The sequence below is a fragment of the Botryllus schlosseri genome, chromosome 11 (assembly GCF_051294905.1).
Source record: "Botryllus schlosseri isolate E-star chromosome 11, Bs_hap1, whole genome shotgun sequence".
In the NCBI taxonomy this organism is placed as follows: domain Eukaryota; kingdom Metazoa; phylum Chordata; class Ascidiacea; order Stolidobranchia; family Styelidae; genus Botryllus; species Botryllus schlosseri.
The window spans coordinates 6,148,089-6,220,177 of NC_137246.1; the positions used below are offsets into that span (position 1 = coordinate 6,148,089).

At 39.8% G+C, this 72,089-nt stretch overlaps 1 protein-coding gene and 1 long non-coding RNA gene across 2 annotated transcripts; both read right to left on the bottom strand.

Annotated features, from left to right (window-relative positions):
* Positions 1 to 20,300: 20,300 nt before the first annotated feature.
* LOC145451109 (uncharacterized) lies at positions 20,301 to 26,351 on the bottom strand. The gene is made up of 2 exons (XM_080329595.1): positions 26,018 to 26,351; positions 20,301 to 20,870 (listed from the first exon to the last, which is right to left on the bottom strand). The coding sequence occupies exons 1-2, from the start codon at positions 26,307 to 26,309 to the stop codon at positions 20,500 to 20,502; spliced, it is 663 nt and encodes a 220-aa protein (XP_080185721.1). The 5' UTR covers positions 26,310 to 26,351; the 3' UTR covers positions 20,301 to 20,499.
* Positions 26,352 to 40,554: 14,203 nt separating this feature from the next.
* LOC145450505 (uncharacterized) lies at positions 40,555 to 42,681 on the bottom strand. The gene is made up of 2 exons (XR_013918503.1): positions 41,723 to 42,681; positions 40,555 to 40,611 (listed from the first exon to the last, which is right to left on the bottom strand). It is a non-coding gene; the product is annotated as an uncharacterized LOC145450505 (long non-coding RNA).
* Between the last annotated feature and the right edge of the window lie 29,408 nt (positions 42,682 to 72,089).

The window sequence follows — 72,089 nt, forward strand, 5'->3', positions numbered from 1 at the left end:
TATACGTGGAGGCTGCACATTTTGTGGTGTCTATTGACAAACTGGCCCAAATAAAGCGTTTTTGTGATTAATTCGAGTCTGAAACTATCTATTTAGAGGACGATGCCAAAACTGCCAAAAATAAAAATCGAAAAATGCCAAAAATAAGTTATTTTTGGCAGTTATGGCATATGCCAAAAATAACACGGCCTATGTTTGAGCGCAAAATGGAGAGATCTCCCGCTGTGCTGTAATATGATCTGCGCGCATTTCGTGATAACATCCTCGCTTCGGTAATCAAGGTCAAGATACCTCGCTGTCTCTCTTTCTGTTGTTATCTTCGCTTATGGGTTACAATGTTATGTTTAGTTGTAGCCTACTTATTTGTATATGCGAATGGAGAAGTAACAAACACGAGTAAGATTATCGGACCTTGGCAATACAGTATCTGCATTTGTGCATACATTCAAGCCGATCAATCGGTTAGAACTAGGAACACCCTTTCCTTTTAAAAACACCCCCCCTATTCTAAAGATACCCCCGTTTTTTTCGGCTAGATACGCCCCAATCTCACTGATAGTTTTTTAATCGTCGCGCCAAATTGAATAGTGTGTTATCGTTTTGTTTATGAATTGAAATTCATTCAACCGCATGATCGTTTACTCCAGTAACGATTTGAGAACGTAAATAGGGAAATGCATCGAATCAGCCCAGATTGCTATTATAGTCCGCGTAGCCTACAATTGCCGCGATGCGAGCTAGTCAATGCGGTGTCCGAATCCTGCCCTGGTGTTGAATATACGAGGGCAATTAGTGATTGGATGTGCGCTTTCAAATTTCTAATCATCAATTTTGTGTATTCATTCTTTTCTGCTTAATACACTCACAATCTTGAATTGTCGCGCAATGTCACTTGCGAGCTTGCAGAATAATTGGTTACTGTTGTACAGTGCACGACGTTGAATTAAGTTCTCAAATATTGATTCACCACCAGATTGTCAGTGGCAGTAATCTCGAGTTTATTCGACTCGTTTGAATGGGAACTTTCTATACTCCACTAAACTTGATCGACGGCGGACGGACTGGTAACAAGCGCACCAATATCAAATTTGAAGCCATTGGGTATATTTGGTAAAATGTGGTTTTCTGCTGATCAGGTTGCAACATGCGATCATTTCTGCAGTTACATCGGAACAAATCGCTCCATTTCAAGATTAAATTGGACTGTATGGCTCGATATTAACGAGCGCAGTACCGGTATTAAAAGATCACGCCACTGTTTTAATGCTGTATCATGAGTACAATACGCGTCTTCAAAAATTACTTTTTCTCAAATCGTATTAGCTACTTGGATAAAATTGTTAGGTTACCTAATTTAAGCCTCCACACCAAACTTGGTTCAATTCCAACCATTAGCCGCATTGCTACAGGAGAAGAGAGTTTCTACTTAATATATAAAAATAAATAACAAAAAATTGCAAAATTTTCTGTTTGAATAAAGTAGTATTCACGTTGACCAATTCTTCAATTATTTAATGAATACTATTTTATTCATATCCAAATTTTTCTGGTTGGAATTGAACCAAATTTGGTGAAAATCGTTTCTATTGACAACCTTACACTTTCATGGGGTGAACAGAAATTTTCAAATTTTTTGTTATTTATTTTTAAATAATTAATAGAAACTTTCTTCTCTTGTAGCAATGCAGCTACCGGTTGGAATTGAACCATATTTGGTGTGTAGGCTTAAATTAGGTAACCTAACAATTTTATCATGTAGCCAGTACGATTTGAGAAAAAAATTCATTTTTGAAGACCCCTAGTGTAAAATGTACAAGTACATGCAATGGCATGGAGTAAATTGCGTTCTCGTGCGAATGTGACGTCACGGACAGACGACACGAAGTAATTATTACGTCACAGGACTTAACTCACCCCCACAAAATGATGGTTCCTTGCGACGGCTATAACCGAACCATAGTTGCCGGAGACGGAGCTGGAGCCGGATCAGTGGTATCAATGAGCTCCGGAGCTTGGAGCCGGAGCTAATTCATCATAGAAGAAAGCTGCGGAGCCGGAGTTGTAGAAGTTTAAAATTTACGACTGCTCCAAAGCCCTGATCCAAAACGATTGATCGCGCAAACTGCACGGTTTAGCGAGTCAGCTCATACTTATCACTCCCATGTCGTCAAATGACACGGCTGGAAGTTCAAGTCAAATCTAACATGCTTCCAGACCTAATGTTACGTCACTATGTTCTGAAAGTGTTCAACGTTTGATGCTTGATTTATTTTATCAATGGACAAGCCTTCAACATATTGCATCTTGAAATGAAGGTGTAAAATTGTAATATACCTTGCTGACTGGCTGGAAAGTCGTCGCGAACTGGCGGTTGAGAACCACTGATTTAGGCCACGATTGGGTCACGCGAATTACTGCTCATCCGTTCCAAGCTGGTATATTGCGGCCGGCCACGAAATATTTGTGGCCAGTTGGTGCCACGGGTGTGTTGAAAGTTAGTCTCCTTGAACTGGCATCCACGTCCACCTATAGGGCCCGATGTCGTAGTTCTTTTTCGATGTTACTCTCTATTAGTTGGCCCTTTCTTGCCCTTTCCATTTCTTGTGAGGTAGCTCTTTGCTCTTTCATCGTGTCTTTTGTCGCGAGGGAAGAGGAGCCCGGGTAAACCTCCGACGCAGGACTCGGCAAGAGCAATTTGTTCGACAGGCTGTCGTGCGCCGCCTAAAATCATCTTGCGACTCACACGTGAGCTCTGTTGTATGTTTGTTGTTAAATCGGTACCGACTTCAGTTTTCCTGTGATTACCTCTCTGTGCTAATGATCATTCGTCGTAATGTACTGGCTTGGACCATAATGATTGCGGACTGTCTACCTGTTTCGCGTACTAAGAATCGTACTTCATTTATGTTGCTGTTGTCTTAACTGTGGATATTGTAAGTGTCGTAGTCAAGGTACTTGTTCATTTAGGCCCGAGGTCTCAAACACGCGGCCCGCGACGGCATTTGGGAACTTCGAGTATTCAACAATATATTCAATTGTCATATATCTTTTCTAGATATAAGAACTCTAAGTTCACGCTAAAACTACTATAAAAATTACTGAAATCTCAACTAACTTCACTATCACATCACTTTTAAAACAAACATGCGGTAGAAGACCAGCTATTACGTCACATTTCTATAGTTCATGATGATAAAACATGACCCGTTGATGATTCGTGACTGAAAATTGTGATTTGGTTTGGTGCGACCATTTGTAAAATTACTCGATTTCTGAGTGACTGGGTGATTAAATAAAAATGGCTCGAGTTGAGTCGGGTCAAACGTCAAAATCAGAGAAGGACTTGCGACTCGGAACGGTGACTTGGTAATCCTACGGACGCAACAATCTATGAAACTGTCTTGGGGAATAGTAGTATATCAAAATGTCGTGGCTTGCGTTTCGTAGGATATATATCTATATAATCACGTCAGTATGGCAATCATTGGTATTCTGTGCTGACCCCCGTGACGTATGTAGCTGATTACATGCTAGGTGTTGCTTGTTCCTATGTCCATGTTATCATCGGTGGCGAACAAGGTAGTAGTATGCACTATAGCTGTAACACCAATGAATTCTTCGCCGATTGGACATTTCTATCCCAGGAGTTCTTAACCAGGGTCCGTACACCCCATCGGGGTATGAAGTACTACATCAGGGTGTAAGAGATGCATTGTGGAATTAGGCCTATATGATGTGGAATATTTTCTTGGCAAATTCATTCAACTGGAAAATAGTGTTCGCTCTACGTGGGATTTTATGTGAATGGGCTTTCTGATTTCAACGTATACCATCAGAAATTATGTTGAAAATTGACAAGGGCTACGAGAAAACTTATTAGAAGCACAAAGGGATACGATGGCTATAAAGGTTAGGAAGCAATGCTCCTACTATGGCTAAATAATATTTAAGTTGTTGATATGTTCCAATAATAATCGAAGGCAAAATCTAACGCACATTTGTTGACTTTGGTAATAACAATAACAATAGCCTATACTTATCACGACTATATCACAATCAGGATTAGGCTACACCGCTCAAATGCTCTGATATCAGATCAATCTTCAGTAAATTTTAAAATATTCTACATAAAATTGTGGCACGCCAAAGGTCCACTAGCTGCAATGCTATAACCCGAGAGTTCTACGATGCATCCTCTCGTATGATGCCTATAACTCATTAATTAAAAATATTATTCCCTGCACAAAAACAATTTTATACGAATATTTAAAACTGTGATTTTTTCCATGTCAAGCGTGAATAGGATAGGGTTACCATATTTCAGAAACCCAAATTCCGGACACTCTTTAGCGCCCACTAGTGGATTTCAAAATGAGGTATGACGTCACACTAGCAACGCTTGGCTTAGAGACCAGAGGTGCTGGTCACGATCCGCTTCAGGAGTATGTGACTGTGTGATGTGTAACCGGGACCGAAAGCACGTGTTTACAGCCTCCTCACACCCAAATATACAATGATTTTGAGGCCACATAGGGTAATCGATGTAACTTCTGGGGGGGGGGGGTGCTTGCTATATGAATCTGGTTTATATATGCGTCTGGTCGGTAAATTATTTGAATGAATTCTGTCAATAATATTGGTCGTTCCATTTATTACTATATAGATACTACTCTCCGCCCACATGATCAGAGTTAGCGTCAGAGCTGGTGGACGATGATGAGTTCAAAAATACAGGGAGCGTAATTGCACTTCGTTAAGTCATGTTCATGTCCTACCGATAAGGTTGTTCATCATCCTTATGCCGGCGCGCACCACGGAGCTTTACAAACACCCAACATCCAGTGGTTTCAAACCTTTTATGGTCGCGAATTCATCTCCAATTTGAAAATGTTCCGTGGCCGAGATCAACATTTGACGAGCTGAATACTAAAAGACGTCAACACCTTTGACCAGACTTACTCACGGGCTATTTTGGAAGCTGATTACATCCAACATATTCACAAACCCCAGAATAAAGGCAGACGACCCCCCCCCCCCGTTTGGAACCACTATCTTTGGATAAGGCATTTAAACGGTTTCAACGATCTCTAGGAATATACCGTTCACCTATAATGGCGATTACAATTAGGCTTATTCCAGTAAATGAAGGTTGTTTTTATTTATATTTTATTGCAGTTTTTGCGAGAGTGGTAGTCTCTATATTAAAATCAATAAATGTGATAGTAAATCGCGCGCAGCGCGAAGAAAAATATCATGCATCAGCATAAATATTCCCAAAAAATATTGTTGTTATGCTGATACACGAAAAAATTATGAGCCTACGTCAAGTCTTCAAAATTCCGGACATTTGGCATATTTTAGAAATTCCTCCCGGACGCTGGTTTGAACACTGAAATTCCGGACATTTCCGGGAAATTCCGGACGTATGGCAACCCTAGAATAGGACAATGGTAAATTACATTTCCACGATGTTTGTGGAAAGCCTGTCTGCAAGATCCCGTCAAATAAGTCCTACAGGCAAATTATACATTGAATATACCTATCATAAATGCTGCATGCGGCCCGCGGCGTCATCAAAAACTAGGAAATTGACCCGCGAGCACATTTGAGTTTGAGACCTCTGATTTAGGCTGAAGTGATGACCTGCTTCCGAATAGTGTTTCGTGCTCACAAGCTCGTTTCAAACATCATAACGGGATTTGAATAATAGGAAAGACTTCAAATATGATTTAAACATATTTCCGAAGAGAAATGAGGCAAAAGGGATGCACATTTGGAATGAACTATTGTTTCCTACGTTACACTTGCGCCATGAAAATACAAAATATAATGAATCAAGGTGTGGCTTCATATCAAACTCGCAAGCTAGATCCCTCTTAAAATTGCCAAATTCTCCACTTGGGGAATTCCACCTGGTTGGTAACGAGTGGTATAAAGCAGAGGCGGGCAACACACGGCCCGTGGACAGTTTGGCGTCTTACATGATAATGTGGCGCAGCGTACAAGAGTGGAGCTTACGCGTAAGTTCGTCGGAGCGAGAAGACTTGCATCATCGCCATTTACGATGTACTCAACCCTAAATAATTGATATCTTAATTTGGGGTATCGGGTTTACCAAACGCTTTGAAATCATGATAGAGGATTGCAGCGTGTGTTGATTGATCAGAGAGAATCAGACATGGCGAGTAGTTAGTATGATCGCTCGTGACCTGCAATGGTGGCTTATGGGCGGGGTGGTGACCTGCCTCAAAACCCGGGGTGATGACCCCACCCTTTTAGACCCCCCTTGTGGTGGTGACCTGCCATTGTTTCTTATGGGTGCGGTGATGACACCACCCTTTCAGGTATAGGCTGCGGCGATGATATACCTTGAAAACTCGTGTTGGTGACCCCACCCTTTCGGTATAGGCTGCGGCGATGACCTGCCATGGAATGTTTGGTAGTGAACTAACGTTGTGGGTATAGGCTGCGGCGATGACCTGCCATGGCTTGTTTGGTAGTGAACTAACGTTGTGGATATAGACCGCGGCGATGACCTGTCTGTCATGTATTCTTACGCGGTCTCTGGTGACTCGCCATGTGTTCTTATGGGTGCGGCCGTGATTCGCCCTTTCGGGTATAGTCAACTCTCGCGCTGTGTTGAAGAAGTATCAGGAATAGTAAATAGTCACGGGATTGATTCTTAGTTAATGTGTATGTTACAAATTATTAAATATGACCGATTCGAGTTAATCCCAACGTTTGCGGTGAATGCGACTTCGATATATCGTTATTCTTATGGGCGCGGCGATGATTCGTACTTTCGTTGATAGAATGCTAGCGGTATGTCGTACTTTCACCAAAAAGGGTGTGAAATAGTTTGCTAAATCTAGGAATCAGTCGCTTGGTAATTAGTTTACCACGGAGCCGGCGTAGACGGCGATTCCAATACCAACAATAGCCGCGTTCACATATTAACACTCCAAATAGGTGTGAAATAGTTTGCAAACCCTGCGATCGCTGACAAGATAATGTCTCAGACATACGCGACTTGATGTTACAGGCATATCGATCACTCACGCGGTGAAATTTTCGTAAGCAGTTTGGGACAGAGCTTGATTTCACTCGTAAGATTTAATAAGTAACGAATAACAGAGCCGTCACAGACGATGATTCGAATACCGACAAATTCTCACTTATTTCTGATCCCACCCTAATCCTTTGCGAAGTTGACGCTTATTCGAAAAGGTGTGAAATAATTGTAAACCCTACGTCGCTGACGGGATAATGCATCAGACATAGCGATCTAGTTATAGCATGGGTCGGAATCCATTCGCGGGATGTACTAGGTAAATTGAGATAATCCAAAACCGAATATTTTGACTTTGGCGTAGTGTGAATTGAAATAGGATTGACAAACATGGCTATCAACTTTCCCACAGTCCCATATTGATATTATACGCACATTGATTCGAAACAAGTAATGGAACATTGCAACTCTATTCGCGATCCGACTTTTCGTTTGTCAAAGCGACATTTTTAACATCTTACCATACTCAAAAGAATTATTTACAACATTAACAAGTGTTCAAAATCTAGTTTTCACTTACTTGATTATACCACTGCAACTCACAAATTTGAATTAATTCATTCTGGTTGTATTCATATGATCGGTCTTTTTTATTCAATTGTAAAGGTCGTTACTATTCTGAAGACAAAGTAAGCTATTTACTAATCGACACATAAATGACTTGACATAAACATATTATATTTTGAGTATACGAGATTTGAATGTCTGAACAATAACTGAGAAATAATTTATCACAATAAAATACGTATATTACAGCGTAAAAGATGTTTGAATGTCAGCAACTCTGTACGGTCATAGTTACTACCACTAATTTACCCGACCAACTCGTCATGATCATTCCTGAAATCAACACAAATATGACCACTGACTTGAGTTAACCACAAAACAGCATCAAGTTTTAAATCCACTTGTAGCTTACGGATTATTTGAATGCTGGTTATGTTTTGTTGTAATTGAGTTCACGGAAATAGTATTACGTCTCGACATCTGACCATCTTACCATATTCAAAGAATCAACCACGAAAACATTGTCAAGTAAATCCGTTAACCGACCAACTCAACAGTATCAATATGAAAAACAGCCAAACATACACGAATCCATACAAGCACTAAAACCTAAAATCCATAACAAGCCTGGTTGTATTCATATCCCTACACGTCTTTTTTATTCAACTTGAAAAGTCGTTACTATTCTGTAAGACAAAGAAATTACTATGCGGCGGTATATTTTGTAAGATAAAAGTAATTACTTCTCGGTGCCCGCGACTTGAGATTAACATAATATGTTTGAGTATGCGAGATTTGAAAGTCTGCCCAACATGTTGAGAATTCATTTCTTACAATCGAACCCAGGTGTTATATTGAAAATTATCATGATGTAAACATAAGGATTGACACATTGATTTGACATATGTAATAGTTGATCATGACTTGACTATTAAATTATTTGCGTAAATTAGACCCGGCGTTGTGGTAAAGATTATTGCGACAGCAACAAACTTTTCAGTACCATTGTTATTAACATATTGAGCTGTAAACTATGTGTGTCTAAAATGTTCTCGATTGGAAAATTATTCAGCCTTGGTACAAACCACGCAGAGTATTGTGGATATCAGGAAATATTTTACAAATGTCTGCATTAAACAAGACTAAAGATGAAACAACAATTTCCTTTGTTGAACAATAACCGGGGCAATACTTTATTGTCGGTGAGAATTGAAACACTTTCGCGCATTACCTGGTGTCAAGATATCACACTAGGTGAATTGACATACCACCATTTGATTAATGCTTAATCCGTTCGCATCATTTCACACTCACTTTGATCATTACAAAAGTAAATTGGAATATGTTTGCTAGGCACCACCTATTCAACTATACTTGAGTAAAACAGAAACCTCTCAGCATTAATAAAATCGAAATGTGCGCTACACTGAAATCTACAAAAATGTGTTTGTATTGCTGTTCGTAGTAGCGATATCGATTTGAACCTCCATCATCTAACCAAACTACTGAGAGTCGTTGTCAATTTACATGACGTTCACTGATTACATACTAGAACTATTTGTGCAGCGCACACGATCAGAGAAATTGGACATTTTTCCATTGCCATTCGTCAAAGTAAATGTCGTCACAATAATCAGTCACTAAAAGACCATATACTTGTATGTGATTGAATCGCCGATAATTAACTCGGTAAATCAAACCCCTGAGAAATTTCACTCAGTCATTGGATAGGAAACAGCGTCGCTTAATTGGTGTGAGTCGTTTTTTCTAAATACTAATCATATCTGTCCAGCCAAGAACAATTTTCACTCACTTGGGTAACGAAACCAGTGTCCAATATCAATACAAGATATTTTCGTCACACAAAAATAATCAACTTCACTCGATATTCCCGTACTACGAAACTGTACAAAGGTTACATGCTTTTGTATGACATGGAATCAATACCGATCGAAGTAACCGTATTGGAGATAACTTTTAAACAAACACACTCTACGTGGTTAACATTCTCGTCGATTCTATTGTGATTAATGTATACTTCATGTGATCTGGATTCATTTCGATATGGCTAAACATTCAACCTCGACGGATACGAATTGTCACACACTCAAGTAATATCATACCAAATAGTTATTTACAAGACACAGAAATTTGTTTTGGTCGTTTCGACTTTATTACTGGAGATACTCATCACTTCGCTTAATACAATCTAGATTTAAACTCCATCGAACCTTTGGTGTCTATCGTTTTGCTGGATACGACTTATGTTAGTCTAAGAGTACACAATTTTCACTATCTTTGGTTATGAACTCAGTGTGTTAGCGATCATTCAATATTTTGTAGTATCAACTAGCTACTTCGTAGGATACGAATGATCATCCTCACAACTCTTACAAAAGTACGAAGGATATTTACATCACACAAAGTAATCGACTTTACTCGATATCCTCACACTACGAAACTGAATGGTTATGGTTTGACTCTACAAACTGTTCTGATGTCACAAGAACTTTTTCATACGAATGGTTACGTATCTAAATATTCAAATAATCCAACACACGACCGAGCACAACTTCGATAGTTCACCTAGATCAAACGCTGCAGCAGAAAACTTCGGTGTCGACAACACATTGACCGATGTATCCAATTGGTCTGGGTGATCTGTCCGGAGATAGGGCCATAACTATCTTGTAATGTTACAACACGATAACACCATCGAGTAAATCAGTGAACGGTGCCGAAATATCGATGTAATAGCGCGGACTCATTGCAATGTGGCTTATTGGTATGACATTGTTATCAGGTGACATTCGATCTACATCAAAACTACCGGCTATGATAATGTCTGTGGATCGATGTTTGTATACCAACACATTGCATGCAATGTCACACACCTCCATTTGCGCGTATACTGGTGTGGGCAAACAAGCGCGACGTATGTCTGGATGGTATTTTTTCGTGGAAACACAGGGTGTAACATGTTTACTTTGAATATTGTTCATTGGTTTATCGATTCACAGTTGATATCCGGATCCGGTTACGTACTTTATCAGGGTTTCCGATTTCAAACTGAATGTCGAGACATACATTGACCAATAAAGACACAATATAGTAAACATGTGGGAGGAAAACTCGACCTGGAGTTGTTATCGCGATGGGTGACATAAATCCAACCGTTTTCCGAACACCGTTATCCACATACCAACCGTCGTCAAGGAGGTGTTTTATTCAGACATTTTGACTCTGGAAAATCCAAAGCACGAACCCGGACATCACGGACATATCGGAAACCCCTTTATTCGCCAATTCCGAAAACATACATGTCGATGTACAACAGCACATTGTTATTGTATGTGAGTAACCAATGATTTTGATGGGATGCATCAGAGCAAGTGAATATTTGATTACACAAATGTATCGGAGTCGTTGTTGGTGTATATTTTGTCACTGTCTGTTGTAACAATATACAAAAAATATCAAATTGACCGGTGTAGTTGTCAGTTTTCAAAACGAAAATGGTATTGGTACTCAGGTAAATGATAGTTTTCCAAACGAAAAGGGTTTGTTGCCTGGGGAGAAAAGGGTTTGTTGCTTAGTGAAAATGGTTTGTTGCTCGGGGAAAAAATATATTTCCAAGTGAAAAAGGTTTGTTGATCGGGGAAAAAATATATTCCCAAGTGAAAAAGGTTTGTTACCCAGAGAAAAAATATATTTCCAAGTGAAAAAGGTTTGTTACCAAGAGAAAAAATATATTTCCAAGCGAAAAGGGGTTTGTTACCCAGGGAAAAAATATATTTCCAAGTGAAAAACGTTTGTTGTTGAGGGAAAACATATATTTCCAAGTGAAAATGGTTTTGTTACTCGGGTAACGCTAAACTCCCAAGGGAAAATGGTAATTGTACACAAGTAACGACTGACCTCCTGGTGAAAATGATATTTTTACTTGGGTAGGTATCGTATGTTCAGTGTCAGTGATGTTGTTAAACGTTGTTGCTTGACATCGGTATCCCGTTAGTGTATTATTATGAGTGTGAAAAGGATTTACACATCTTGTGCAGAGTATCAGAGTGTTGCGACAGTAAAGATATTTTTCGCGTGACGAACCAAGATCGTTGTTTAAATGTTAATGCATTTCGATTACCGAGTTGCTGTACAATAGAGATGAATCTACATTAGACCGTGCTGTGTACTTCGATTAAAACCACATGTAAATCTATTCGCACAACTCGATGATGTTGATGTAGTGTTACTAAAATAAATTATTACCTATTTACACAACATCAAAATAACAATTCATGTCGTAGCAGGTTTCTTGAACTCGTGCTTGATGAAAACGATTGGCGACAAGTATGCTTTTGTGTTTGAGTGAAAAATAATTTTTTGGAGTAGTGACAGTTTGTGATCAACGAATGCAAATCGATCATGGTATTACAATATACGCTTTCGTCAACATAACGACTTGGTGCAGGAGAAACACTTTAACGTTTTTCAATAACCAGAATCTTGAAACATGTTGCTTGTGTGATTTACAGCTGGTGCACAAAGGTTAGCGACGTTTTTTAATACAGTTCCACTTTCTAGTTGTTTTGATGTGAGGCTCGGTGCTTCTCGTTAGTAAAGTAAATTGTTTTGTGCGTTAGATTTGTGGTAAGTAAGTCGAATACATACTCTTTTGTGGAAGTAACTGTAATACTGCAATTTCATTGGTAGGTCTCTGAAGCAGTCACCGTGGTTTTAATTTTGAAAGATGTCGCGATGTCGGTATAATGTTTTCTAAAAGTCAAACTCGGACGGATATCATGGCTATGTAGGACTTACGATAAACATTATACTTATACAACTTTGTTACAAGAACTATGATATTTCTGTAAGTGCTATAGTCGTGTGTTGGATTATTTGAATATTTAGATACGTAACCATTCGTATGAAAAAGTTCTTGTGACATCAGAACAGTTTGTAGAGTCAAACCATAACCATTCAGTTTCGTAGTGTGAGGATATCGAGTAAAGTCGATTACTTTGTGTGATGTAAATATCCTTCGTACTTTTGTAAGAGTTGTGAGGATGATCATTCGTATCCTACGAAGTAGCTAGTTGATACTACAAAATATTGAATGATCGCTAACACACTGAGTTCATAACCAAAGATAGTGAAAATTGTGTACTCTTAGACTAACATAAGTCGTATCCAGCAAAACGATAGACACCAAAGGTTCGATGGAGTTTAAATCTAGATTGTATTAAGCGAAGTGATGAGTATCTCCAGTAATAAAGTCGAAACGACCAAAACAAATTTCTGTGTCTTGTAAATAACTATTTGGTATGATATTACTTGAGTGTGTGACAATTCGTATCCGTCGAGGTTGAATGTTTAGCCATATCGAAATGAATCCAGATCACATGAAGTATACATTAATCACAATAGAATCGACGAGAATGTTAACCACGTAGAGTGTGTTTGTTTAAAAGTTATCTCCAATACGGTTACTTCGATCGGTATTGATTCCATGTCATACAAAAGCATGTAACCTTTGTACAGTTTCGTAGTACGGGAATATCGAGTGAAGTTGATTATTTTTGTGTGACGAAAATATCTTGTATTGATATTGGACACTGGTTTCGTTACCCAAGTGAGTGAAAATTGTTCTTGGCTGGACAGATATGATTAGTATTTAGAAAAAACGACTCACACCAATTAAGCGACGCTGTTTCCTATCCAATGACTGAGTGAAATTTCTCAGGGGTTTGATTTACCGAGTTAATTATCGGCGATTCAATCACATACAAGTATATGGTCTTTTAGTGACTGATTATTGTGACGACATTTACTTTGACGAATGGCAATGGAAAAATGTCCAATTTCTCTGATCGTGTGCGCTGCACAAATAGTTCTAGTATGTAATCAGTGAACGTCATGTAAATTGACAACGACTCTCAGTAGTTTGGTTAGATGATGGAGGTTCAAATCGATATCGCTACTACGAACAGCAATACAAACACATTTTTGTAGATTTCAGTGTAGCGCACATTTCGATTTTATTAATGCTGAGAGGTTTCTGTTTTACTCAAGTATAGTTGAATAGGTGGTGCCTAGCAAACATATTCCAATTTACTTTTGTAATGATCAAAGTGAGTGTGAAATGATGCGAACGGATTAAGCATTAATCAAATGGTGGTATGTCAATTCACCTAGTGTGATATCTTGACACCAGGTAATGCGCGAAAGTGTTTCAATTCTCACCGACAATAAAGTATTGCCCCGGTTATTGTTCAACAAAGGAAATTGTTGTTTCATCTTTAGTCTTGTTTAATGCAGACATTTGTAAAATATTTCCTGATATCCACAATACTCTGCGTGGTTTGTACCAAGGCTGAATAATTTTCCAATCGAGAACATTTTAGACACACATAGTTTACAGCTCAATATGTTAATAACAATGGTACTGAAAAGTTTGTTGCTGTCGCAATAATCTTTACCACAACGCCGGGTCTAATTTACGCAAATAATTTAATAGTCAAGTCATGATCAACTATTACATATGTCAAATCAATGTGTCAATCCTTATGTTTACATCATGATAATTTTCAATATAACACCTGGGTTCGATTGTAAGAAATGAATTCTCAACATGTTGGGCAGACTTTCAAATCTCGCATACTCAAACATATTATGTTAATCTCAAGTCGCGGGCACCGAGAAGTAATTACTTTTATCTTACAAAATATACCGCCGCATAGTAATTTCTTTGTCTTACAGAATAGTAACGACTTTTCAAGTTGAATAAAAAAGACGTGTAGGGATATGAATACAACCAGGCTTGTTATGGATTTTAGGTTTTAGTGCTTGTATGGATTCGTGTATGTTTGGCTGTTTTTCATATTGATACTGTTGAGTTGGTCGGTTAACGGATTTACTTGACAATGTTTTCGTGGTTGATTCTTTGAATATGGTAAGATGGTCAGATGTCGAGACGTAATACTATTTCCGTGAACTCAATTACAACAAAACATAACCAGCATTCAAATAATCCGTAAGCTACAAGTGGATTTAAAACTTGATGCTGTTTTGTGGTTAACTCAAGTCAGTGGTCATATTTGTGTTGATTTCAGGAATGATCATGACGAGTTGGTCGGGTAAATTAGTGGTAGTAACTATGACCGTACAGAGTTGCTGACATTCAAACATCTTTTACGCTGTAATATACGTATTTTATTGTGATAAATTATTTCTCAGTTATTGTTCAGACATTCAAATCTCGTATACTCAAAATATAATATGTTTATGTCAAGTCATTTATGTGTCGATTAGTAAATAGCTTACTTTGTCTTCAGAATAGTAACGACCTTTACAATTGAATAAAAAAGACCGATCATATGAATACAACCAGAATGAATTAATTCAAATTTGTGAGTTGCAGTGGTATAATCAAGTAAGTGAAAACTAGATTTTGAACACTTGTTAATGTTGTAAATAATTCTTTTGAGTATGGTAAGATGTTAAAAATGTCGCTTTGACAAACGAAAAGTCGGATCGCGAATAGAGTTGCAATGTTCCATTACTTGTTTCGAATCAATGTGCGTATAATATCAATATGGGACTGTGGGAAAGTTGATAGCCATGTTTGTCAATCCTATTTCAATTCACACTACGCCAAAGTCAAAATATTCGGTTTTGGATTATCTCAATTTACCTAGTACATCCCGCGAATGGATTCCGACCCATGCTATAACTAGATCGCTATGTCTGATGCATTATCCCGTCAGCGACGTAGGGTTTACAATTATTTCACACCTTTTCGAATAAGCGTCAACTTCGCAAAGGATTAGGGTGGGATCAGAAATAAGTGAGAATTTGTCGGTATTCGAATCATCGTCTGTGACGGCTCTGTTATTCGTTACTTATTAAATCTTACGAGTGAAATCAAGCTCTGTCCCAAACTGCTTACGAAAATTTCACCGCGTGAGTGATCGATATGCCTGTAACATCAAGTCGCGTATGTCTGAGACATTATCTTGTCAGCGATCGCAGGGTTTGCAAACTATTTCACACCTATTTGGAGTGTTAATATGTGAACGCGGCTATTGTTGGTATTGGAATCGCCGTCTACGCCGGCTCCGTGGTAAACTAATTACCAAGCGACTGATTCCTAGATTTAGCAAACTATTTCACACCCTTTTTGGTGAAAGTACGACATACCGCTAGCATTCTATCAACGAAAGTACGAATCATCGCCGCGCCCATAAGAATAACGATATATCGAAGTCGCATTCACCGCAAACGTTGGGATTAACTCGAATCGGTCATATTTAATAATTTGTAACATACACATTAACTAAGAATCAATCCCGTGACTATTTACTATTCCTGATACTTCTTCAACACAGCGCGAGAGTTGACTATACCCGAAAGGGCGAATCACGGCCGCACCCATAAGAACACATGGCGAGTCACCAGAGACCGCGTAAGAATACATGACAGACAGGTCATCGCCGCGGTCTATATCCACAACGTTAGTTCACTACCAAACAAGCCATGGCAGGTCATCGCCGCAGCCTATACCCACAACGTTAGTTCACTACCAAACATTCCATGGCAGGTCATCGCCGCAGCCTATACCGAAAGGGTGGGGTCACCAACACGAGTTTTCAAGGTATATCATCGCCGCAGCCTATACCTGAAAGGGTGGTGTCATCACCGCACCCATAAGAAACAATGGCAGGTCACCACCACAAGGGGGGTCTAAAAGGGTGGGGTCATCACCCCGGGTTTTGAGGCAGGTCACCACCCCGCCCATAAGCCACCATTGCAGGTAACGAGCGATCATACTAACTACTATGGCGGTGCCTGTATGACGATGCTGTTCTCAAATCTACATTGTCTTCGTCATTATCGGCGAGAAAGGGCTTTGAAGAGACATTGCTGCCGTTAAAATACATTCATTAAATACGATTTATAACTTCTATGTGTGGACAAATGAACAAATGATGTTTCGATGCAGGAATCCGGCCCGCCAGGCACTTAATTTTCCTGTATCCGGCTCGCTGACTGCAGAAGTTACCCGCCCCGGATATATAGGGTTGTCGATCTCCGGGCTAGAGTGCAGCTGTAACATTATAGGAGGACGGTGATGATGTGGCATACACAAACATGTTTGACATTTGCTGTCTTGGAGACGATCTTCATTGAATTCTCAACTTCTGGTAGAAATCAGCCGATTTATACTAGCATTTTCATGCATACGCAACATTCCATCGCGGGCCGGATCCGAACCGTGTGCCGAAAGTCTGAAGAATATTTGGCGCAATCGGAAAGCGGTTGACACAGGACGTACTTTCAACCATGCACTAGATTACTGACAGGACCACTGCCGCTTTCTTTCCCACTGTAGAACGAACGGTGAGTACTCGTGATGTATGTTTCTAGTTAGTATTAGTATTGGGGATCTACAGCAGTGGTTCCCAAACTTTTTCGGTGTGAGGGCCTAATTTAGAATTTCAGAGTACGGTCGGGGCCGCACGAATACTACGGCTATGAAACGGACCCAAACAGTCATCATGGCTATTTCGGAGTAGTTTTATTGCCCTGGCGAGATTTCAAAACTGTACACTGTTTACCGCTACTTATCTGCTGAATTGGGTGTCCGTTGAGTGAATCAGCTTTTCTCGCCTAAACGCGCGAAGCGCGAGAAATTTCTTTAGTTTCATGACTGAATCGGTCAATATGATCGGGAATTGCATGTATTGCTATCAATTTTCATCCTGTCTCTGTTCACGTATTCTGATTTAGCGGCAGAGCTGAGTGAGGTGTGTTTGAAAAGGTATGGGGCCCCTCAATAGTAATCAGGGCCGTAACAGCACTTCGCCAGGCCCCCAAAAAAACTTTGGTCGTGGGCCCCCCATAGGGTTATAGACCGGACTTATGGGGGGCTTCGCCCCCCAGACCCCCCTCCGGCGATACCCTGTTTACCGCTATTTATGATATGCGTTGGAAGTTTGTTTAGTGAGTCAACTTTTGTCGCCTAAGCGCGCGGGGCGCGGGAAATTTCTAGAATTCATGACTGAATCGGTCAGTATGATCGGGAATTGCATAAATATTGTTATCAATTTTTATCTTCTCTCCGCTCACGTAATCAGATTTGCCGGTAGAGCTGAGTGAGGTGTGTTTGAAAAGGTAGGTCCACTCAATAATAATTAAACATCTTCGGGCGTATACCCGTTGGTAGGAACGAAACAGCACCTCGTCAGGCCCCCAAAAACGTGGGTCTTGGGCTCTCATAGCGTGATGAAACGACCCCTCCATAACGTTGTTCGCGTTTGTCACGAAATCATCTGTACTGTAATGTGAGCCAGCGCGAAGCGCGAAAATGTTGGATAATTTATGATAAAATCGGTCAATCAGATCGGCGATTGCGTATATATTATGCTATCAATTTATTGTCCTCTCTACTCACGTAATTACATTTACCGGTAGAGCTGAGTGAAGTGTCTTGAAAACGGGAGAGCCCGTAAATAATAATTAAACATCTTCGGGCGGGCGGACCCGTTGATATGACTTCGTTACATGATGTTATTTCGTGACTTCCAGTCTGCTATATCAAAAATATAGAATCGAACATCTCCGGGGGTATACCCTTTGGCAGGAACGTAACAGCACTTCGTCAGGACCCCAGGCTCCCATAGGATGATAAACTGATCCCGCATCACGTTGTTCGCTTTTTCCACGAAATTAAAGTTGTACTGTTTAGTGATACAGCGCGACGCGCGAATATTTCGATAATTCATGATATAAACTCGGTGAATAAGATGAGGAATTGCATGGTTCTCCTCTTTGCCCACGTAATCAGATTTACCGGTAGAGCTGAGTGAGAGGTGTCTTTGGAACTGCAGACCATGTAAAATTAAACCTCTTCGGGCGGGCGGACTTCTAGGTATGACTTCTTTACATGATGTTATTTCGTGACCTCCTGTCTGCTATATCAAAAAATGTAGGTTTGCCTAAACCTACTAAACTGAAAGATCACACGATTTCAGATTGGTATTTCTTCACTGGCATACAAATTTCTTTCCTGCGGGATGGTATTTGACTTGTGAGGTTCAGATTGCCAAGACAAGAACATTCGGCGCCAGTCATTTAGGCACCTATATGGACAATTAAGCCTATATGTATTTTGTATATATAAAGTTTTTTTTGGGTATTTCGAAGTTTTTGGTCAGCATAAAAGCAGTCCTTATACGGCCAGGCCTTTCTCGCTGCCAATCGTTCTGACACACTTCTTAGAGTCACATGTTACATTGCCTAAAACTTTATATATGTCTCGGTGCGTTGTGGTGCGGTCATGGCTAACGCTGATATACCCATTTCTATAAATCCTGCTTGATTTTTTCTTGGGGAAGAGTACCCAATAATCAAGATATGTGGCGAATTTTTGAAAAAGTTGCATAAATTTTCGAAAAATACTCTATAATTTATGCTAATTCACGAAATAATTTTGGGCCCCCTTCGAGCTCGGCCCCCTCAATTGGTGGGGTTTGGGGTGCGGCAGTTACGGCCCTGACTATAGGACTACCAATTATGCTGCTTTCAGCCGGCTAAGCAGTATGCATCTCTACGTATTCAACCGTGAGTCACGTGTTGCACATCTAGTTATCATAGAGTTAGGCCTACCATACGTCCTCTTTTAAGATGATTTGACCTCTTTTTTCATTTTTTTTTGTCCTCTTTTTTTGATTTTTATAAGTGTCGTCGGAGGACGCCCAAATGTCTTCTATTTTGAGATTTTGTCGTTCATTTTTAAGGATTTCGGTTACATATTGGGCCAAATTCGACTGATATACATTAAGTCAGCACTGTAGGAACGCTACGGTGGCTATTTCGGGAGCTGGACCGGAAAGTTGACCTTTTTTTTCAGTCAACCACCTGTTAATGTGAAAGAAAAACTGCATTTTCCGGGAGTTGAGCCTCTTTTTCTTTTTTAGTCAAGCGACCACGGAGCGGGAAAAATTTACCATTTTTTCAGGATTTTTCTATGGTTTTGAAAGTTATCAATACCTATTTATATCTATACCTACTGCTTGTTCAACTGGAAAGTTCGGGCACATTGCATTGAAACAGCAGTGACGTAACGCTAGCAGTCTATACTCACAACTTCCCTGCAATTCTATAATTAAAAACTGCAGAGGCCAAGCCAAGAAAGAGTATTTTATAAATATAAATTTTATTTGTCATAAATCGATTTCCTAATATATTTTGGGGGCCGCAAGAAGGCTATCTGGGGGCCGCATGCGGCCCTCGCGGCCGCGCTTGGGAATCACTGATCTACAGAGTCACGCATAGACTCGGCTGCCATTGGCACCCAACGACTATCAAGCAATCGAACTGAAAGACACTGCGTCAATCCATGTCCGAATCGATGGATATGACTATAGTAACACCGTTCTTGATAATACCAATCCAAGTAACATACGTTGCCGCGCCACAATGAGTTGATAAATATCACACAACATTGCTTCGCGATATTATGCAGTCCACGGTAAGGGTAGGAAGTCAACGTTACTTCCAAGAGGTTTACGACGGACTATGATCCCTCCACCTGACATATCGCAATGCTACAACGTCTTGGTATTTACACAAATTACCGACAGTCCTGTTAACGCCTCGTGCCTACACTAAATGAGCTTCGAGTTCACCTTGACAAAGCGGGAGTCATCTTCATCATGCCACACTATATGGAACACAAGTAGCCGGTTTATTGATGATAAACGCAATACATAAAGCGACAGTTGAATGAACAGTGAACATTTCAACACTCGCTGGGGATATAGAAAAGTAATGCGGATCGAAAACAGATATGTGCAATATCTTATCGCGTGCACGTCAACAAGACAAGTAACCGCATACCATGCTCAAAGGGCGGTTATGACGTTTCAGTTATCGGTCACTACCGTTGCCACGGTATTCGGTAACTTATTTACGAATAGATTGTAAACTCGATCCACGTCGCCATTAATTCCAAGTTGAAGAAAAGAACCCATTCTTGGCAATTCTTTTATAGAATGGATGAACTTCTTGATATTTGGCAACCGATCGGTGAAGCGCGGGAATAGACTGTTGTGCCGTTCTATCAGAGCGAAAAAAATAAAATCGACAAAGAAAGGAGAGTTCCCACCCAGGAATCGATTCGATTCCAGCCATTTCTCGACGTCTTTCAAATGATTAGCCTGTTGAATTCGATGCTGCCCAGGTGATTTCCTACGTCCTCCAAAGATGAAAGTGGATCGAACCGAGTTATAAATTCCTGCAATATAGAGCGAGTGTCTAAGTTTGTGCGCGGAAGTGGAAAGCCGGATGTAGGTGCAGATACATATCATCTAGACCTCGCCAAATTCGAAGCACTTGGTGCCATGCCATTTCGATGCTACCGAGACGACATGATCGTGGGATGTGTATGTACATTGTACACTGTACAGTACGTTGCTGGAAGTACTACTCGCATGCCCAAGTCAGGGATGACCAACCTTTTCGGTTCCAAATGGCTGCACGAGGTTTACGGGGCACCGCGCGGGTCAGATTAATGTTTATGACATTTTTTAGTGTTCAAGACTTACTACTACGCCAGGGCTACCATATTTTTGTGACGCAAATTCCGGACACTACTTAGCGCCAACTAGCGGATTTGAAAATGAGTTTATAACACACTCTCCGTCAATATGACGTCACACTAGCAAAGCAATGCTCATCATCTGTATACAGGCCTACATGAATGGAGTGGAACATGGGTCATTAATTGCGCCATCTGTAATGTGAGCTCTGGTGATTGCTAGGCCACTTGTTGGGGTCTGCAATAGATTTCTTCATGAGCCGGATAAAATCGTCGCCCTGTCTGGCCCGTACGGATTGTGTTTGACAGCCCTGATGTACATTTGAATAAAATATTCATTTTATTCCCGAAGCTTTTCGGCTGACCCTCGTCAGGGGAATATCGTCAGCAATAATGCGAGAATTCGAATAACTATGTTCAGCAACAATATATATCGCTAATTATGACGTCACACAGAAAATATACAAAGTTAGGAAAACGAGAGAACTGAAGCGTTGGCATGGAGATAGCGAAGCAAAACAAGTTAATGCGCGATTTTCAAGTGATACACAAATTCTTTCTGTTGGCATAGACTAGGTTTGCTCATAGTGATGATGGTGGACTCAAGAACAGACAAATGAAATAAATTGCGACCCTTAGCCAATATAGAGAACATGTCCTCGTGATAGTTAGCAGCACACGTATGATTTTCTAGTAAATGTTTGCCTATAGAAGATTTTTGACCCATGGCCTGGTTATGTTCAAGAACAAGCGGATTGTTAAGCTGCGAATTTGAGATATAAGATTTGACAGATGGTGGAATGTGTTCTTTGATACGGTCCTGATGATTTGTTCCGAGGTCAAATTGAATAATGAACTTGACTACATCCGTAAAATTTTCATTGACAACGGATACCCAGAGTATGTTATTAAGCGGACAATAAGTAAAAAGTTAAGTCATTGGAATGATACCAAACCAGAAGAAACCCCCGAAGTAATTTCTCGTGAAAATAGGGATGTGTACATTCATCTTCCTTGGATTGGCCCGGTTTCTTATCGATTTGAGACACAGATAACTTCAGCAGTCTACCGCTGTTATCCAGCGGTGAAAACCAATGTTGTTTTTACCACGATACCAATGTTTCCTGCAACCCGAAAGGACGTTCTCCCGGCTATAAAACAAAGCAACGTAATTTATGAATTCAAGTGCCACTGCGATTGTCGGTACGTAGGGAGAACTTCCAAACGGTTGCAGGACCGTATCAAAGAACACATTCCACCATCTGTCAAATCTTATATCTCAAATTCGCAGCTTAACAATCCGCTTGTTCTTGAACATAACCAGGCCATGGGTCAAAAATCTTCTATAGGCAAACATTTACTAGAAAATCATACGTGTGCTGCTAACTATCACGAGGACATGTTCTCTATATTGGCTAAGGGTCGCAATTTATTTCATTTGTCTGTTCTTGAGTCCACCATCATCACTATGAGCAAACCTAGTCTATGCCAACAGAAAGAATTTGTGTATCACTTGAAAATCGCGCATTAACTTGTTTTGCTTCGCTATCTCCATGCCAACGCTTCAGTTCTCTCGTTTTCCTAACTTTGTATATTTTCTGTGTGACGTCATAATTAGCGATATATATTGTTGCTGAACATAGTTATTCGAATTCTCGCATTATTGCTGACGATATTCCCCTGACGAGGGTCAGCCGAAAAGCTTCGGGAATAAAATGAATATTTTATTCAAATGTGTCATGAAGTTCTGTACTCCTAAGCGTCTCTTAGCCCTGATGTACTGTTAGGTCGGTGCGGCTATCTGGTTGTGTGTTTTAATCAGGTCCGAACTACATTTTTTCAGCCCCTTTTCGCCCAAAAAAGCACGGATCTTGGCCCCACCACAGGGTAGTCGATGAAACTTCTTGGGTACTTACTATATGCATCTGGTTGTTAAATTTTATGAATGGATTCTGTCCATAATATTGATTCTACCATGTATCAGGCAGTGTTGGGATGACTCGAGTCATGACTCGAGTCACCTTTTTCGAATGACTTGACTCGACTCGAGTCACTTTGCTAAAATGACTTGACTTGACTTGACTCGGCGTATCAGAAAAAGGGATTGACTCGTGACTCGGAGCAAAATTCACGAGTCAATTTCAAGTCGTGAAGTAATCGGTGTCGATAAAAATCACTAACTCTTGCATATGTTCGGATCGTTCGCGAAACGCTGGTGTAGCCGTGAGATCGACCAATCAGCGTTTTACTGAGCCTCCATTGTTCCCTCACAAATAAATTGACCGCTAACGAAGTGATCGAAGCTTACAGCTTACGTTGTCGTAAACTAGTATAGTAAAGTATTAAAGCTCTTTTTACCACAACCAAACCTCTTGTTTTATTTACCATAACCAAACCTCTTGTTTTATTGACATTGAATTCGAATAGAGTTTATTTAGTCCTCAACCATTGGCGCAGGCTCGAATTGCATCATATCGATTTATAAATGGGTAATGTATCGCACCCTATCAATTCGTATCTATTCACTATTTTGGCTGGTAACTATAAACTCTGGTTTAGCAGTTCTGCGTATATGTGAGCGATACATCGCCTTCTTGCGTGTATATTTAACTCTACATTCGTTCATCGGTTCAAAATCAATGACCACTCAATCTATATTTCAGAGAGCTAGCAAAATGCAATGACGTCATCATGACCCATAGTTCGAAAAGGCAACTTGACTTGAATTGTGACTTGACTCGTGACTTGACTTGACTCGACTTGACTTGAGTCACCTCCAAAAATCGAGTGACTTGACTTGAGTCACCTTTGAAAATCGATTGACTTGGCTTGACTCGAGTCAAAATGGCCAATGACTCGAAATGACTCGTGACTCGAAGGTAGTGACTTGATCCCAACACTGATATCAGGCTACTATAAAATGCACCAGCAGGTTGCAAATCCGGTGATTTCCAACTTTTTATGGTCGCGATTTCATTTCCAACTTGAAAATGTTCCTTGGCCCAGCTCAAAACTTGAGAATCTGATTACTAAAAAAATTCCGCTTGCCTAAACTTATACCAACGGCCTAGGAAGCTGATTACGTACAACATTATCGCGATCCCCCCAAGGCATACGACCCCAAGATTTGGAAGCATTGTCCGTGACTGAAGAATCCGATCGGCATTAACAAACCGTTAGCTTATGATTGCGATTACAATTAGACTCATTTCAGTAAATGGTGGGTATTTATATTCATTTTTGGTTGCATTTTTTTGCGAGGGCGGTGCATAGTGCCCATATTAATATTAGTGTAAAAAAATTCAAACAGCATAAAAAGCTGCTTGAAAATAATATTGTTCATGTTGATTTACGAATAACTTGAGCCTGTACGTCAAGCCTTCAAAATTCTGGACATTTAGGCATATTTTAGAATTTCCTCCCGGACGCGTTTTTTTTTCAGTGAAATTCCGAACGTATGGCGCCCCTATACTACGCAACAGAATCGATATCGTGTTGAACTCACGTTCTATCATAATTGCGAATTTGGTCGGACTCAGCAATCTAAATTGCGCGCATTTTTAATTTTCAATTTTCAGGAGGGCTACCAATAAAAAAGCCAGAAATCAAGTGACAATATATCGCGCGAAGTGCCAAGAACAATATATGACAATATGAGGAATGTTTTCCAACCATTTACCACAGAGCAGACGTGAATTGACTGCCGAAAAGGTATCAAGCGATTTTGTTCCGACGAGAAACCGGACATTGCGAATTACAGACGCACCTATTCAAATTGGGCATAGCAGATTCAGCCATATCTTAACGTGCCGTCATGAGGAGAGTGTCACCCATTATTTATTGACATGTCGAAATTACAGACACCAGAGAAGAGTTCTCGAGGACACGAGTCGGAGAAAGAATATCGTTCTCACCGTAACGAACTTGTTGAGTGACGCGCATATTTCGCCATACGTTGTGGAATTTGTTCTCGCTACGAAGCCATACATTTGACTTTGAATTTTCTAATGTAATGTACAGTGTACAACCCTAGATGTTAAATGCATTTTTGGACATGGCGAACAAAACCACATTCGCGTTATAATCGCCAATCAAATATTAATCAATAACAACAACAACAACAACCATCATATAAAAAATGTAAATGGAAATGGAATCCGGTATATCAAGCATTGGTATTGATGACGCGTTCATTTCTAATGCAGCAGAAGGGTTCGGATTGGTTTCTGGGGGCAATATTTGACGACTTTAAAATTGACGTTAAAAATTGTCTCCGAAGCACGAACCATTTCACAGCTTTCATACGTCGAGTTCAAGGTGAGTCATTTTAGGGGAGGCAGTGACTCTATTTCAGTCAGTCATTCAATGAATTTGAATCGAGTCATCCTAACACTGGGCCACATATTAGCATAGTCGGCCAGAATTGTAACATTTCATACACAATAAACGTTTCCTATATATACCTGATGGCATGGAGATGTGTATAGTTTTGCTCCAAAACGCTCGCTAGTGCAAAACCCGCGCCCGCTGAACAATATTTTCATTTTATCATATTGTCGCAGTGTTATCAAAGTAGCTTGTGGCCATTATACACATTGAGAAAATTGACTTTACGTAAAGTTTTCATATTCTTTCAGCCATATACTGACCCTGATTAACTTTGAATTTATGAGACAGACATAACCATGGCCAAGATATGGCCGAAACGTTTTTTCAGAAACTTGATTTTTTTTTGGATTTTTGATTTTTTTTTGGAAACTGGACGTAAGCTACTTTGATACCACTGCGACGATATAACCAGGGCTTCACCGTAAATAGATCTCACTTTCCAAAATGCATCTCACCTTCAAAGTAACCTTCCTTATGGCCGGGTCCTGCCGGAAGTCCGTTTCCAAGTTTCCTCGCAACGAAACGATAAATCTCCCAAAGACCAGCTGTACTGTTCACCGTTTCTATACCATCAGTGACGTACGGTAAACGAATAACGGGTCCCTCTAGGTATTGAATCTCTTCACCGCGCTGTGAATTTTCCACGACTATTCGATGTTGGCTACAGCCTCCCGCATACTCAATCATGAGTCTTACAACGCGTAGCGTTTCGTGCTTCGACCACGATACCAGCGAGAAACACAACATTCTATGCAGTAACGATGGCTATCCAATATCTGACAAGGGATTGAAACTAGATGAAGGTAGAATGTTGCGATAATTTCAGGGTTCACTGTGTGTGTGTGTGTGTGTGGACAATTGCACGCAGTAGATACCGACGGGCTTCTCAGTGTATTATATCCTATAATCCAGGGGTTCTTAAGCTGGCTCTATGTACCGCCGAATACGTTAACTAGTTTTAGGTAGTCCGTGAAAGGGCAATAGGAAACTACGAAAAACATCATCCTTTTGAGAATTACGTCGTGTGTGTGACTGTGCCTAGCTTGTCTACTTATTAGTTAACTAATTTTGGGCATGGAATAGCCTGAATTGAGCTGGGCTTGATGCGATAACCTGTCGGTCATCGACGTCTGAAATTCTATGGGTGCGTGCAACCGCCCACAAACTTGAAGATCCCCGCGATCACAAAATGTTCAAGAACCCCTTTATATTCGATAAACCCACGCCATGCACATGGAACAAAACCATCAACGCGAAAAATATTCGTATCACAGCTTTCTTCTATATCTCTAACGTTTCGTGCTATACAAGCCAACGTATCCTCCGTTATATATAATGTACGAGGTTCTTGCAAACGTACGCTATTGGCATACTTTATCCGATCAACCCAAAGAAGCAAATATCGTTCTATAATGTGCAATGGTACATTCGTTGAAGCTGTCAGGGTGAGAATTAAGGTTAGAATGTTGAATCTGATGCTGCTGAGATAATTATGTTGTAAGTCGACAAACCCATAAATCAGGGGTGTCCGACCGTCCAATATTTTTGCTATTCACAGTCGCAATTCGATTATTGCTACTGCGTACGGTCACATGCGAACCAGCAGGCAGCCGTAAAGGATCATCTAAATGCCAGATATCCACGTTATTTGAGTCAAGTTCAAGTGGAAATGGGCATAAATGACGCCAAAGGGCGAAGACGGACGTTCGAGTGGGAAATTCGTGGTTCGATCGACTTTTTTTTAGTCAGCACCACTAAATTTAAGTAACAGGTGTGTAAATCGTTAGTCGCGCGAAAGTTATGACCTTTTTCTTTAGTCAACCCACCAAATTTTCAGCAGAAATGGCGAAATCGGCTGATTTCAGTTTAGCAACCAGCTTTTCTGATATGGTACGCGATTCCAAAATATGGTGACCCTATTTTTACTGCTATTGTAACCTGCGGATTTGGAATAATTAGAAATGACGACATAGCTCAGAAAGCAGACCAATCAGGATAAAACGTGAAAGTAACATCACATCAGCACTATCGTACTTTAATCTATAGGAAGAATATCCTAAGAACCAAAAACCAACAACAAAGCAACAACCTCAGTAAAGCGTTTACTGGAGACCTTAAATCAATCCCACAGACATATGTATGAGGGGTTTTAATGGTAGCCATTGGAAGGTTGGTGAATACCTGACAGAATCGATTACAATTTTCGAGGTATGACTGCAACTTCTTATGTGTATATTGGGGTTGTCCAAAATTTGGAAAATCTCAAAAATGATGGGTATGAATCAGTGTTGGGATGACTTGAGTCACTTTTTTCGTATGACTTGACTTGACTCGAGTCACTTTGCTAAAATGACTTGACTTGACTTGACTTAGCGTATCAGAAATGTGGATTGACTCTTGACTCGAAGCAAAATTCACGAGTCAATTTCAAGTCATCAAGCATTCGATGTCGATAAAAATCACTGTATCTTGCTATCCGATTGTTCGCGAAACGCTGGTGTAACCCGTGAGAGCGACCAATCATCCAGTGATCGTGTGTTTTACTGAGCCTCCATTGTTCTCTCACAGATAAATTGACCGCTAACGAAGTGATCGCTGTCGTTTACGCTGTCGTAAACTAGCTTAGTAAAGTAATTTAGTAGCAAAATGTCTATTACTGTTCTCTGATATTACCTGAACCAAACTTCTTGTTTTATTGAAATTGAATTCGAATATAGTTTATATAGTCCTCAACCATTGGCGCATGCTCGAATTGTATCATATCAATTTGTAAATGGGTGATGTATTGCATCTTATCAATTCGTTCCTCTATTGCTATTCTTTATTTTGGCTGGTAACTATAAGCTGAGGCTATGCTAACACATACGTATAGTTTAGCATTTCTACGTATATGTGACCGATGCAGCGCCTTCTTGTGTGTATATTTAACTTCATATTCTTTCATCGGTTCAGAATAAATGACCACTCAATCTGTATTTCCGGCAGCTAGCAAAATGCAATGACGTAAGCATGCCTCATAGTTCGAAAAGGCAACTTGACTTGAAATGTGACTTGACTCGTGACTTGACTTGACTTGACTCGACTTGACTCGAGTCACCTCCAAAAATCGAGTGACTTGACTTGACTCGAGTCACCTTCGAAAATCGATTGACTTGACTTGACTCGAGTCAAAATGTGCAATGACTCGAAATGACTCGTGACTCGAAGGTAGTGACTTGATCCCAACACTGGTATGAATGTCTCATTCTATAGATTATCGATAAAAAACAGCAATGAGCCTGGAATAAGCTCACAGGAAAGTCGTTAAGATTTGTCGCAAAGCGTTTGAAAGTAGCTACCGACGAGTGGGCGTGCCAGCGACCATAGAACGGCAACAGGACTAGTAATCACGAAATCACGGCTGTCGATTGGCTAATCGGCTATGCTTCAATGATCCCGATGGTGGTGGCTTGCTGCTTAGCATTGTTACAGGAGTGTGCTAACAGCGGTGATTCTGTAAGCGCATTGTAGGTTGGTTGGCAGATAATGATCTAAGATTCATTCAGGACATGTCGAGATACTAGATACATGATGATGAACAAACAAGCTGCTTCATACAAACCAAAAGCAGGACTGGCTAACTCTGAAGGAAACCGCCGTAGCCAACATGTCTGTTTTGACCGAGGGAAAGCGCAGAACACGCCGAGGAATATTGCAAAGGCGCTTATGCAAGTGACGTACGAATTTCTTGTTTCAGAAGGGATGCATCATCATTAAATACAAATATAAAACTTAACAATGACACTACTTTGTCTGATCTTATTGGGCTCCAGCCGTGCTATATAACTGAAATCTTGAATGCTCTAAGGACTGGCTGAATCAGCCATAGATGCTGGGGACTTAATAAACTCTTGCAGGTTGCAGCAAAACGAATTCACTCGGAAGTGCTGTCAAAGCCGTCAATGATGCCGTAGAAAGAGGTGTAAAGGTAGGCAGAGATTATGATGGTATGGCCAGCAAAAAGACAGTTTGCTGGTATCTTGGCATGTCCTGAATGAATCTTAAATCATTACCGGCTGCAACACTACAAATGCTGGAATCAAACCAGACATGGATATAAAATGAGCTTAAAATGCATTGAAGCGGTGCGATAGTTACATTTCTGCGGGGCTTCATCAAGGCTCCAATATATAAACTATCTGGTCGGCCCATGTAACATCTTCTAAGCAGATAAGATTTTGTGCGGCATCCATCCTACATATGGTGTGCTGCACCAGTTTGCGATGGCTAAAATACTTTACTCACGCCCAGAATAGTAGGAGCACTGGCCCAGAATAGTAGGAGCACTGATGTAATTGCAACCATACTAGGTATTTCTTGGACTCAACTCTTTGTGCGGCATCATTGACGACTTTGACAGCACTTACGAGTGAATTCATTTTACTGCAAGAGTCTAATATGTCCCCAGCATAAACGACTGATTCAGCCAATCCTTAGGGCATTCAAGACTTCAACCACGACTGTAACCTAATAAGATCAGACAAAATTGTGCCACTGTTAAGCTTTATATTTGTATTCAATGATGATGCATTCCTTCTGAAACAAGAAATTCGTTCGCCACTTACATAAGCGCCTTTGCAATATTCCTCCGCATGTTCTGTGTTTTCCCTCGGTCAAAACAGACGTGTAGGCTACGGCGGTTTCCTTCACAGTAAGCCAGTTAAGCCAGTCATGCTTTAGGTTTATGTGAAGCAGCTGTTGTTTGTTCATCATCATGTATTTAGTATCTCGACATGTCCTGTACGAATCCTAAATGAATCCTAAATCATTATCTGCCAACCAACCTACAATGCGCTTACAGAATCACCGCCGTTAGCAGACTCCAACAACGGATCAGCAAGCCACTACCGTCGTGATCATTTAAGCATAGCCGATTAGCCAATCGAGAGCCGTGATTTCGTGATTACCAGTCTTGTTGCCGTTCTATGGTCGCCGGCACGCCCACTCGTCGTAGCTACTTTCGAACGCTTTGCGACAAATCTTGACGACTTTCCTGTGAGCTTATTCCAGACTCATTGCTGTTTTTTTTCATCAATAATCTATAAGCTTATTCCAGGCTCATTGCTGTTTTTTTTTATCAATAATCTATAAAATGAGACATTGATACCTATCATTTTTGAGATTTTCTAAATTTTGGACAACCCTAGTGTATATGCAAACTATTCTGTATGGCGGCGCGCGAGCCGATTCCTAAATTCCACTTGAAGAGCTTCTTGGAAGTACAAAACTTCAATATACAATTGCATGTCGACGGCCACTCATTCTTTTTTAATTAACGTTGTAACTGACGCAGGTTGGACACCGTTAATACGAAGAATTCATACCCGCCATTATCACAGGCTAGCAGACTATACAAGAAGCGTAATTTTCATTGCTCAATATCCATAAGCCTGTCGCATAATTTACCGGCGGTGTTCCGCAGTGCGTATAAGGTCAAAATATAGCACTGTAATAATCAGAATTCTCCTATATGGACTTCCAATACTCGGATAGAACTATCCAACTCAACTCTACACGTACCTCTGATGCGGAAAACTATACAATGTAGGCTTTTTAGTACACTACATTTTCAAGTACGCAGAATGAGAGTCGTCACCCCTTTAAATTTTAGGCTACCCATTAATCTCAAAACGCAGGTAAAAGGATGCCTTATTGCACCAGAATCCACGGATTACAAGCGGAACCTGCACGTTCAGTGAGCCCAACACAGCTTACGGTGGTAGTGAGCATCGATACGAATTAAACAGAGATACAGTACACCACTGCGCCGTGATTGGATAAACGTTTGTCTGGAAGTGATTATCAATTGTCTAGCAGACATATATGTCTTTTCTGGAAAAGCATCTTCAAACCGAGTGCAATTTACCAGAAATTTACTGGTGGATGCCAGTAATATAATGCGTGTAGTTGGCTACGTATCGGGTAATAACGTGGCGAATGGTGTCGCTTCAACTAATTTGGCAAAAATTTATAGTCTAGTACAGTGGTTGTCAAACATTATTAGATCAATTCCTTGATGATATTGGACAACTGCCAGTGTTAGCGCACTCAAACCGCTGCAAAACTGCAACATCAGGTTCTTCGTGTCATAGCCAGAGGGCCACAAGGGAGTCAGGTTGCGCGTCCAACAAATCACTGCCCAAAAGATTCGGTGTGCTGAACATAAAATATATGCGTGAACTAGCAATTTTATGTATCAGTTTTATTGCGGTCTCTACCAGAAAATTTCGATGACTTCTTCACCTCGGAATCAAAAGCTCAATACACTACCCGCGCGTCATCGTCTTACAACTATCATATGGTCAATAGGAAAGATCATCGCTCTATCAAATATGCCGGACCTGATTTGTGAAACAGTATCTTGCCGGTTTTCCGATGGCCATCGTGCATGTCAACATTCAAGTCGAAATACAAGCAATGTCTACTGAATGAATACTAGTCAGCCCTCAAGTTTACCGGACCACCAGCGCCTGTCATATCGACCTCGCCTTACGCCACATGTCACCTCATTTTGTTACTTGTTATTTGTGCAATCTTCTTTGAATTTTCATTCAGTGTACATGCTTGCTCTTTGCATCGCCTATGCCCAGGTGGGTGTCTGATTTCAAAGAATACTACAAGTCGTTTCGACATCTTGCTATGTTTTCATTGTATGCTAGGGCTGGGCAAAATCGAGCACCTGAGTGACTCGATTCTGAATCACGTATTACGATTCGAGTTCAGTCGAGTATTCAAGTATCACTCATTATGTCGTCACAACATAATGTTCTATGTTAAAGTTCAAATATGCAACCTTTATGCAACCACAAAGAACATAATGCCTGTTATCCATCACATCAAAGATACTTCGGTATTTTTCCAACTATACCGATTTCATTGCACTTCGTGACAATGTTGTGGGATGATCATGACTTCGGAAATGTGTTATTTCGAGTATCGTTCGTAGATTTGTACTATGTCTCGTGAGCTGCGACACGGCCAATCAAGGTTTCAATGCTTCCCCACTGGAAAATAGTATCAAAACTATAATTCTCCTTAGTTAACTTTCAGTTAAAAGGAGCCTATAATTTCATTCCTGGAAAAATCGTATTTTACTACTCGACTCGAATCATTAAAATTAATACTCGATCCTGATTCGAGTACTCGAACCATTGTGCCCAATCCTGATTGTATCGCAGTCTTGTTTTGTTTTGAATTGATGAAATTCCTAATAAACTGAACTGAGCTGAATTATGACATTTAAAATCGTACTATATTTAGGATGATTGCCGTTGCTGAAACTTAGAAGTTTAAGCACAAATTAAACTCATTCCTAGTTCAAGAAAAATCATTTCTCTCAGACGGCTTCGTGTTAAGTAGCGCTATATAAATAGAGCCCAGCCTGTTCATCAGCATCGCTTTGAAAGAAAATTTAGCTATCTTTGAACCACATGTTGTGCAACGTACGTTTGCATATGATGATTAAAATGTGCGTCTATGATTGGGTTACCATATTTTTGTGAGGCAAATTCCGGACCATCTTTAGCGCCCACTAGCGGATGTTATAATGAGGTATGATACGTTGTCTATCAATATGACGTCACACTAGCAAATCTTTGCCTATCGACCAAAGGTGGTCACGATCCGGATCAGGAGCCCCAATAATGATACATCAGTGCATTTATGTGGTTGTGTGTTGTAACCAGGACCGAAATATCATATTTTCAGTCCCTGCCATCCAACTAAACACTGATTCTGAGCCCACCATATTGTAATCGATGAAACTTCCGGGGCTTACTATATGCATCTAGTTTCTATATGGATCTGGTTGTTAAATTTTGTGACTGAAATCTGTCTATAATATTGGATCTTCCATATATTAATATAAAATTTTTATCTTCCCTCCGCACACATGAGCATAACAGTAGAGCTGGTGGAGGATGCTGATGACTTCGAAAATGCAGGGAAAGTAATTATACATCGTAAAGTCATGTCATACGGATAAGACTATTTATGAGCCTAAATGCCGGTCTGAACCCGCGGGTTGCAGGTTAGTTTTCAACTTTTTATGGTCCCGACTTCATTTCGAATTTGAAAATGTTCTGTGGCCCAGCTCAAAATTTGACAAGCTGATTACTAAAAAACGGTCAGCACCTTTGCCCAAACTTACTCATGGCCTATTTTGGAAGTCCATTACGTTCAACATCTTCGCAAGCCCTAGAATAAATGCAAACAACCCTCAGGTTTAGAGCCCCTATATTTGACTAAAGCATCCAAATGGCCTTAATCGACTCTAGGAAGATACCGTTCTCCTATGATTGCTATTACAATTAGACATATTTCAGGAAATTATGGTTATCTTTAATTAATTTTGACTGCATGTTTTGCGAGGCCAGTGGTGGAGTACGTATTAAAAGAAAGGAATGCGACACCAAATCGCGCGCAGCGCGAAGAAAAATCTCAAGTGGGTTAAATCTGCCCAAAATTATATCGTTTATGTTGATTTACGAAAAAATGTCGATTTTATTTTCAAGCCTTCAAAATTCCGGACATTTAGGCATATTTTAGAATTTCCTCCCGAACGCAGTTTGAACAGTGAAATTCCGGACATGTCCGGGAAATTCCGGACGTATGGCAACCCTAGTCTATGAGGCATATCAAAGCTAGGAGATTTAACGAGGTTGAAATGAGATCTTCACATGATGTCCTCTAGGTGCCGAAAATCAATGAATCTAATATATAATCTTGTCACAATTCGTCGTGATCGTCAATTATCTTCACATGTTATGTCGATTTAGTTTAGATAGGTTGTCAAATCTTCAATATTCATTCAAACTACATAACAATCGATGAAGCTGTTCAGGTTCACGATGGCTGCCTGGTCGGCGCACGACTCGCTGCGCACCGGAAGACTCATGATCGAGTATACGCAGGTGAGCACAAATACTACCTAGACCAGAGGTCTCAGTCTCAAATGTGCTCGCGGGCCAATTTCTTGGATTTTGATGGCGCCACGGGCCGCAGCACCAATGATAGCGGTATTCAATGTATTTGCGAATAGGCGCTATTCAACGGGACCTTGTAGACTAGCATTTCATACACATAGTGAAAATGTGATTTACTAGTCACGCCTTGCACGAAAAATTGCCTTTTTAAATATTTGAATAAAATTGTTGTTGTACTTGGCATAGTGTGTCAAAATAATTAGTACAGACACCGTGTGATCGTATAAATGCATCACGACATCTTAAAAGCCGTCGCGTTATAATTTTGCAGCTAGTGGGCATTTGAAGTGCCACAATATTAGGTAGAATTGTAGGCCTCGGTAGAATATTTTATAACTGAACAAAGATCGATCTCATATCAGAGCATAGAAGCAGCATAGCCGAATCTGGGTTTCCGGTATACTCCCGATAATACTCCCGGCATACTCCCGCCGAATAATCCATTGGTGTTACAGCTCTGGTGCGCACTATTACTTTACGGACCACCTTTGATTGGCGATAATAACATGGACGCAAGAGACCCAAGATGATGCAGGATGTAACTAACTAGACAACATGGGGCAACAGAATGCCAATGGTTGCCATACCAGCCTGCTTAGCTAGTTAAATACGCTACGCTCGCAATACGAGTCACAAGTCCCTATTTGATCGTAACGTTTGACCCGACCCAACTCGAGTCATTTTAATTTATCACCCATTCAGTTCGGATTCGAATAGGCCAATTCGACAAAAAGTGTCCATGTCCTAATTCCAATTTTCAGTCTCAAATCATCAACGGATCAAGTTTTACTATCATAAACAGGTCATGTGACGTAATAGCTGATCTTAAACTGCTGGCTAACTTTTGAAGGTGATGAGATAGTGATGAGATAGTGACATCTATTAGATAATTCGATTTGTGCCAATAATTATCGAGACGACAGATTTCGCGTCGTTGGGAAGAGCCGTTCACACTTCCATTTGTGTGCTTTGGAGTCGAATTTTATCAAAATACACCAACCCAAACTCTGTTAATAAAAGGAGTTCGCGTGCCACCTAAAAATAGTACATTGAACGCTCTCTTGCTTGAAATTTCATGCTGGTGACGTCATATTTTGTGATACGATTGTTGATATACAATGTTTTTTCCAATTTTCTACTAGTTGCTGATGATTACCCCTGACGAGTGTCAGCCGAAAATATTCGGGTTTATTTCAATATGAATATGCTATTCAATCGGATAGGAATTCTTTCAAGTCTTCCTCATCCCATGCATCGTCTATCATGTCGGCTAAATTGATGGAGTTGGATGCAAAGCAGCGCATGATTTCTGCAGAGGCAAGCATGGTCTCTGCAGAGATGGAAATGCGCAAGGTCCCTGCAAAGGCGGAAATTTAATTGGCAGACCTTCAAATCCAGAAGGCGCGAGTATTAGCTGCAGTATCGAAGTCAAGATCAATGCATTTGTCACACTGTTCAAGTAAATTGAATGCTTGTTCAACTAGAGCAGTGCTTTTCAACCTGTGTGAGTGTGACGGTTCGCACTAATGGGAATGAAAAAAATTGCAGTGCGAATGACGAAAGTGGTGCGAATGTGCGAATGAAAAATACGGATGAGTGCGAATGAAAATCGTGAATAATTGTTAATTTTTGTGACGTGAAATAATTCAAACAAACCTAATAGGAAATTCAAGGGCTACTTTTATAGTTGCGAAGCAATTGCAAAAACTTGTTTAACTTACTAGTTACGACGCACCGCTAATCGTAGGTGTCACAAGCCGTAGTGAATTATTATTTTCGCTCTATAATTATTACGTAACCAAAAGCCTGGATTGGAAGCTGGCTTAGTGACAGACATACAGTATATCAGCCCGTCTGAGACTGCGACATCCTGAAAAATGACGTCAAATTGACTTTCTGCTTTCCTCCGCTAAACAATCAGCATACTGTCGTAATAACTGTTCGATTAGCGCGAGGCACGAGGATAGTAGTAAATACCATCAATACCATCATTACAAACTCCCTTTTGCAAGTTACTGTAACGCAAATTCTTACCCCTACAAGGGTTATTGAAGTATGGACCGCAAAGGGTATAATTTTGGGTCGACACAGTGCCAGAGCTATCTGTTATATCTATGTGATATTTGTTGAATTTGTCGCAAAAATCCTGTGATAGTTTCTAGATATACAAGGTCACTGTGTTGGGTACTGTAGCTAATAAGCAAGAAACGCAGAAAATATGAGTTTATCGTGAGAAATCAATATAAGATTTGTCCGACTGGTGTTTCTGGAAAAAATGGTCGAAGACCGTTCGGATGAACTAGTGTAGTGATGTGCAACGACCGAGTTCAGGCCTATGAGACGCATTCATTTCGAAGTCAGGGATATGGGTGTGCTCCGTTGTCTGCACGGAATAGCCCCGTTCTTGCAATATGAGTACTGAGTAGACCAGTGGTCGGGAACCTACGGCTTGCGAGCCATATATGGCTCTTTTGGGTATAAGATATGGCACTTTAACAAATTTTTATTTTTGTAATGCATTTATCAATATTAGAGCAACTTTCTGGTAAATTTTCACAACGACCAGAATGATTATTCTCGTGATACCCTAAACATGTCTTTGAGAGGTCAAGATAGTGGGGTATCTGGGGTTAGGGTCTCGTATTCCCCTTTTCAAAATCCTCAAATTTTCAAGTAGCTATCGAGCCTGTAACTAACATAACTCGTCAATTTGTTATACCCGACATCGAGCGCCTCGAAATTTTGGATTGCACGATACCTTGATTGATCCAAGAAAATAGCAGACATGGCGACGCTTGTATGATAATGCTGTTTTCAAATACACATTTTCTTCCTGATCTACGCCGAGAAATGAACTGCCTTAGAAGTGACATATCAACTAGAAGTTCAAATTAAAAACAACGCCATAGCTATCCATGTTCATGATTGGTCAGTAGCTTTCTAGTACTGCCGTTAAAATGTAGGTGTATAGCGCAACGTTTTGTTAGCCGAATACCGGAGAATTCCATCAATATTTAGATATTAGGAATCAGTGCGACAACTGCATTCGATTAATATCCGTAATTAAAATTCTAAGCTATTTACGATGAATTGCGCTATCACAGGTGAGGCTGGGCCCGCCTGTGCCTTAACTCTCCGTTCGCGCTTTATTTTCGAACAATAAATTTGAAAATTGTTTAGCTTTCGGAACAGAAATGTTCAAAATTCAGTTATTTATGGACATCGATAGAAAATACCAATATAATCATTGTATCATGTAATCTATGTATGTACTGCTGTAGTGACCATGTTTGGCATACGCATGTGAGCAGAGAAAATATTGTGCACACTACGAATTCCATGTATTAGTCAATGATATATATACAATGATTGGAAACTGCCACGCCCCTTAACGCTATAAGATAGTTTCCCGGCGAAATCAGTCCGTCGCGGGATATGCTTGAGTACAGAAACGGGATTGCGTATGTCGACTGTGGTGGGGTGCTGCGATCGGCCTTGCTGGCATACTAATTCACTGATTTTCCCCAATCGGTTTAGTTTTTGTTGGTTTCTTGAGCATAGTGAGGCAGTGCTGCATAACAGGATGTAATACAACTTTTAACAATGCACATTTATCAAAGTACAGACTAGCTGCGAGGCATTTTAGCATCAGTTGCAACCATGCATGTACGAAACAGCCTAAAGAATTTATAGATACTGTGGGTGAGCGTCAATATAGATGTGCAGAACCTGGAAGGATTGTTGAAAGAGGATTTGAAATTTTTCTGGCAGCATTTACGTCACCTGATTTTTTAAAAGAGAAGGGTTGATTACGATAATTGTGTGAGCAACTAAGTTGTTTTAGATAGTATATATTGTAATATTGTGAGGCCGAATTCACCAAGGGCCGAGTTAACTGGCAACTATTGTACCAATATAGCGATTGTACCTTCATAATATAAAATCGGAACTAACCGAAAACTATCATTGTACTGATTGCTAAAATGCTAACATATATAACTTTTTACTTGATCAGGCCGTTGAATCCACATCAATGATGAGAATCGGCATTGTTCCAAAGAATAAACCATCGGCAAAACAATGCACTAGAACAGTGGTTCCCAACGTGGGCGATTTGGCGGTCTAGGGGGAGTGAAAATGGCGAAGGGGGCGAAAATGGACAAAGGAGGCGATGGGGGGGGGGCGAAAATAGCGAAGGGGGCGATAGGGGGGCAATGACGAGTTAAAACGGCTATGTTGGAGTCAAGTCAGAGAAATAACCTTTTTTTTTTATTTTTAGTCATCCCACGAAAATTCAGTTGCAAAAGTGGAAAATTCGACATGGAACGGAAAAGTTGACCTTTTTTTTTTAGTCAACCCGCCGGTGATTACTGTTTGTATACCGGTTTTTCGGTTCACAAAATTTGGGGGGCGATGATCGGCGTTGAGCTTGAAAAGGGGGCGATGAGTCGAAAAAGGTTGGGAACCACTGCACTAGAATGACATTTAGGATAATCACTCCATAGTTAGTATTGTTCACATCGACCTGGCGTGATATGTCGTACTTCTCTCAATAGTTGAATCTTTCACACCGGGGTGTCCGAAAACATCTACCAATGCCCATTTATTCAAAATATACCTGGTAAACGTTTTGGCACTTCTTTGATATGAACTACCCGTTGTGAGGTGCTCCCCATGAATTGCCTGTAAACCTTGAAAATTAACATGGAGTACTCGTTAAGATTGATAGCTGGAAGGATTGTACAAAATAGATGATTTATGCATTTGCGAGCAACATTCTATGGTGTCTTATTCATTGAAAGGTTAGGAAATGATTTTGTAACCTTCGTCATTGTATAGTGTGTACGTCTATGGTTTTTTATGTATAACCTTCATAACTTTTCGCCATTTGCATCACGCTTTATGACCTGAGCATGAGCATCAACTTGCATTGTATGTGCTGCTACCCAGGTTATTTTTCCAGCAATGTAACTCCACAATCATCCAATGCAAAATCTCTCTTGAATATGCACATTGCTCATATATATTGCATATGCGGCAGTACGGAAAATACTTGACGGATTGAATAAATAACTTGATTTCAATTGTAGTTGACTGGCAAAACTGTGACATAACAAATTCCCATTCTGTAAATGTCTAATGCATAAATTTTTTACAGGATCGTTAACATTTTTTTATAAATTATAGTCCATTCTAACTTTCAAGAAAAGATTGTTCGTGTATTGAAACAGCCGCAAAGCAACCCAAAGCCGCGAGGAAATTGAAAAGGATTCAGGGATCTTAATAAAAGTGCAAATCATTATCTTGTGGGATTTCGGCACGCCAGGCCGTCCATGAGAAGCAACCATGTCATGTTCCACTTTGCTTCAGACATTAAGATATTTCCAAAGATTGTAGTCAAAATGAATAATACTTTGACGAATGGTGTCGTATTGGATTGATACTCATTGGATCGATTGATGCAGAGAAAAATAGTCTTGCTGAAAGAAAATACATATTATTCGAGTACGAGAGGTGAAGAGATGGACACTACAATGCAACCTGTGGATAATTTCGTGTGCCTTGTGAATATGACAACCAAGTTCAGCTACAACTGCCATTTAAAGCCATATTACATTCCAGATGATATTGCTTCACTTGTACTAGCTGGAAAAAGATATGCCACTACTGCAAAACTGGACATATTCTTATGCCGCAGAAACAGCAACGAAATTCGTGAGCAGGGAAGCTTATCAAAGAGACAAGAAAACAACAACAATGATAAATTTGATACGGACATTTTTGGCAACCATCGAGCAGACTACCTCATTATCACCAAGAGATTGAGTCTTGATCCGTTATTGGAATCATTTTTATCCGGATCAGGAAATCTGGCCGCACCTGCGATATGGTAATTTTCAAAGAATAATTGATTTCTAAAGAGGCTTGAAACATACTAGTGTTCAAATGCCATGGTACTTGATGCTTGAATGCCCTCCGATGTTCAACGTCATGTGAGATCGCTGCTCTACCATCCAACTGCTGTCCTGTTATTGTCATTAAGAGAGGATAAGAAAGCTCGAAAAAATAACATTTGAGAATATATATTTTTGTTACGTGACAAGAAACATTGACGTTATCAACTACTAGGCAGTAGGCACAGTTATTCGATTGTTCATAATAGCACAGCACAGTTTCACAAATTACAACAAAAATAGATGCAGACAGTACATTTATGGAATGGCTTAAACCAGGGTTGGCCAACCTTTTTGGCCTAAGGGCCACATTTGATTGACGAACTTTTGTGCAGGCCACTAACCGCGCTAAGCGCGAAAATTTTTTGAAGTTCGTAGATCAATAATATTGTCGCTTGACTGTATTGCGGGTCTGCTGTATATCGCTGGGCTAAGTTTGCAAGGATTGGGCTATTCGGCGCATGGACATATCGATATCGAAAGCTGTGACCAACATGCGCCAATCATGTCCTGCCTAGGTTACATGGTCGACGGTCTTACTGCGAGCGCAAACGCAAGGTCGCATATGTTGAACGACACTTTGTCTCGTAATCGCGAATATAGTTAGACTCAAGCTGATACATTAGGTGTTCTTCCATTTTCACAAAAGGGCAACAATATTAAAAACAAGAAATCGAGTGGCAACATATTGCGCTAAGCTTGTAGAAATTTTTACCTTTGATAAATCTAGCGCAAATTATTCTGCTTTATTGTAGTGTACGAAGATATACCAATATGTGAATGACTGATGGATCTGTCAATGCGTCGGAACTGATATTCTAGTCATCACATCTCAAGTATTGCGGCGAGACTAATCAAATTTTGGTTGGCCTTGCAAGCTTAAAATCTGTGCAATCCATTATATTAGAAATTTCGGAAATTACCTCGCGGGCCACTCAAAACCTTCTCGCGGGCCACAGGGCCACGGGTTGGCCGGCCCTGGCTTAAACATAGGTATATCTGATATTGTAATTTGCATAAACAAGAAAATCCCTTTTTGCTACATATTCACTTGACTTAAATGCTTTCCGTTGACTAGGATTTTGGTTCTTGTTATTCTGAATTTAGATGACAACAAGTCTGACATGATAACAAAAGTTGTTTATGCAGTTTTTAAGTGTTATAGTAAATGAAATATCCATACCCTGTATAAAATTTTCAATGATATTATGGTGTTGGTATCCTCATTGAAATTTAGACACGACTAGTATCAGAGCATTTAGGAGTCCATGAAGAGGTGAGGTATTTAAGCTGTTCAAAATCCTGCTTCTGTAATACCCATGCGATGACACATTGTTATGATGCTCGGATTCGATCAACTTCTTCCATGATCACCTCGACCGTTGAGGGCATAGATGGTGATGTGGAGATGGAGACTTGTTGAGTGAAGGGGATTGTTGGATAGTCTCTATCCCGTCCCATTCTTCGAAGTCACCATCTTGCAAGTCAACTATGACTGTAAGAGTTGACAAACTGGACTGGACATGGACAACATCACAATTTAATGACTATACAAAGTATATGCTGTGAACAATCATTTATAGATCATTGGCTGTGCACAAGTCTATCAAACCTGACATGGACAGTGGCAGGAACTTTCTACCTATTGTGGGTCGCTCTTGCGCACACATACACTTATAAGATATACCATCATATCATGGTAAATTGTACCGTAGTTTGAAAAAGTAGGTTAAGACCAGGTTTTGCAGACGTTTCTTAGTCAATTGGATGTTGAAATCTACTTGTTGAAGCAGAAAATGAACGGTCTGAAAAGTACTCGAGTAGTATGAAGAAATGAGTTAGACTTTACTTTGTATACATCTGTTAGTCAATTGTATACTGTATCTACAAGCTGCTGACGATTACTCCTGATATGTATCAAACAAAAATATTTTTATTTTTATTCAATTGTATATATGAGCATTCGGATCACAAGATGAATCTCCGTAACAAAGGAATAATGACTATTATTACTTCAAAAACGTGATGCTTTATGCGATATCCTCAAGTAGGTTTTGCCTACTTTCACAACTTCAGAAGGCCTGACTTCAGAGTCAGTTTTAGAACCTGCCTGAATTGACTTGAAAAAATTAGAAATGACTTCGTGACTAGATGAAAAATTTGCAGTGACTTGAAGATAGTGACCTGATCCCAACTCTAGCTCGTACTATGAAGTATCCACCTTTATTTGATACTGCGAGACCACCTCCGATCATAGTGTTCATCACGTAGGCACACTGGTACATCAGTTTCGTCTGAATATTAAGCCATGCTACTGGTATTGGCCAAAACCTGTACAGTATGCACACATTTCACGTGCAAAATAGGTCTCGATAAAAAACTTTTCACTACATTAACGCCAGTTCCTGAAGAAAGATTGCTGGCGAACCGTTTGTTTACATCGATTTCATTCCTGTAGTGAAGCATGACTCGCGACGCGCTCAAACGCAGAGCTCACTGGAGTTTCCAATCATTGTATATATATCATTGGTATTAGTGCTACAAATACGTCACAAATTTTCCATTGTGACTTAACAGTTGATTGACATTTATGGCCCTTTGGAGGTCACAAGTAGAGATACCATCTACTTTTGTGGCAGACCAATCAGAGAAGGTCACGTCGCCTTAATTGTCACGCCTATAGGACGCCCATTGCAACGCCTACATGATGCCCATTGCCACATCATCCGCCCATTGCCGCATCTATAGGACGCCCATTGCCGCATCATCAGCCACGCCCATCGCAACATCATCTGCTACGTCATCTGTCACAGCTGTGCCACATCATCAAGCGTCGCTCCTATATAACGCCTATTGCCACATCATCATAATTATGCGTACTGAGCTGTTTTTGAGAATATGAATTCTCGCATCTAATTACGCCACGTCGCCCTAATTGCCGCGCCCATTTTCATACCCTAAGGGTACATTTTGTAAAAGTGATTAAATTCCGAAACTTAATAATAACTTGCTTTCGAGAGAAAAATAACATTCAGATTATACATAAATTTCGAAAACTATGATGTTTATACAAGATTATATTCGCCAGATATTCTATTATGTGTATTTAGGACTTTGTATTTTCGCGGATAATATGATATCTCAGATAACACTCATCAACGTTGAACTAGGCGCGATTTTTATGATGATATATTAAAATTCTACGCACATTTCGCACGATCAACTTCAGTTCAGTACTCGAGTATCAAATTAGATTTACTTGAGTGAACGTGAGGAGTTATAAGTGATTCTACTAAAGTTTCTACGAGGCAAGGTGCAGGTAAACCACCAACTTGATTATTTCGGAATATAGAATAGAAGACCAGCTTCTATCGTCAAGCACCATAAGGCCCATCATTCATACATACATACTTACATTATTTGCTTGGGGCTGTCTATCTTTATTAAGATGCTTGGTAAGAACGCGGTAAAGGCATTGAACAGCAACAGTTGCGGAATTACTCGCACCAACTACTAGCTACATAATAACGCAAGTTAACACACGTTGGTTCGATCCTGAGATTACGTGCACCAATTACTAGCTACATAATACAACAACTTAACACTTGTGGAACACGATATTTGCTTTTGGAGAACTGACGATAGTTTCGAAGTCTCACTTGGTGGTATTACAATATACGCTTTAATCAACATAACGACTTGACACTGGAAAAACACTTTCACGTTAGTGAATAACTCGATTCTCGAAACTGGTTGCTTGTGTGATTTACCACTGGTTGCTTGTGTGATTTACCACTGGTGTGCAAAGGGTTAGGAACGTTAAAAATATAGTTCTACGTTCTATTTGTTTTGATGTAAGTTAAAATCATTCGATAACTCGACACTTCTCGTTAGTAAAGTAAATTGCTTGCGCGTTGGCTTTGTAGAACGTAAGTCAAATACATATCTACTCTTTTGTGAAAGTAACTAGATTACTGTGATGACATTGAATGGTCTCTCAAGCAGTGACCATGATTTTGTGTTTGAAAGATGTCGCGATGTCGGTATGATATTATCTAAAATACAAACTCGGACGAAATCACAAATGTGTAGGACTTACCTTAAACATATATTGTGCACATACAACTTTGTTACAAGAGCTATGATATTCCTTTAAGTACTAGTTCTGTGTTGGGTTATTTGAATATTAAGATACGTGACCATTCATGTAAAAAAGTTATTTTGATATCAAAAACATTTTGTAGAGACTATATCATTCTATAGTTTAAAAACGTGTCTATTCATTCTTCAGTTTCGCAGTACGAGAATATCGACTAAAGTCGATTACTCATTTATCAGCAGTAAATTTCTAGTAAAGTACAAGAAGTGACGATTTCCGAGCGGCTAAACAAGTAAGTATTGACTTTTTCAGAGTACTCAAGTAAGTTTTTTGCCTACATGCACCAAATACTCTCAAGTGTTTATGATATTGTACTGCTTCAAATCCATTATAATTTCAGAATTAAGCAGAAATAGACCTAGAATACTAACATTTTGCTTAGTCGGAAGTAGCTGCTTCCACCTTAATTAAAAGGATTTGTCGCTCGGAGCGAAATTCTACCGGGTTTTGGATAATACCCAATATGTAGGTTCACTTCGAAGAGTAATTTGTAAAACTCAATTATCGTATAGTGAGACTCCGCGAGTTCTCGATGTATTTGTGCTATTTTTCAATTCGATAAGTCATTCTGAAGTGCAAAAATGCATTGTAGAATATAGATGAAACTGGGCCCGCTCATCAAGGCCAGTAAATTTCTTCTAAAGTACATGAAGTGCTGATTTCCGAGCGAGTAAAAAAGTAAGTATTGAAGGTATTATTTGTCTGATAACTGAAATATCTGAAATAGAAGTAGAGGAAGTCTAAATAGATAATCGCTTGATTAAGTATAGCGCAAGCAGGCGAAACCTATACTTGAGTACTCCAAGTGTACAATTATTTCGATATCGAGAGGGTTTGGATAATATCCAATATGTTAGCTCACTTTGAAGGATAATTCGTAAAACTCAAATATTTCGCAGTGAGAGTTTGCAGATTATCGATGTATTTTTGCTGTTTTTCGATGCGATAAGTCATTATGCAGTGCGAAAACGCATGATAGGATACATATGAAACTGACGCTGCTCATCAAGGCCATTGAAAAAAGTACATTTTAACATTTTAGTAGCAGTAAATTTTTAGTAAAGTGCAAGAAGTGATGATTTCCGTGCGAATAAATCAGTAAGTGTTGAAGGTTTAGTTTGTCTGAAAACCGAAAACTCGGAAATAGAAGTAGATGCGCTGTAAATAGATAATCACTTGATTAAGCATATTGCTAACAAGGCAAAATCAATACTTGAGTATTCCAAAATGTACAAGTTCTTCGCTATCGACTCAAAGGGTAGCTTTCTATCTACTCTGCAAAATCCGTACGGTAAAACTTTAGTACATCGGAAAAGTATGTCAGTCCAAAAATATTAATCCCCATAAAACGTACTGGGTGTGGGGATCGAAGCCTAGACTAATAAGAGGATCGTGTTTGAAAATATAGATGGAGGATCACTGGATTAAAGTTTACTGAATACTCTGCGATGCAAAATTAGCATGTATTATACAAAATCCGGAGTGTAAAAGTCTTTAGTGCATCAGAATAGCGTGGTTTTCTATCTACATTACAAAGTCATACGATTTTTTCTTGTTGCGTTCCGGGATAAAATGTAATTTTTCGTGCTACTTAATTTTTTAATTTTAATTTTTATTATTTTCAGTTATCAGGCAAACTATACCTTTAATACCTATTTTTTTACTGGTTTGAAATCTGCACTTCCTGTACTTTAGTAGAAATTTAGTGATAATAAAATGTTGGAATGTACTTTTTTCATTGCTCTTGATGAGAGGTGCGATCTAACTTATTTGCCACATGCGATTTCGCGCTTGCACTCATTAGTTGATCATCTGTTATGTTTGCTAACTGAAATAATCAATCATAGTGTAATGCTTATGTGAGTTTTATTCATATTCAAGCGTGTTTACATTTCTACTAAATTTCCATACTGAATCTTGTAAAGTAGATAGACGAGAAAAACTATTAACATAAGGTAAGCGCAAAGTACGTAAATTTCGATGTCATACAGATACCACAAACTGTGCTACTTGTACTTCTTCAGAGTACTCAATTAGGTTTTTGGCTACATGCAACAAATACTTTCATATGTTTATGATATTGGACTGCTTCAACTCCATGATAATTATAGTATTAAGCAGAAGTGGACCTAAAATACTAACGTTTTACTTGCTCGGAAATGGCTACTTCTACCCTAATTTAAAAAATTCAAGTAAAGCTTACGAAATCCATAGTGTAAACGTCTCTAATGCGCAGAAAAAGTACTCAATACGCCATATTTGAATTTAAAAATATTAATTCTCGTAAAACGCAGTCGGTGTGGGATTCGAACCTACGTCAACACTTGTTCATTGAAACTTAAGTCCAACGCCAGAAAGCTCTACTTTACAAAATTTTCGGAGTTCCGACTTTTTTGGGTAAATTTATTTATGCGCTTAGTTACCAACTCTGAAAGCAAGCAAAGTTTGTGGTATTAGATCAGCAAGAGAATTCGTGCACTTTGCGTTTAGGTTATGTTGAAAACATGAGTTACTTAACAACATTTCGACTCATAGGTGTGGATAATTTAAAATACAGAGTATTAAAGTCATTAATGCATTGATCGCAATTCTGCTCGAATACAAGTACAAGTAGAGATTTCAAAGTAAGTAAGTGGTTATGTTCGTAGACTAACCCCATTTCTACGTAACGATTTTTCAGTAAGTAGTTAGTTTTCTAGGCTACTATTACTTCTATTTAATGGGTTTTCATACAAATCTGCTTACTTTTATAACTTTATATTTTTTGAAGTAATGATTAACAGTGTTAGGATGACTCGAGTCATGACTTGACTCGAGTCAGACTCGAGTCACCTTTTTCGTATGACTTGACTTGACTCGAGTCACTTTGCTAAAATGACTCGACTTGACTTGACTCGGCGTATCAGAAATGTGAATTGACTCGTGACTCGGAGCAAAATTCACGAGTCAATTTCAAGTCACCAAGTAATCGGCGTGGATAAAGATCTGTATCTTGCATATGTTAGGATTTTCGCGAAACGCTGGTGTAACCCATGAGAGCGACCAATCATTTAATGATCGTCTGTTTTACTGAGCCTCAATTGTTCTCTGACAAATAAATTGACCGCAAACGAAGGGATCGAAGCTTGTGGCTTACGTTGTCGTAAACTAGTTGTAAAGTAATTGAATGGCGAAATGTATATTTCTGTTCTCACCTTAGCCAAACCTCTTGTTTTATTGAAATTGAATTCGAATATAGTTTACATAGTCCCCAACCATTGGCGCAGGCTGTAATTGTATCATATCAATTTGTAAATGGGTAATGTATTGCATCTTGTCAATTCGTTCTCAATCAATTCACTATTCTCTATTTTGGCTGGTAACTATCAACGTAGTTTACCAGTTCTACATATATGTGAGCGATACAATGCCTTCTTGCGTGTATATTCAACTCTATATTCGTTTAGCGGTTCAGAATCAATGACCACCCATTTCAATATGTATTTCAGACAGCTAGCAAAATGCAATGATGCAATCATGCCTCATGCTTCGAAATGGCAACTTGACTTGAATTGTGACTTGACTCGTGACTTGACTTGACTCGACTCGACTTGACTCGAGTCACCTCCAAAAATCGAGTGACTTGACTTGACTCGAGTCACCTTTGAAAATCGATTGACTTGACTTGACTCGAGTCAAAATGTGCAATGACTCGAAATGACTCGTGACTCGAAGGTAGTGACTTGATCCCAACACTGATGATTAATTTAAGGTTATGTTTCTATAACTTTGACGAGTGCTATTGTCACACTCGATTACCATCTTTAAATCATGGCTATCTCAATGAAGTTGACTAAATTTACGGCTTCAGAACGCGCTAATTAGACCGTGTCGTTATAACGCTGGGGTTCGCGTACAGGCAGTGAAGGTGTTTGTATAATTATAACCCCGCGAATCGCGCGCCTGCGGCTATAGTTCGTTCGATTATTTTCGCCTTGAGATTCGCGTATATGCTACTAAGCTGTTCGACTTCGGAACGCGCACATGCGAGTGATTTGTTTCCATAGCTCCGAACTTGAGAATCGCTTGCCTGCGTCTAATGAAAATAAGTCGTAAAATGTGTAGACTGCAAAAACCGTAACTTGTACACATAAAATCAAGTTTAAAAATATGGACGGATGACATTAGTCCTAAATTAGGGTTGCCATACGTCCGGAATTTCCCGGACATGTCCGGAATTTCACTGTTAAAACTGCGTCTGGGAGGAATTTTCAAAATATGCCTAAATGTCCGGAATTTTGAAGGCTTGAAGAAAATTCATAATTTTTTCCTAAATCAACATAAACGATATTATTTTTGAGCAGATTTATGCTACGTGAAATTTTTCTTCACGCTGTGCGCGATGTAGTATCACATATATTGCTTTTAGTATGGGGACTACCACCCTCGCAAAAGCTGCGATCAAAAATAAATAAAAATAACATTCATTTACAGAAATTAGTCTAATTGTAATCGAAATTACAAGATAATGGTATATTCATAGAGAGTCCGTTTAGCCCGTTTGGATGCTTTATTCAAAGACAGTGGTTCTAAACCCGGGGGTAGTTTGCCTTTATTCTGGCAAAATGTTGAACGTAATCAGCTTATCAAATTTTGAGCAGGACCACGGAACATTTTCGAATTGGAAATGAAGTCGCGACCATAAAAGGTTGGAAACCACCGGATGTGCGGTGTTTTATAGGACAGTTGTGTAGTTCGCACTGACAGGCCGATCAGGGTTGTAACCAAGTCACATGGTTCCGAGTCACGAGTCAATATTACTTTTGTGGTTTTGACTCGAGTCAAGTCGAGTCATTTTCAATTCATCACCGAGTCGAGTCCGAGTCCAAGTCACCGTTTAAACTTTAAAGGGTCAAGTCCGAGTCATAGAGTTATGACTCGAGTCGAGTCCGAGTCACAGTATTGAAGTCATGTTCAACTCGTGTTTTCAATCGTGCTTGGGTGATATCGAATTCCTTGCTTGCCAAACATGCTCATTTTGTCCCTATCAGAGTCTTGGCACGTGTTTATTTAGGCTGATAACGGACAGGTCTTGGCCTCATTTACCGATGCCACAGATAACTTTACCAATCTTAGAACTTAAAATCAAACATCTGTCTTGTCAGTCTGATACATCACCAAACCAATACAAGCATTCAGTTTTTATTATGAGCACATCGACGACACATATAGCTGACAGAGAACCAACGAATTCACGTCGACATACTATCTGATAGAGAATCAACGAATTCACGTCAAGATACCAGCTGATAGAGAATCAACAGATGCATGTTTATGTAGAGGTATTTACAACAGGCCAGCATGCTGTAAAAGCGTGCATGCAGCTATGTGCATTGTGTAGTGACAAAAGAACAGATACATTTTGATATTACTGAAGGTTTTCCCAATTGAATTACAGACTACATCGCAGTTACAGCATTGGAGAAATGATTGTACAATGGGGCTGTTAAAAAACATTTTTTCCAATTTTTCGGCTACTTCTTAAAATTGTTAGATTGCCTAAAACAAAACTCAAATTTGGCTCAATTCCAACCGGTATAAAGCAATGATATGAGAGAAAATTTTGGATTAATTACGAATAGAGATTTTCGAATTTTACCGGCTACCTCATGATATTGTTAGATTGTGTGAAAATATGATTCATAGCAAACTTGGCTCAATTCCAACCGGTAGAAAGCAATGCTATAAGAGAAAATTTTGGATTAATTACGAATAGAGATTTTCGAATTTTACCGGCTACCTTATGATATTGTTAGATTGTGTGAAAATATGATTCATAGCAAATTTGGCTCAATTCCAACTAGAAGAAGCGAAGTTATTAGAGTAGGATATTTTCGATGTGAAAAAATAGTCGGCTTACCACTAGTATGTAATTATGTTATATCAAAGAATTTCTCACTAAAAATACTCCATTAATTTTCAAATCCAAAATTGTCTCTTCTCATATCATTGATTCTACTTTTTAAAATTTAACCAGATTCAGTGTTCTTTTAATGCAACATTACAATTTTATCAAGTAGCCACCAAGTAAAATAAAAAAGAAGTTATTTTTGAACAGCCATATTGTACAAACATCACACAACATTAGCCATTCATTATTACTCATGTGCACATACCTAACAAAACGTCAAATGGACGGAGGGTATTGTGTGTTTTCACAGACGGCAGATCAAATCAATGATGAGTTACACTAAAAAATAACAAAGTGGTGAGGAGATCCTCAGATATATTAAAGCAGCATGGCCTTAGAATAAATCCTCATCTACTGAATACACTTTCCACTGGTGCACTAGATGCAGGAATTGACAAGCATTTTTGAACGTCACTGAAGAGCATTAGATACTCATTCTTTCTAGTCGCCCAAAAATGCAAATAATCATTGCCTTCAAATCTACACATGAGCTTATCAGTCTCTTCCGAGTACTTAACCATCTGAGTCATTGCATTGGCTCCAATTGAACTTTGCTTCGATTGTTTGCTTGTATAATTGAAAGTCTTTGAGTACTTAGATTGCGGAGGATTTATTACCTCTTCATCACTGGATGATTTTGTACAATGCATTGCTACTATGTACCATTGTCTGTTCTGTTGTTTTTACGGTGGCCTATGTGATATCAGACGAGTGCAACGAAAGCGGTGGTGACAAATAGCGATGTTGGCAGAATTCGTCAGATGCGTTGATCTAGCCCAGTGGTCGGGAACCTTTTTTGTCCGAAGAGCCATATTGGCCCTATTTTTTCCATTTTAACTCCCAAAGAGCCATACATGTGGATCGACTGTTACGTCACAATTGAAAATTCGTGACGTCATGGTAGCACTAATTTCAACTAACTACATGGGATCCGTCGGGTGCGCCACATTTTCTCTGTTAAAACCCGTTCTAATCATACTGGTTACCTTATTTAAGCATGCAAAACATGAGTTACTAGAACGTAGATTCGTCGTGATTGTCCTTTTAAATGCGAGAACCCATGATCACATGCGTAGGTGGAGCCAAACATGGCCACTACTGCAGCAATATGCCTACCAATCTAAAATTTGTGATACATCTGTGACGTCGGGTTAGGGGAGGCAAGTTAGGCAGTACCTCACCTGTCGTCAGGATGAGTGAACGAAAATTTTGAAACCTTCAATTACTTTTGGTATCTTCTATCGATGTTCATGAATGACACGATTTTTAACATTTTTCTCTCGAAATCACACAATTTACATATTTATTGTTCGTAAATAAAGCGCGAAACGTGAGGTAGGCACAGACGCAGACCATTGATAACACAATTCATCGTAAATAGCTTATATGATTTAATATAACTGATATTAATCTAGTCTAATTGTCCCCGTGATTCCGAAGATCTAAATACTGATCGAATTCTCAATCCTCAAAGTGTTCGGCAGTTACATATAACGTTGCGCCGCACGCCTACGTCTTATTGCCGGTAGTGCAGAGCTACTTAAGCCTACCAATCAAAAACATGGATAGCTACTACATTTTTTGTAATTTGAGTATTGTAATTGTGAACATAACGTCCACGGCATTTCATTTCGCGCCGTAGATCAGTAAGATAATATGTATTTGAAAACTGCGTTGTCATATGGGCGTCGCCATGTCTGCTAATCTCTTTGATCAATCAACGTATTGTGCAATCCAAGCTTTCGAGTCGGCTACATCGAATTCGCGAGTGATATTGGTCGCCGGCGCGACAGTAACTTAAATTTGATGATTTTGAAAAGAGGGGGTTCCTGCCCCCAAACCTGAAGACGGCGTTGTATTTACCTCTCAAAGCCATGTGTATATTGCCACGAGAATACTTATTCTGGCCGTGATGAAAATTTTCTAGCAAGTTGCTGCAATATTGATCAATTCAGTACAACAATATATATTTGGCAAAGAAGCATATTTATACTCAAAAGAGCTATATATGGCTCGTAGTGCCTCACCTGTCTTCTAGATTTTGAACATTTTTACTACCAAAATCACGTAACTTATTGCCTATTTATTGTCAGAAAATAAAGTTCGAAACAAAGGACAAGGCATTGTGATAGGGCAATTCATCGTAAATATCATTGAATGTATAATGACTGATATTATTCGGATGTAATTGTCTCACTGATACCGATTCGGCTTCTTAATTCTCACGTGATCGGCGGTAACATTTGCGCAACGCGCCTACATTTTAACAGCGTCTACATTCTACAAAGCTACGTTATCAATCAAGAACGTGGATAGCTATGGCGTTGTTTGTAATTTAAATTTGTAATTGTGAATGTCACTTCCATCGCAGTTTATTTCTCGCCGCAGATCAGACAGACAATGCATATTTGAAAACTGCATTGTGATACAGGTGCCGCCATGTCTCCTCGTCTCTTTGATCAATGAATGCATCGTGCAATTCAAGATTTCGTACCGGGTACATCGAATTTATTGCGAGTGATATTGGTCGCCGACGCGACAGCAACTTCAATTTGAGGATTTTAAAAAGGGGGTCCGAACTCTTAACCTTGAATACGTCACTGTAGTAACCTCTCAAATACATTTTATACTGCCACAAGAATAATTATACTGCTCGTGCTGAAGATTCAATAACTCGTTGCTGCAATATTGAAAAATTGGGCACAAAAATAAAAAATTCGCAAAGAGCCATATCTTATGCCCAAAAGAGCCATAGGTTCCCGACCACTGATCTAGCCATTACGATGCGCAAATTTCTTCGTCTTCGAGTCATATAAAATAAGCCAAGTCAATGACTTGGGTCGAGTCATGCGAAATGACTCGAGTACAAGTCGAGTCAATCCAAATATTGACTCGACTCGACTCGAGTCATTTTCCCATTTCAAGAAAATGACTCGAGTCAAGTCGAGTCACAAAAAAATCGTGACTCGAGTTGAGTCATGACTCGAGTCATTACAACCCTGAGGCTGATAAATAATCTTATCGATGTGACACGAACACGAAGATGTACATGATGTAGAATTACGCTCCTTGCATTTGAAGTCATCATCATCCACCAGCTCTATGCCGCTAACTCTGATCATGTGGGTGGAGAGAGGATCAAATTATATAGTAATATATCAGAACGATTAATATTGGCATATTTCATTCGAATCATTTAACGACCAGATGCATGTAGAAACCAGATGCACATAGTAAGCCCCCACAAACTGTATTGATTATCCTACGGTGGGCCAAAGATCAGTGTTTATTTGGGCGGGAGGGGGATGAAAATATGTGACTTCGGCCCAGGTTACAACTTACACACTAGGCCCTACCACAAACTCCTGAACTGGATCGTGGTCAACTTTAGTCGATAGACAAGGCTTTGCTGGCGTGGCGTCATATTAAACGACGATATGCTAATACCTCATTTTGAAATCCGCTAGTGGAGGCTAAAGGGCGTCCGTAATGTGTGACACAAAAATATGGTAACCCTATCCTAAATACACATAATAGAATATCTGAGAAAAGTAAAAACTAACGTATAATGAATGTTGTTTATTTCTCGGAAGCAAGTTATTATCAATACATAGTCTGAATTTTAATATGTCGGCATAAAACCGCGCATAGTTCAACGTTGATGAGTGTTATATGAGAGCTCATATTATCCGTGAAAATACATAGTCCCAAATACACATAATAGAATATCTGGCGAACATAGTCTTGCATAGACATAGTAATCGAAATTTATGTATAATCTGCTGAGTAAAGTATCTAAATGTGTACCCTCAGAAATCGTATTCCCATAAAACCACGCCTAGTTCAACGTTGATGAGTGTCATTTCTCTAGTGTTCTCGTTAACATAGATAGCCTTAAATGCACATACAATCATGCGAAGTTGATCGTGCGAAATGTGCGTAGAATTTTAATATATCATCATAAAAATCGCCCCTAGTTCAACGTTGATGAGTGTTATCTGAGAGGTCATATTATCCGCGAAAATACAAAGTCCTAAATACACATAATAGAATATCTGGCAAATATAGTCTTGTATAGACATCATAGTTTTCGAAATTTATGTATAATCTGAATGCTATTTTTTTCTCGAAAGCAAGTTATTATTAAGTTTTGGAATTTAATCACTTTTACAAAATGTACCCTTAGGGTATGAAAATGGGCGTGGCAATTAGGGCGACGTGGCGTAATTTGATGCGAGAATTCATATTCTCAAAAACAGCTCAGTACGCATAATCATGATGATGTGGCAATAGGCGTCACATAGGCGCGACGCTTGATGATGTGGCACAGCTGTGACAGATGACGTAGCAGATGATGTTGCAATGGACGTGGCTGATGATGCGGCAATGGGCGTCCTATAGGTGCGGCAATGGACGGATGATGCGGCAATGGGCATCATATAGGCGTTGCAATGGGCGTCCCATTGGCGTGGCAATTAGGGCGACGCGGCCTTCTCTGATTGGTCTGCCACAAAAGTAGCTGGTATCACTACTGTCACCTTTGAAAATATTGGGTCAATGAGGCTCTTTGGTCGAAAAAGGTTCCCGACCACTGGAGTAGACAATATAGTACAACTGCGACACGCAGAGGAATTTAATTCACCCTATAATTTGAAATCGCGTGCGTCAGACATGTTTGGTAGAGCTGTGTTGGTAGAATTGTGGTGTGCGCGTTCTGTATGTCATATATGTCGACATGTCATACATGAACAGTATCCCGCCGGCCATCCGACAGTCGACGAGCATGTCCACATTCAAGTCGAAATACAAGCAATTACTACTAAATAAATACAGTCCATCCTCAAGATTACCGGACCACGACTGACCTATCGATCTCGCTTCCCATGACATGCCGCCCTATTTCTTGTCGCTTTCTTTTTCTATACTGTATTCTTTACTTTCATTCAGTGTGCATGCCTCCTCTTTACTACGCCTAGGCCAAGGTGGGTGTCCGATTCCATTGACAAATCCAAGTCGCTTCAACATCTTCCTGTCTATTCATTGTATCGCATTTTTTGTGGTGTATTGAACTGATAAAATTGCTAATAAACCAATGATGATGATGATATAGTAGCATACTACTGTAATTTTAAAAATGAATTCATATTCTTGGGTGAGGCTTGGGTCGCGAGATGCCACAAAAACTCAGATTTTGGTGGTGGTCTATAAAGCTGCTTTAACGTTACTAAACTGTTATGAATTTTCAAGTTGGATTCAGCAAAAGAGAAGAACATACAGTATCGTGAGTTTATTTACTTTTCTCATATACTCGCGAGACAGAAAATGGGAAATTGAAAAAGAAAAAACAGAACCCATGTTGGAGCAATATTTCCTAAGGTAACGAACTCAAATGTGCTTCTTCTCCTTGATCGTTATGGATCTTGTTTTCCAGGACATAAAGCAAAAGCCTCAACACAAACATGTGCGTTTTTCACCGTTTCGACAAAATGGTGCCTCCAGGACTTTTGTGCTAGCCCCCCAAAACGATTTCTGCCAGCAAGCATTATTCACTCGCAAAATACGCTGTACTTTGGATGGAAGAACAGAACAGGTTTTACGACCTGGCCATCCAAGCACTAGTAAACGTTTTTGTACAAAATCCAACCACTTGTTTGGCCGAGAAGGGTTTTAGTAAAACAGTTGAAATCTAAACGAGCACATAAAGTTGCCCTTTTAATGAAACACTTGATGGCTTAAGATACATATAGTAGCCAATTTGTTGCGCATCTGAACAAAATGTTGTTAAGTATCTTCATGTTCTCTTTGTATAACAATTTTCGATTAGTTTGTGCGAATAAAATTTATTCTACAAAAAAGTGCAAATGGAGCTCAAAAAGGTTGAAAAGCACTGAACTACACTCTAAATTTCATAAGCGTTTATGAGACGGAAAATTAAACGCCAAAAGTGAACCTCTTTTTACGGTCTGATTGTGTCTCAAATTGCGTCTGACGATTTTTACGTTTTAGTTTAACCATAGTGTCCTATATGGTGTCGACAGAAGCAAATCTCACGGCTCAGTGAAATTGGTCTAGGTCATGGGTGTCAAACTCAAATTACGTCGCGGGCCGGATTCAAACCATCTGATCGCTCGCGGGCCGGACCATTCAAATGATTGAAATTCCATACCCTTGTTTATTGCTTGAATACTCAATTATTAAGCCTATACAATAATATATTACATTATAACGGATCACAGGGTTCTACTCTATCAACACTTTTATTAGCGAACAATGGAATTTGCAAAATTAAGATTATGGCCGGCTAAACACGGTAATATAAACTGTTAAAATAGTAGCTTCAAGGACGAAATACCTCATGTGTACGCGGTATGAGTAATACGAGAGATATATTAATGGTGGTTCATTACTTTTATATCGCGATCGGGTTTCTCCATATGCAGAGGTGCTGTTAAGTCATAAGCGAAATTGGGAGTGCGTCCACTGATATTTGAATTATATTTTTGTGTAACAATAATATTCTCCATGTAACTTGCGCATACCAGTTTCTCACTATGGCGGTTTCATTTCTGTGAAAAACTGCTTTTTATCCATGTTTCCGTAAAACTCGGAATTGAGTGTGCATTTTTTGCCTTCTTGGAATTAGGCGTAAATGACGGCTCTTCCTTGCTGATGGTGACTAGAGTGAAACCACAACACCACTGTCGGAGGGCTATAATGTGGCCTGTGAACAATTGAACATACTCGACATTTTGCTATCTTGAAGGGTAATTTGATGATAATATTTAGTACAAACAATCTCAACATTTGTACGAAATGTGCTGGATAATACAGCTATTTTTCGAAATAGCTTCGCGGGCCGGATGAAATGGTCTGGCGGGCCGGATGCGGCCCGCGGGCCGTATGTTTGACACCCCTGGTCTAAGTCATACTTTCCATTTGGTCAAAGGCAAATTGACGGTAATTTTTGACCGGCTTGCCGAGCATTAAATTTGATAAAACGGGTATAAATCGAAAGCTGACGCTGTACTGATGACGAAAATATGAATTTTATTCCGCTTATGGCCCTGAAACCCCCACAATCAGCCCCAAATTGTTCATTGTTATGGAGATGGTGTAATGGCGATGTGTCCGACTTCTTGATCGGTAGGTCGTGGGTTCGATCCCCGAACGGTTTATACTATAGACTCGAAAACTGGTATCCGCGGCTAGCCTGCTAGGCGCTCAGCATCCAGGGATAGCATGGAGGAGCAAAATGAGGGTGCAGACGAGATGAGCTTATGGTCGTATCGCATCTCCGTCGTCGAAGCAGATGCAGGTGCAGGTGCAGGCGAAAACGAATACCCCCTTTCCCTCCCTATCTCTTCTATTAGGCTAAAATTGCACGTTCAAAAATTATAATACAATTTCAATTCAATTCAATCTATTGCTAACAATCCAACTTGAATATGGACTTTAGGGTTGTTCAAAAATAACTGTTTTTTCAAATTTCCCTCGCTTAATGATAAAATGGTCAGGATGCCTAAAAAAACGCTACACACCAAATTTGGGTCGATTCCGACCAGTAAAGGCCGTGCACTCTTAAATTGAAATTTCGACCATTTTTGAATTTATAGTATTTACCGTGAAAAGTTTCGACACTTCGATATGACCCAATATCGTGTTCCAGGCATGCCTGAAGGGAAACAGATGCTATTTTCACGAGTTTACATCATGATACTGGGCTGTGATAGAGTTAAGATAATGAAATTGCTAATTAACGAAAAAATAATTTGACACTGATTTGCTCGAAATGGGTCAACGAAACTGAAGTAGTCTCGTTAAAACGATGGTGATATATATTAGCAAGCAAATACTTTCAAGGCTGAAATCGGGCACCATGATGAGAAAATGAACTGACGCACAAGTAAAATACAGCAAAATATATTTCCCAGGTTAATATCGATACTCTAAAGCAGTGGTTCTTGACCTTGCCACCAGCGCCCCCGAACTGGCGCTGGCGATTTTGAAGGGTGTGGAAACGCTCATGGGGCGATATGGGGGCGCTGGGCACAGGGGGCGATTTGGGGGGCGCTGAAGAAAAATGGCTTCGCTGTAGATGATGTGAGTAGGACATATATCCTTAATAAGTATTCACAGCAAATTAACATTCCACAAAACATGTTAAATTCCAACATTTTTGATCGCGCTACGCGACGATGTTTGCTACATATGTTTTCATAAATTTAGTGGGTTATTATATATAATTCATGTAAAACGAATTACGCGTACTTTTAAATCGCCGATTATAACAATGCCGACACGCTTGCTAGGGTCCTTTTCAATAAAATATTTAGAATTACGTATTATATCCCGCAGCGCACAGCGTGTGAAAATCGAAGAAAGAGGCACTAATTATCAGTGGATCTCAACCTTTTTCACCTCGCGGACCGGTAAAATTTCAAAAAAGGTCTTGCGGACCGGTGACCTTTTGAAAATTGAAATGAAGTTAAAATGTAAATATGCAACCGTTTTTTGAAATTATATGGTGCTAGAGAGTGACTTTTAGATGGTTTTGATCGTAATAAATTATTATCTTCATGAGTCTGCTGAGTCGAAGTATAATTGCCCTATCCAGATAAACGTGCTACCGCCGAGAGTCGTTTACAGTTTTTCACGGCGAAGGTCGTTGGTTTAACCGTCCACACCAACTCGAATAATATTCTTCTCTTTGACAATATGGAGAGAAGACGCGTTTCGGATTCGAACCAAGCACCTTGTCGTGCTACCTTGCTCATTGATCACTATCATCAGACGCAGGCTACTCTGGCAACTACGAATAAAATGCGCTGCACTAAGACACCTTACAGCAGCTACACAGGCCATCCGCAAATCCGGGCCGAAAAAGCACTTCGTCCGCCCACCCCAAAAACCTTGGTATTGGGCCGCCACAGGGCGATGAGCCAAATTTCCGGAGGCTTCCAAACTTCCGAAGGTCATGCCATGGGATTGTCGACAGTCGCGCGAAGTGTGAAAAAATTTTCAGATTCGCTGATGAATTTCGTCATTAATATTAGTAGTTTTACATATTACTGATCAAACATTTGTCCATTCTCAACACATGTGACCTGATTCACCGGTAGAGTTGATGGAGGGGGTGTTTACGAAAATTTAGGGCAAGTTATAAATGATAATGCATCTTTGGCAGGGCCAGTTGTTTTTAGTCACTTTGTTACATGCTGTTATTTTTTTACCTTCCATCAGGATTATCAGTATAGGAAGGAGCACACGATTCCGAGCTGGTATTTCTATGTGAGGAGCATCACTTTCCTCTGCTGTCCGCCTCTGTACTGTAAGGATCTGATTGCAAAGGACGCTACTACATTTAAAAATATAATGATTTTACGTTGAATCGCCCGGTTCAAGAATAATTAAAATCTCTCGAGAGACCGGGAGTTAATTCGTAAATTCAAATTGCATGTCGATGGCCGCCAACACATACTAACTGAATTACGTGTCCACGACCGCAGGTTGGCCACCCCTGGTTTACGTAGCTTAATCACGCCAATGGCGAAAATTTTCGCTCATTCATAACTGAATCGGTTTTCTCGCTGGCGAGTTTTCGGCACACATTTCTGAGTCCCGTGTTAGCTAAAACTTCATTACGTGTTATTACGCCGTGGCGCGGTAATGGCTGACTCCGAAATGCCTATTTCTATAAATGACGGAGAAGGTCACCTAATAAGTGATGCTAAATCGCGCAAAGTGCGAAAAGAAATTGAAAAATGTTGGAAATTTTTTTTTTTAAATACGCTAGGATGTATGTTCACATGCAAAAATAATTATGGGCCCTTTTCAAGTTCGGCCTTCTTCAATTGGGCGGTTTGGGATGGTCCTGTACAAAACGAATGAATCGAAAACGAATGATCGCGCAAACTGCGCTGTTTAACGATGAGTTAGCTCGTAGCCTATATGTTTTGTACTTGTCGCTCGCATGCCGTTAAAAGACATGTCTTGAACTTCAAGTCAAATCGAACATGTTTCTAGCCCTAATCTTTCCTCACGAAGTTCTGAATAAGTTTAGAATTTGACGTTTTATTTATTTTACCAATGGACAAGCCTTCAACATTGCATCTTGAAATTAAGGTATAAAATTGCAATATATCTGGTGGACTGGTGGAAATGTCGTCGCGGACCGGCGGTTGAGAACCACTGCTATATATCACTTTTAAGAGTGAGAGTCTCTTGCACACAAAATAAGTTTTAAAGCTTTATGCACGAAATGATTAACTAACTATACTTGTATTTGAGAGCTACAAAATTAAATCGTCATAATATTTCTTCATCGTATCGGGATAATACTATATGGTATTGTGGTTCACAACCAGAGGTGGTCAGTAACGAAGTACTTCTACTTTTTCGAAGTACTCAAGTAGGTTTCCTCTACTTCTGCTACTTACTCAAGTAGATATGATTTTCGCTACTCCTATTTCTACTTCGAAATATTTTGTGATCTACTTTCTTACTTTTCGCTATTTTCAGTTTGTCAAGTAGAAGTAGTTCAATCTTCCAATCAGGAAGATAGCCTGAGGAATTTCGGGGCTGTTTTCACGGAGTATCAACATTTAATTTTCATAAAAGTTCAGTAGAGCCCAGAATTTCCGGCGCGCTTCGCGCGCAGTGCCGGATACGCAGCGCCCGGTATGATTTCACGAAAGTATCGGTGAATATAATTTAGGTAAAGGGTTGGCGTGGTTCCGTTCATACCACATTGTCGCCATTCGTCCATATCAAATAATTCATCGCAGTATATATGGCTCATCATAACGCTTGAAACTGATGTTTCGCAATCTAGCATTTACTTGTCATGTCGTAATCTAGTATGTCCATGTCCATGGCGTGTCCAAATCTGGAAAAGTGGACTCTTGAATTTTTTTTAGTTTTAGAGCTGTTTTATCATACCACCTTTGAAACTTTCTGGACTAAAACATGAAATGCATGTTCTGCTTTTAGAAGTAGTATTTATATTTCACTTTCAATTCCAAGTATCATATACTTTGGATTATAATTATTATCAGTTCTTTTGTCTGGATAACAGACATGTTGAAGTATAAAAGCAAGTGCAGCAATGCCTTTAATTTCTGGACATGACGCTACACAATATGGCATTTTTACGGTCCACCATATTTTTTATTAACGTTTACTAATCTCGCAAAGTGTTTACACCGTATCCTATACAACTTCTCCGTATTGCTCTTCGACTAAACTACTGCCCTTATAATATGGGGAATGGCGCCATACCATGCTATTTTCTAAAACGTACTGTTCGAGAAAACAGAGGATTAGCATCGCATTTCCATATCATTACTATCATTTTCATCCCATGGTGTGGACGAATACTTATGCTATCGAAAATTGGATACCTGCTGGTATGCATCAATATGAATCAAGCTCGTCACCTATCGCATAGCTCAATTTGCATCTTTTTACAATCCATGTGAACGAATTAGGATCGTTTTCATAACTACTTACTTACTTGAGTACTTTTAAAGTCATTCGATTCTACTTCTACTTCAAGTAGTTTTAGGTTGCTTATGGAAGAAGTACTTCTACTCGTACTTGGGTAGATTTTTTCGTCGCTCCTTCTACTTCTACTTGAGTGGATTTCTTGACTACTTTGACCACATCTGTTCACAACCTCACATGAACGTTATGTAATGTGTGTTCTTTTGCTTGGAATAGGCCTACATTCATGTTAAAATTAATAACTGGGTACAGTACTAAATTCGATGTGAGCAGATATATGCATCCCATTCTCAGTTGACATTCTTACAGTTACACAAAGAACTAGGACAAAATCCAATACCATAGTTTCCCGGATTGCCAATTGCAGATGTGAATTCGGGATGGTTCGAACCGAGGGTATGAGACCGTACCCGATTGTTGTATTAACAACCTTGATTTGACCCTGAATATACCACACACAATTTTTATATGGTTTATCATAGTCGAATGGTCCTCGAGCGCGATAAAAGCGCGAAATATTTCCAATACCAAAGTCCCTAGAACACCGACTGAACTTTGACCTCTTACCAGGACCGAAACTGCTGCAACCCAAACCACCAATCGGTGAGCTAGAAGGGTGCCCTAAATTATTTCGGTGAATGAACATAAATTACACATCATGTTTTGACGACTCCCCCTCGGAAGAATACGCGTAGTTATAGAAAATAGAAATAGGCATTTCGGCGTCGGCCATTATCACGCCACGAGGCACGAAGAGATATGAAGTTCCAGTCAATTTGGGGCTCTGAGAAGTGTGTCAAAAAGATCGTCAGCGAGAGAACGTCCATCGAAGAGAATTGCCCTTATGTTGACCGTAAACTACGATGTATATAAGTCCAATTTTCCATCGGTGCTTAAATCGCCCGTGCCGAATTATCATGTCGTCGCAATCTGCACCCACAGGACAAATAATATCCATCAGAGGAAATTGCTTGCCAAAGAAGAAATACCAATTTTGAATCGTGTGCTTACTTTAGTTTAATACGTTTATGCGTTTCAATATCCTTTGACTATACAGCGGACAACAGGTAACAAAATAACAAACAGGTAACGAATTAATTGTACCAATGGGCACGCCCGAATATGTTCAATTGTTAATCACGTGACCTTCATTTTCCAGCGACATATATCAGCAATTAACCCCTATTCATTCATGCATTATGGAAAATGTTGGCGCCTAGGGCGACCAGGCCGTGCAAACTTTGCTGACCACCGAAATCACCCGATGGGGTGAAGTCTTCACAAGGTTTGGTTTATCACGCTATTGGTGCGCAAGACAAACGTTTTTTAGCGGGGATGACGAAGTGCTGTCACGGCCCTTCCTCTTACCCATTGTCTTTAATACAGTCCTTACAATATGAGGTGGGGGGGCGCTGGAGCACGATAATTTTTTAAAGGGGGCGCTGGACGAAAAAAGGTTAAGAACCACTGCTCCAAAGCAGTGGTTCTCGAACGCCGGTCCGCCAGATGTATTGCAATTTTATACCTTAATTTCAAGATGCAATGTTGAAGGCTTGTCCATTGGTAAAATAAGTAAAACGTCAAATTCTAAACTTATTCAGAACTTCGTGAGGTAAGATTAGGGCTAGAAACATGATCGATTTGATTTGAAGTTCAAGACATGTCTTTTAACGACATGCGAGCGACAAGTACAAAACATATAGGCTACGAGCTAACTCATCGTTAAACAGCGCAGTTTGCGCGATCATTCGTTTTCGATTCATTCGTTTTGTGCAGGACCATCCCAAACCGCCCAATTGGAGTGAGCCGAACTTGAAAAGGGCCCATAATTATTTTTGCATGTGAACATATATCCTAGCGTATTTTCAAAAAAAAACATTTCCAACATTTTTCAATTTCTTTTCGCACTTTGCGCGATTTAGCATCACTAAATGTCTTGCTTATTAGGTGACCTTCTCTGTCATTTATAGAAATAGGCATTTCGGAGTCAGCCATTACCGCGCCACGGCGTAATAACACGTAATGAAGTTTTAGCTAACACGGGACTCAGAAATGTGTGCCGAAAACTTGCCAGCGAGAAAACCGATTCAGTTATGAATGAGCGAAAATTGTCGCTAATGGCGTGATTAAGCTACGTAGACCAGGGGTGGCCAACCTGCGGTCGTGGACACGTAATTCAGTTAGTATGTGTTGGCGGCCATCGACAAGCAATTTGAATTTACGAATTAACTCCCGGTCTCTCGAGAGATTTTAATTAATCTTGAACCGCGCGATTCAACTTAAAATCATTTTATTTTTAAATGTGGTAGCGTCCTTTGCAATCAGATCCTTACAGTACAGAGGCGAACAGCAGAGGAAAGTGATGCGCCTCATATAGAAATACCAGCTCGGAATCGTGTGCTCCTCCCTATACTGACAATCCTCATGGGAGGTAAAAAAAATAACAGCATGTAACAAAGTGACTAAAAACGACTGGCCCAGCCGAAGATGCATTATCATTTATAACTTGCCCTAAATTTTCGTAAACACCCCCTTCATCAACTCTACCGGTGAATCAGGTCACATGTGTTGAGAAAGGATAAATGTTTGATCAGTAATATGTAAAACTACTAACATTAATGACGAAATTCATCAGCGAATCTGAAAATTTTTTCATACTTCGCGCGACTGTCGACAATCCCATGGCATGACCTTCGGAAGTTTGGAATCCTCCGGAAGTTTGGCTCATCGCCCTGTGGCGGCCCAAAACCAAAGTTTTTGGGGGTGGGCGGACGAAGTGCTTTTTTCGGCCCGGATTTGCGGATGGCCGGTGTAGCTGATGTAAGGTGTCTTAGTGCAGCGCATTTTATTCGTAGTTGCCAGATTAGCCTGCGTCTGGTGATATTGAGCAATGATCAAGGTAGCACGACAAGGTGCTTGGTTCGAATCCGAAACGCGTCTTCTCTCCATATTGTCAAAGAGAAGAATATTATTCGAGTTGGTGTGGTCGGTTAAACCAACGACCTTCGCCGCGAAAGACTGTAAACGACTCTCGGCGGTAGCACGTTTATCTGGACAGGGCAATTATACTTCGACTCAGCAGTCTCATGAAGATAATAATTTATTACGATCAAAACCATCTAAAAGTCACTCTGTAGCACCATATAATTGCAAAAAACGGATGCATATTTACATTTTGGCTTCATTTCATATTTCGAAAGGTCACCGGTCCGCAAGACATTTTTTGAAATTTTACCGGTCCGCGAGGTGAAAAAGGTTGAGAACCACTGCTCTAAAGTATCTTTTGACGTGCCGATGTAGATTTAACGGCGTTTTGGCTGTTTTCTTCGCAATGCGTTATGATATTTGCTTTACGCGACTCCTACTAGGGATGGTGTGAACGTGAGGTTCACGTTCGCGTTCTGTGTGTGAACCTCGGAAATATAGAGGTTCACGTTCACAAATGAACCTTGATAGGTTCTGCACTGTGAATCTTATTCATATATTATAACTTCCACTTCATTATAACATCTTTGGTGACAATTTATTGCATTTCAATTGCGGGGCACTCTGAGCATGGCGCTTGCGGCATAAAAAAAATCAACACTGAGCGAGCATGCACTTCGACAATCTCAAAAATTTTACTTGCTTTGTTAAAAAAGTTTGCTCGAAATATCGGACTTTCCGGTTGTGAATATTTAGTGAGTCTCTGCTCTAAGCTTGACCCGCAATGACACAACTTGTGGAGCGAAATACACTACATGTGGTGAGCGAATGATGCTTATTCAATCAATCAATGGAATTGATATCATTGTCTGATGTAAAAAAAATCTAGCAGTTGTACGGTGTCAATCTTGACTTATTGTATCATAAAAACAAAATCCGTGTGATTGGGTGTAGGGTTGGCTACTGATTTATAACTTGTTAATGGGGTGATATCGGCAGCAAGTATAGAAACTCGTTTTACATTCTGATCAATATCAACGTCGCAATACTCAGACGCTGAATACATTGTCTGGTCTGGCCTAGACTAACAAGACGTAAGCTAATATTCTCTCTCAAGTCATCGTCGAAATTGTTGGCAAAGCGACAGAAGATATTGATTTTATGATATTATTATGTCATTTGATTGCCCCAGTTGATACATTTGGCGACATTTAAAACGTCAATATGTACTTCAGCATTGTGGCAATATGTTGCCCGAGTCGTCGCTTGGTATCGTGTACCTTAATACAGGCTATCACTTCACTGAAATGTTGGGTTGGAATTAGCAATATGACGTCACGTGACGTCATGAGTTTCACGTTCGCGTTCACTCAGGACCTTTCAAAAAGGTTTGCGGTCACATGAAACTGAACTTTTCAGAGGTTAACACCATCCCTACTATATACCTCCAGAAGGCGAATTACGAATGCTGATGCATTATTTTCGAATTTTAGCGGATCTGCATCCTCATAGGCCATTTATTCGTACCGTAGTAAGCTCGCGCCAACCAACAGTGGGATGCTTGAGGTATGTCATGTTACCACTTCGTTGATAACAATGATGGCATATCTTCCTCATATCAATAATTTTCCTGAACCACATCATCTTCGAGATTTGGTGGTGAAAAAATACCCGATGAAAGAAAGCACTCGCAAGGAATGGGAAGAGCTAGAACGAGCCACGGCATAAGATCAACATGAAAAGGAATTGTGACATTGGACACTATGCCGAGGTGGATGTCAGTTTATGAGACCGCAACTTCGCGTCGTTCGGCATACTCCTATGTAGGCCCTATTCATTAAATCACATGGTATCTTTCGCATTGTGTGTGTCTTGATCGGATGAAAATATAATCATCAGGTTATTGATCATTGTCTCTCCACAAAATTGTCTTCACTTGGCCTAGTAATACGACGATGCGCTTTATTGCGGAGTGCGGGGTGCTGTTATCCACAAGCTCATTTGCTCTGATTACGTGGAATTCACACTGGTGCGACAAAAGATATCGCCTCTAGTCTGGGAAATATATTTTGGCAATTCATTTTCTCTTTATGGTCCTAAATTTCAGTGCTGAAAGTATTCATATGCAATGTCTATCACTATCGTTTTTACGGGGCTCTTTCACAGTAGTTTCAACTTATCAGTGTGATCTTCATAGTCGGAATTGACCCAAATTTGGTGTGTAGCGTTTTTTTAGGCAACCTGACAATTTTATCATTAAGGGAGGGAAATTTGAAAAAAAAGTTATTTTCGAACGACCTATCGTCCATATTCAAGTCGGATTGTTAGCAATAAATTGAATTGAATTGAACGTGCGATCGAACCCACGACCTACCGATCAAGAAATCGGACACGTCGCCATTACACTATCTCGCTCGGAATAAGTCTAGCTCTAGAATCTAGTCTCGAAGTACATAGTGAAAGTAGACAAGATCGTTTCGAGTAGTAAAAGTGGATAAAATGTTGAATCTTGATCCAACTAGAATCTGGCAAGATGTTCAGAAATCAAGAGCTGGTCACGAGAGTCGCTGTGGCCGCTTTTTCATGGCCGGATATGATATGTTTGTGAGTGAACACAGCAAATCTGAAACCACTACTGATATTGTTATCCGTTGTTATCATATTCGTCTGTAAAACCCCGAAGGACAAGTCAAGACGCACGACATCTTCATCCAGAATCAGCATGTATTCTCGTTACAGCACAACAAAAATAAACACGAAATAACAAATGAAAGGAATTTATATCCAATGACCTGCATTACATACTCCTGAAACAATATGGCATATTCCAATATATCGTTTTCGATTTGATTTTGCTCCGTTTCTTTTTGAATCATGCAATTATTATCCTGTCGTGTTTTCACCAGAAAACGCACTCACCTCTTCCCAATTAGTGACCTTGTCGTGAAAGTCGTCTTATCGGTGAAAAATCACTGTCTTGGCCAGGGGTCACCAACACGCGGCCCGCGGGCCGCATGCGGCCCACGAGGTCATATTTTGCGGCCCGCGACTTGATTTGAGATTTCGGAAGAAAGCTAAGAAAAAATTTTGCAAATGCTGAAATTGACCTGCAATGGCCGAAATACTGCCAAGGCCGAGACGCTTAGAAAACGGCTTAGGGCAGTGATTCTGAAACTGTGGGGCGCGTCCCCTTGTGGGGGCGTGAAAGTATCTGAATGGGGCGCGGAGCTGCAGTCAACTTAAAAAAATTTTCGCGCTACGCGCGATTTACCTGGAGTTCATACTTATAGTTATTTGCTCTGTGTACACTGTACAGTCCCGAATTCATATTAGAGAATTCTCTCATCAACATTCATAACCATCCATGCCATTAAACTATCCGTTCGGATTGCTAGCTTTATGGATGCATTTTGTGATGTGACAATAAGGGGGGACGACAATTTTCAGTATCATAAAGCGGGACATGTCTAAAAAGGTTTGAGAACCACTGGCTTAGGGCTTCTTCACAAGATCAAGCTTTACGTGGAGATGGTCGTTCAACTAGTAACGTATCTCGCTAGCCCCAGAAAGCGTTTCAAGGTATCGTGCACAGCTCAGAGTTCAAAATAAAATGAAATTGATGACGGTGATATTCTGTTCTATTTTTATTCCTTTAATAAAATGTTACTTCTTTTGTGATCACTATGCCCATCGCCCATGTTAGGTGGCACAGCGTTGTACTGACATAGAGTTATAAAACGTGGTTGCCTACTTTATATCGATATTGAATTCATGCGGCCCGCGGCCGCTACGAAATTTGAAAAGTGGCCCGCGACCCGTTTTGAGTTGGCGACCCCTGGTCTTGGCAGTTATCATACAAGTGACCCAAAAGACATAATCGAAAGACTTCAATATTGTACAAACTAACAATCCATTTAGTTGACCGTCAACTAACTATTGTCTTTTTAGTAGTTCTATAGTTCCAACTCCGGATAGTGAGTAGTTCTAGTTGTAGTTGCAATTTTAAGGTAAATTATTGGCCGAACAACTAAAAAACATGTGCCATCGTTTGGCGTGAATCGCACGCCGGTCTTGCGTTGTATGATGTTCTTGCAGCCATTTCTAGCTCCGTGTCATCATTACTGACAGTAACATAGCCACGGATGCGTTTTGGGGGTCCAAGACCCTTCGATTTTTAACTTGTACTGATTTTCACCTGGAAAACCGATCGGTTGCCGATGACAAAAGTAATAAGGGGCTTGGGAACTGAATCTAGTTAGTTAGTTAGTTAGTTAGTTAGTTAGTTAGTTAGTTAGTTAGTTAGTTAGTTAGTTAGTTAGTTAGTTAGTTAGTTAGTTAGTTAGTTAGTTAGTTAGTTAGTTAGTTAGTTAGTTAGTTAGTTAGTTAGTTAGTTAGTTAGTTAGTTAGTTAGTTAGTTAGTTAGTTAGTTAGTTAGTTAGTTAGTTAGTTAGTAAGTTAGTTACGAGCTTTGAAAAGTGAGTTTTTCTAGTTCTAGTTCTAGTTAGAAGTTTAGAAGGTGAGTAGTTCTAGTTCTAGTTGTTACTTTAGAAAATTGAGTGGCTACTGGTTATATTTCTATATTTAGTTGCGTAATTTGAAAAGCGAGTAGTTCAAGAAAACTGATTGGTTTGTACAAGTTTGTTCTTGGAAGTACGCCGTAAGTAGATGTTTTAATGGACACCGATGTTCATAAGTTCTAGTTCTAGTTGGGCAACTCGGCCGAAAGTGACATTTTCCAAATAATAGCAGTGAAAAACATGATGAAATACTATGTATATACGTACCATGTATGTATACCCGTATGTATGTATGTACATTAGGGTTGTCCAAAATTTGGAAAATTTCGAAAATGCTGCGTTGTAATGTCTTATTCTATAGATTATTGATTAAAAACATCAACAAGCCTGAAAGAAGCTCTCAGGAACGTCGTTAAGATTTCTTACAAAGCGTTTGAAAGTAGCTGCCAAAGAGTGGGCGGGCCACCGACGGCGAAATTGCAACTAGGCGGGCAATGACGAAACCACGATTCTTGATTGGGTAATCGGTTATGCTTCAATGATGACGGCGGCTGTCAGCTCTGATTTGGGTGCTTCACCGTGTTTGACAGAAGGAGTAGGTTTTGCTGCTGCTGAGTCTGTTGGTGACGGCTGTAATACTGTAAAAGCGTGTTGTGGTTTGATGAGTCAATAGTAGTAATGTAACAGTGGTTCTTCGAATGTATCAGTTGTAGCAGTAGTTTCTGTTTTGCGGAGGTCGAGTCTGTTAGTAGAGACGGGAATTTGTAAAGCGCATTGTGGGTTGATGCATCAATAGTTGTAATGCAACACTTGTTCCTTGCTCAATGTTTTAGTTGCAGCAGCATTTTCTGTTCTGATGAGGTCGATTTTGTTAGTAGTGGTTGTGGTTATGTACAAGGGCATTGTGGGTTGGTGAGTTAATAGTCGTAATGTAACACTTGTTACTTAAATGTTTTAGGCGTAGCTGTAATTTATGATAGAAGGCAAAAATATTACTGTCATGGCAGAGGCAAAACGGCGGAAGACTGTGCACTTGCCACAGAGAAGAACAAGATCTCGATCTGAGCATTACTTGGTCGGATATGCTTGCGATTACATCTGTGGCTCGAGATTACCAACCTTGCGAGAAGTAATGAGTTACTTTCTGCATCTGAAAGACCATTGCCCTCAGTCAACCCCTACTCGTGAGCTATGTAATGTGGTGGTTCATGATGTCATGACAGTGTGGCAAATGGCGAGAATTGCCACAATACTTAAAGGAAATGCGGTGAAATTACTTGAAAAACTGAACAAAAAATATATTTTTCTGAAGGCGACCATGAAACGGGAAAGTGATCCCAAGGGTAAGAGGAAAAAATTCACGGAAGATTTGGACAAGTTGTGGGATATTGGAAGTACAGATGCGATAGCAATAATACAAAATGACATTTATCTATCACATGATAGAAAGCTCGAAGACATTGCATTCTATGAAGATCAACAGCAATCTCGCAAATGCATAATGTTGGGAAGAGACAAGATTCTCGCTAAAGACATCGAAAAGAAAACAGCAACCATGGCGGATAGAACTGTTAAAAACATTCAACATGACTCAAGTGATGACTATGTTGTTTTAGCATCTTCTTCATCTTCAAAAGAGGGTGATAGTTTGAGTTCAAGTTCTGATTATGATGCTGATGTTGGTCTTGGCACCTCGACAGCCATTAAGCTGATGGCACCTAAAAATATTATGAATAATACCCATGTGTCCCAAGCTCTGGATCGATTGCAAATAACAGACAACAAGGCAACAATGCTGATCGGAGCATTTATTACGGCTTGTGACGGTGACATAGCAATGTTCTCTCTGTCAAGATCTTCGACAAAGAGAGCCAGGGAAACAAATCGTCTTGAAATTTCCAAGGATATTTCAGAAAAATTTGCAGAATATAAACCTCAACATGTTGCTATTCATTGGGATGGAAAGCTCACAGAGGATAGATTAGGAAATCGGTATGAGGCTCTGTCAATTGTCCTATCTTGTCATCCTCAATACTCAGAAGGAAAACTACTTGGCATTCAAAAGATGCAAAATGCTGCAGGTCAGACGCAAGCAGAAACCACTTTCAACATAATTGAAAGTTGGAATATAAAAGATGCTGTAACAGCTTTGGTTTTTGACACTACAGCAAGCAACAGCGGCTGGAAGAAGGGTGCGGCAAAGATTCTTGAAGACCTTCTAGGAAGGAAGGTGTTCTACCATGCATGTCGGCACCATGTGTATGAGCTGGTAGTGAAAGACGTTTGGAAATCTTTATTTGGAAAGGCCACAACTGGACCAGAGAATGCATGGTTTGCCCACCTTAAAAGGAACTGGAGCAGTCTTGACAGGGAACAGCAATTCAAGACTCTGACTATTCCTCTATGTTTTGCTGAACGAGCTGCAATGATAGTTGATAAGTTCAAGCTACTGTTGAACAGAAAAGATTTTTTCACACGGGATGACTACAAGCAATGT

What these genes read in the sequence shown, in the direction of transcription:
- LOC145451109 (XM_080329595.1), bottom strand. Translation starts at nt 26,309, where the DNA reads ATGTTGTGTTTCTCGCTGGTATCGTGGTCGAAGCACGAAACGCTACGC. An exon ending in TAAGGAAGGTTACTTTGAAG is followed by an intron (nt 20,871 to 26,017) that starts GTGAGATGCATT and finishes TCTATATTGCAG; the next exon opens with GAATTTATAACTCGGTTCGA.